General features: G+C 43.9%; 2 protein-coding genes across 4 annotated transcripts; one reads left to right on the top strand and one right to left on the bottom strand.

The window, feature by feature from the left end:
* Positions 1-5,242: 5,242 nt before the first annotated feature.
* On the top strand, positions 5,243-14,750 carry ZBTB2 (zinc finger and BTB domain containing 2). Of its 2 annotated transcripts, XM_068184601.1 has the most exons (3): positions 5,243-5,782; positions 9,534-9,717; positions 11,692-14,750. In XM_068184601.1, the coding sequence occupies exons 2-3, from the start codon at positions 9,545-9,547 to the stop codon at positions 13,052-13,054; spliced, it is 1,536 nt and encodes a 511-aa protein (XP_068040702.1). In that variant the 5' UTR covers positions 5,243-5,782; positions 9,534-9,544; the 3' UTR covers positions 13,055-14,750. The 2 variants fall into 2 exon arrangements, with proteins under 2 accessions (XP_068040702.1, XP_068040701.1); XM_068184600.1 differs by lacking the exon at positions 5,243-5,782 and having other exon boundaries at positions 9,520-9,717.
* A 13,787-nt stretch (positions 14,751-28,537) lies between these two features.
* On the bottom strand, positions 28,538-58,798 carry AKAP12 (A-kinase anchoring protein 12). Of its 2 annotated transcripts, XM_068184595.1 has the most exons (4): positions 58,551-58,798; positions 49,085-49,271; positions 34,367-38,097; positions 28,538-33,588 (listed from the first exon to the last, which is right to left on the bottom strand). In XM_068184595.1, exons 1-4 carry the CDS (start codon positions 58,686-58,688, stop codon positions 31,684-31,686), a joined length of 5,961 nt encoding a protein of 1,986 aa, XP_068040696.1. In that variant the 5' UTR covers positions 58,689-58,798; the 3' UTR covers positions 28,538-31,683. The 2 variants fall into 2 exon arrangements, with proteins under 2 accessions (XP_068040696.1, XP_068040698.1); XM_068184597.1 differs by lacking the exons at positions 49,085-49,271; positions 58,551-58,798 and adding an exon at positions 46,081-46,248.
* Between the last annotated feature and the right edge of the window lie 3,097 nt (positions 58,799-61,895).

The following is a 61,895-nucleotide window of genomic DNA, read 5'->3' as shown; positions in this document are numbered from 1 at the left end:
CACATAAAATTACAGGCATAAAGTCATACCGTACTTCTTGCCAAGCCCCCAAACCTGCTTACTCCACTAAGTGGCTAGTCACAGTTTAAAAAAACCCGAAAGCTTCAGCTAAGCCTTAACAGACCTTTAAAACTTTGTATCTGTTTTTTTCATGGTGTACACACTGGCAGCTGCAACCACGCATGAGGAGTTTTTGTATTAGCAGCTAACTCTATAGAGAATCCTCTTGCTATATCACATGTAGAGAACCAAGCCGGGAATTGAGTTCACCAAGAACATAATTTTAGCTTTCACTGCACAATATACCAGGGAGTAGAGCCCTCTGCGACCACACAGCACATGGGAAACTCCCTGCCTGCAGTCCCTGTTTCTGCTTCAAGCCAGAGATCCCTTGGGGAGCCTGTGCACATGTACACATGGCCTGACCAGGAGGAAGTTTTATGGCACAGGCAGGATGATACTCAAGCTCCAGAAGCAATGCAAAACTGCCTTATTTGTGAGATCACACCCATCTTTTGCCTACCTCACCCACCCCATGCTCTCCCGGTGTAACTGAAAACAACCATCTTCACTACAGTTTGCACAGTTTGAGTCTTCATCAAAATGAGTCTAACTAGTAAGGGTCATTTGAGGGGGAAAAAATGCAATAGCAATAAATACAGAATAAGCAAGGAAAATAAGAGAGGAATCCTAAAATACCCAGAACTCTGAAATGTTAACCTTTTAAAAATAATTAAGATTGAACAGTAAAAATCTTCATATGAAGCCTTGTTAGACCATTCTTTATAAGGATCCCAACTGTGCAAACTGCTTCTATCTGGGCTTTTTCTGTCAGATGAGGTAAAGGATAACTTACTTACACATGATTTTCTTTGGCAGATCTGCTGGGAAGTTGTCACAAGAGTAGCTATTTGTAAAACAGCAAGGAATGCTGAGAGCTGTGACTCAATTCCAGACCTGTTTTTCTGGGGTGACAGCACTCATGGGTACAGAGTCACTCTCTGCTCTCTGCTGCGCTGTTCACATCAGCTCTGCTTGCTGGATGCATACACACACTTCCCTCGAGCTCTGTCACTGAGAGCTGCTTCATCTGTAACACCTCACGTGCATGGGCATTGAAAATGCACCTGAGAACCACTGCAGTTTGAATCTTTTTTTTCTAAGGAAAACAACACATGCAAGTATATATATTGCTGTAACTTTATAGTCAAGCTCCACTAAAAATGTCACTCCAGCCAAGAGGACATTGTCATGTTTGACCTTTACCTGTTAAAAGTGAGCAGGGCCCATGTAAAAAGGCTCATTTCAGACTAAGCCAAAGGCAGAAAATAGATGGCTAATCTGCACTGCAAGAACTGTGTTAGTTGGGTTACATTAAAAATTCCTGACAGAGATGAGTCTCCTAACAAGAAAAACTACACACAGTTAAACCATTTCCTTAAATGACATACATTGTACTGACAAAAGGATGGTTATAATTATTTCCCCTGGTCTAAAATGCAGCTACTCAACTAATTTTGTTCATTAGGTGTAGAAACAATTCCTAATATCCCAATGCCAGAAAACCAGCTTAGCCTACAGAACAATGGAGATCAATTTCTTCATCTTTTCAGCTCATACAGCCTATACAAAAGCTCACACACCATGGATCTCCTTCACCTGTCAGACCACCAAACCTACTAGCAACAAAAATGTGAAAGCTCAGATCTCCTTGGGGATGACCACTCACCTACCATGAACATATCCCAACAGCAAGGCAAGGAAGAGTAGGGAAGTCAAGGCAAGAAAAAGCAGAGCCATTTCACTATTGCTGCTGGGCCCTTATATCAGTTTTCCCAGTGATCACTTTTACATTCCTACAGTGCTGTCTGAAAGACAGGTGAGACTTGGATAAACTATGTGCACATTTATAACAGGAGGAGGACAGAGTCCTGGAAGAAAAGCTTGGAGACTCAGAGGTACAATGTTCTGGGAAGAAGCTACTGCAGCTGTCACACTTGCCACCAAGCCTTCTCACCAGCATAAATCCAAAGTGGAAGTGTTAGAAATGGCAGCTGTGCTAATAAAACAGATTTACAGCATTGACATAAACTCTTGGTTTACTACAGTTGTTCCCATGTGAAATAGGGTTCCACACCTTCAGGGAACAATTCCCACACATTGCCTAGGACACGCAACTCCCAGATCCCCATGGCTTCCACTCCTCTGAGAGTGTGTCAGCAGTGTTGCAGGGAGCAGTGAGCAAAGTGCTCTTCAGTACAGCAACTCTGCTCTTACTTTTCAAAAATGCTGAGAAATTTGAAAACTCACAAAAAATCTTAGCACTTTGAGCCTAATTAACATCACTAGAGCTGCTGAGGTTTTGACTATAGCGATAAAAAAATCTGCTATGCCACTCCAGATTTCAACTGAACTCATCCAAGAGGACACACTTACAGGACTTGAGAGTGGATCAAGTTCCTCCCACTGCTCAAGTGACCTTTTACTCAGATGAGCAGACACTTCCATCCTCCTATTAACACTTATATCATCAGCAGCATGCTCATTTACAATGTAAAATATCAGACAAAATGCTGCCTCTAATCCAAGTACGTGCAGATCGAAGTAAAACCCAAAACCTAGGGACTGATCCTGTCATCAACAGCATCACACCTAACTAAGAATGTGCTCAGATGTGTGTACCACTATCTCAAACAGTCTGAACAGTCCTTTCAAAAAGTCATAAAAGTGGGGAAGAAATCCTAATCAAATACCTCTAGAAACTCAGGAGGGAAAGCCAGCACATAAAAACTAAAAGCACCGTAATGCCACTTAATGAGACATAGATACATTTTTATTACAATTTCAGGTGCATGGATTGTAACCTAAGAAACAAACAAACCCAAAAATCTGAAGAAGAGATAGAGTAATATTTTAGATTCACATGATAAGTTGGGTGTCCCAAATTCATCAGATGAATGCTTATCACTCCCTGCGACACAGGTGACACGTCTCAGGTGTCAGTATCGAAGGTCTGAAGTTTGGCAACATTACACTCAATACAGCCATCTTTCTACAGATTCTAACAGGCCTTGAATCCAACAGTATTAGAAACTGCATTATTGCTGGATTCAAGTATTGCAGTCCAAATAAAGGTGATTTACAGCTGAATTATGAGCTGCTAGTAATACAAATAAACCATAGCTAAGGTGATTTTTATCCAGTTTCAGAGACAGCACAGAGGAGAATCCCACACAAATGCCAACACAGAAGTAAACAAGTGCAGCATGAAAAAGAGGCCAAAAAGCCTGCCAGATATCTGCCAGAAACACACTGGTTTTCCTAAGTAGCCCACTCAGTTAAATTAAAAATTATATCACTTTTTCAACATTTTCCAGTAGAATGAGACAGATCATCAAACACTAAGCGACTTGACTTCAAATGCCCATCGACTCTCTTTATTTTGTATTTAGACTGCAAAACTGAAATGGGAGTCAAACCATTCAGGGGAAAAAAATTGCCAAGTAGACTGGTTAAATACACTCTGTAAACTTTCTGCCACGTGCTCACATAGCAGAACTCAGAGAGTTGTGCTGAACTACAATGGACATGTTTTTAAGATCTCAGCTATTCGAGATGGGTCTTCAAGATTAGGTTCTGTTCAGATGCTTTAATCTAAGTACTGGAACAGCAGCAGACAGTCAGCTTTCAGCTCCATTAAAATTACAAGTTGTTGGGTTTTGGGGTTGGTTTGTTGGGTTTTTTAAAGACTTCACTAGTCTTAAAAACCTGTGCTTTTCAAATGCAGTTTAATTTGGGTAAATAAATTAATATTCATGAGCTATTTGATGCAAAGACTCAAGCCGTGCCTATCAAGACATCCATTAATTTCAGTGGGAGATGGCTAAGTCAGACAGACTCAAAAAAACTGGTCTAATCCTTTATCAATTTAGATCCTGTAGAAGTAACAACTGCCTGAGATAGCTGCAATCATCTGTGGATCTACAAACCAGACAAGATACAAGACTCCTCCTCCCCATCAGCACACCTGCTGTCAAGATGTAAAGTTCACAGTTTGGGCCTTTTTTTCCATAGTATATCTTATTTAATTACCATGGAAACAACATCCCAGATACAGCTAGGCCCCTAAATGCTTGCTTAAATAAATACCCTAAAAAAAGGTAATAATCATCTGGACCTAATTCAGACAGCTGGCATTGTAGCATATGCTGTTCCCCATGAACAACAAAAAGTGCAGTGGAGGGCAGCAGGAGCAGGGCTCCAGGACAGGAGGTGCAAAGGAACCCCCTTTACCTATTGCAGGCCAAACATCTTCCCACAAGGTCTTTCAACAACAACGACAAAGTTTCTCTCTGAAAATGGTTCTGTCCATGCCACTGCTCCACTTAGCAGATGAATCCCAGCTGTCCCTGGACTGATCCCCTGCCTGGAGAAATCACATCCAAGGGCCTCTTGTAGAAGACAGCATCCCTGCTCCATGCCAACAGCTCTGACTTAGTAACTTCTGCAAGACCGACAATTTTTTCCATGTATTGCGGACATACATGTATTTCCAGGTATGTCTGTTGGTGTATTTCTTTATGCAGTTTTATAAGCACCCACGGATTATTCTACAGTATGCCTTGGATTTGGATAAAACGAGGCCTTGCTACAGCCACCTTCCCTCCGCACTCCACCACAACCAGATCTGCCACTGTGGGAAGCTGCAGATGTGAGTTTTACATACGGCAGCTATATCATCCCTTAAAAAGGCAATACCTGCTTCAAATAACCTGCGTCCAGCTGAACAGACCGCAAGCAGACCCAGCCTCTCCACGTTTGTACGCTGAATCACTCTTTTTGACAACTGAACTTGTAACCTCCCGTCTGACAGCTCAGCCACGGCGTGCCCAGGACAGTTTCACAGAGATCGGTCCCACGCCGCCCCTTCCCGACGCACTGGAGCGAAACTTGCTATAAATGACACCTGGAGAGCAGCCAGGGTGACGCGGAGCAGGGCACCGGCTCTCAGAGTTCGTGCCTGATAGGCCCGGGACACCGCGTCCCGCCGCTGCCGGCCCGTCCCCGTCTCCCACATCCCGGGCGACTCTCGGGAAGCGCCGGGACGCACCTGCGCCCGTCACTCCTCCCCGGCAGCAAGCGCGAGGGCAGCACCCGGCGGCATCCATCCCTCGATCCCACACCCGCCGCCAAGCACCGCTCGCCGGGAGCCGCTCGGGGCCCGGGGCCCCCCGGTGGCGACACCGAGCAGCCTCTGCCGCCACGGCGAGGCCGGACGGGCGCCGGGAAGGCGGCGGCGGGCGCGGCACAGCACCGCCCCATCCCATCCCACCCCAGCCCCGCACGCCGCCACGATCCCCGTTATCCCGCAGCGCTGGAGGCGGAGGGGGTTGCAGGGGGGCTACACCGGCCTCTGCCGCCCGGGAGTTTTAAAGGGGCAGCGCGCCTCTCTCGGACGGGAGCAGCGGCTTTGCCCCGGGGGTGCCCGGAAGGCGGGAGGGCCGCTCCCGTTCCCGGTGCCGGCGGTGGGGCGGGCGCGGAGGGAGGGGCGGGGGCTGGGTGTCTCCCGCTGCCGCCACAGCGCTCGCCGCCTCCCCTCCCCCACGGCGGGGGCTCCTCGCCGCAGCCTCTGTGCTCCGCTCCCGGTCATGTGACCCGAACGTAACCGGACAGGAAAAGCCGCCGCCGCCGCCGCCGCGCTGACTCCGTTGTTGCTGCTGCCGGGCGCGGAGACGGCGGCGGCCCCCGCGCGGCGCCACCCGGCGGCCCCCACGCCCCCCAGGTGAGCGAGCACCGGCCGCGCCGCGCCCGCCCCGCGGGGCAGCCCGGCCGCGCCGCCCGCACGTGCGCCCGGCCCCGTCGCGCCGGCCGCGGCCCGGGCTGAGGCGGCGACGGCGGCGGGGGCGCGGCGGGGCCTGCTCGGCCCTACCTCCGCATTGTGTGTGAGGGGCTCCCCGGGCCCCGCCGGGTCCGAGCGGGCCGAGGGGGTTGCGGGGCGGGAGGTGGAACTGCCCGGTGAATCCCCGCCGGACCGGACCGGGCCGGGCCGGGCCGGGCCGGGCGGCTCCATCCGGGACACGGTACGGGGGGGATGGGTGCGCACCGAGGGGAGGGCCGGGGCGAGCCGGAGGGGAGTGGGTGGGTCGCGGAGAGAGAGGAAGAGAGAGAGGGGGCCGGGGGAGCCGGTGCCGCCCGGCGCGGGGCTCGGCTCGGCCGGTTGAGGCCCGCGCTGCCTCCCTCCCGCCCCCTTCGGCGGCGGCGGTGGTGGCGGCAGCAGCAGCAGCAGCGGGATCCGGCGCGCGCGGGGCGGGGCGGCCCCGCCTGTCCCCCGCCCCCCCCCCCCGGCGGGTTGGGCTGGGCCGGCCCTGGCGGCGGCGGCGGCGGCGGCGGCTCTTCCCGTCTCGCGCGCCCTGGCGGCTCCGCTCGCGCTGCGTCTCGCGCGCCGTCTCCGTCCCGTCCGTGCGCGCGTGGCGTGCGCCGGGGGGGGCGGCGGGCGGGGCCGGCGGGAGGAGGGCGGGGCGGGGCGGGGCGCAGCCAGTGAGAGCGGCGCGCGGCCGCCCGGCCTTCCGCCCCGGCGGCCAATGGGAGGGCGCCGTCCGCTCCCGCACCGGGGCCGAGCGTGCTCCGGGCATGGAGCGGGCGCGCGGCCGGACACGCCCCCGGCTCGGACAAGGCGGGAGCGCCCGGGCCGGGGGCGGGCGGCAGGGAAGGCGCATCACGGGTCCCCGCTCGCCGTCCGGGCTGAGGGCGAGGGCCGAGCGGGCAGCCGCCGCCGCCGCGGGAGGTGCGGCGCGTCTGTGAGCGGCCGGGGCCGCGCCGGTGCCCTCTGCCGTCGGAGCGGGAGCGGCACCGCGGGCTCCTTGCTGTCGAGGTTCTCTGCCCAGGGTGCGAGGGCAGAGCGGGAAGCGCCGTGCCCGAGCAGTTCCCTGCCAGCCCTGTTGGCTGCCCGTACCCGGCCCGCTCCCGCGGTGCGGTACCGGCGCTTCCCCGGTGTTATCCTGGGCTTGTGCCGCCCCCTTTTCCCTGCGGTGTCTCCGGAGCGAGCACCCTGCCCGAACGGGCTCGGCCCCGCGTGGCTTCTCAGCCAGCGCTGAAAAGATTTGGTAACTTCCAAAGCCGCGGCGGAGCGGGGCCCCGCCAGGGAAGCGCTGTCCCCATGGGGTTTCAGGGCACAAGTGTTTCACACACTTGTTGAGTCGGTCAGCACTGAAATACGGCATTGCCGGTGTTAATCACCACTTCATTTAGCTAAGGGTAAAATTCCTGAGCGCACGCATACCTGTAATGTGCAAAGTGCTTTCCTCGCTCTTTTCATCTGCCCTGTCATTTCCTTGGAGTGTAATTACTGCAGTGCTTTTAGCTAGAGCGTTTAGATATCATCCAGATACATGCAAAACACTATGTTGTGCACATGTATCATTTTTTTAAAGTTCAAATCAGGTCTGTACGGAAGGGCTTGCTGTTTGGGGTAAGAGTGAAGCTCCAAACTAAACACACTTGAGATGGTAATAACTAGAAAGAATGCTTGTCTGGCTTGGAGTGCCTTCACATTGGTGGTTTGCTCCGATTGGCAAGTTTTGTTGTCCAAGTGCAAACCAGACTGAATTCAAAAAATGTAGAACACATTAATAATCAAAATTAAAGGTAAAAAAAAAAAAAAATTAGCATTTTCTGTAACGTCACCCGCATGGGGTATCTTGCAGGATTAAATAACACCAAACATGATTTTTGTTCCTGTTGACAGCAAGTATTCCCTCTTGTGGAGAGAGAGAATCTTAGCATATTGTATGTACAAACTAAGTTATCCAATCATTAGCTTAGGGAGGAGAATATGTACCTAAAGAGAGCTGAAACCTGACTTATTTTTCTCTAATTTACTGTAAGAAAATAATCAGCTGTATCTTACACTGTATTTCTTCCTTTCTCTTTACGCCCCTGTCTCCAGTGAGTTCTGATCTCATGTGAATGCAAAGGAATGCATTTGGTCAGCCTGGTTATTGCTTTAAATATGAGGGAGTTCTTCCCTGTCCGGCAAGTAGAAATACTCACTTTTCCAGTGACTAAACATACTGGCATATGTGGAATACGTTTCTGTTCTCTTTCCCAAAAAGCCATGCTCTTAGTGTATAAAAGAAACTGGCTGCTTGAACCTGTCTTAAATTCCCATAACTTGCTGTTAACTTTAGAGGGGAAAACACCCAAGACTTTTTATAAATGTTTTGATCCACTTCTAGTTTCACATTCTCTTTCTGCTTTGTTCTGTTTCTGTTCTGGGCATTACATGGCCAGGAATTTTGTTGGCTTCTCTTGCTGTTATGTATGTTTATGTACAGATTTACATTGCTTCATACTTTCACTTTTGCCCAAAGCTCTCTTTGCTTTGATTAAGTTTGTTTCCACTTGCTGATCTTACTAGCCCTATATCCATCCATCCATCCATCCAACCATGGGTAACTGTCCTGATGTGTTTTCCTGTCTATTTTTTTTCCCCCAAAGTTACTAATTTTTGCTTCCAAGACTGGCCTTGAATCCTTAAGAAAAAGTTTATAGCTCTTAGATAGTTCTTTGTGGGCAGCCTCCAGCAGCTGGTACAAGGAGGTGCCCAGGAGGCGAGGGGCTGTAGAAGCCCTGGCCTAGGGGGGCTCGGGTCAATGCCACATTTCACCGTCGGTTATCCTACCTGGTGGGTGGCCAATGGCCAGCCATGGACAAAACTGCACCTCTCACCCTTGAGTTTCTTGATTTTTTCTAGGCAGCCATGAGGCATGCAGAATTCTTAAAAATGCTGTTGTGGCTGGTCTCAATAAATAGATAAATAGTTATTAGGTGAAAAGGTTGGCCCCTCCTGTATTGATAGTCCAGAGGGCTTGCCAATACCTAGAATGAATTCACTGTTTGAACCTGGGAAGATTCAGGTATGTATCTGGTATTTCCCAGGAGAGGGCATAACCATGACAAATGTTCAGTTATTTAATGCTGGGCTTGGATTCAGCTGGATGGACCCATAACTTCTAGGTAAAAGATGTACAGAGACACTGAAAAATCCAGATTAAATGTATCTGTCTTGTCTTTTATTGGGTTGTGTCACTCCCACTTGTGTGGGTGAGAGTGACTGACATCAGAAAGGAAAATCAGTTTTCCTATTTGAGCTGACAAGTGGCAACCAAAGCACTTTCTTTTTCCCACTCTGTTTAGATGTTTTTACTACTTGTTAATATATCTTCCTCTTCCTTAGCTATTTTTATTTCTGTATCCAAGTACCCACACCATGCCTTTCCAGAACACTTTGGTCCTGGTTCTCCTTTGCTCTTTAAGCCTTGGCAAATCACTCACACCTTTGTGAATATCATTTCCCATCATGAAAGAGAAATCCTTGCCTATGTGTGAGGTATGTTTTATACAGTAACTTGGGATTAAGATGTGTTACTAAAGTATGGCATCTGGATATTGGAGAAAATATCTGCTAAGAGACAACTACTGTTGCATCTGTGCATCTACTGTTCAGTTTTACATGCAAGTCATTTGCTTTTCAGAGTGTAAAAAAATGGATTTGGCCAACCATGGACTTATTCTGCTACAGCAGCTAAATGCTCAGAGAGAGTTCGGTTTCCTGTGTGACTGCACAGTTGCCATTGGGGATGTCTACTTCAAGGCACACAAATCTGTCCTTGCTTCTTTCTCCAACTACTTCAAGATGTTGTTTGTTCATCAAACCAGGTAACTCTAAAAAGGTTCACCGTTTAAATGTTGTTCAGTTAACTAAGCTAAGGAAGTCTAGCAACAAAATGTTCCTTTTGCTTCTTGTTATGACATAAAGAGCATGGAATCCAGTCTTAACTGCAAACTAGAACCTCACTTTCAAACATATTAAAGTTGAACTGTGATTCATTAACACTAATTTTATAATTTAGCACAAGTTCTTTGTCCTTAAAAAGCATAGAAAATTGAACTTTTATAATTGAATACTTCAAAGATCCTGTCTTTTCTCCTGCACTCTCCTTCCCCCAGTCACTATCTTCTGCTCTGTCTTGACACTCTTGTTGATTTTTGTGTAATGTTACATACAATTCAATAAGTACTTGCTAGGAGGTTTTGAGAGATAAACTTACAAAAGATGTATATGTGTTTCATTTCTTTGTAGTTTATTGTCAATTAAATAATAGAATACTACATAATGGTGAAAAATAAAGGGGTTTGTGGTTCTTTTCTTTCAGTGTTTTTCTGGGTTTTTTTTGTACCACAGGCTTACATTGAGGAGATTGAAAAGATCACCAAATTGTGAGACCACTTTAAAGATTTTTTGTCTTTTTCCAAAATATTTGAACTCGAAAAGATTATGTTAAGTGATTCAAACTTAACTCTTTGGCTAAGAGTTCTCAGCCAGAAGTGAACTGCTAGGACAGAAGTGCATTTGCACTTCTGAAACAGGACTGCAAGCAGATGTTATCAGTCTTGATGCACCAACAAGAGCACATAGTCATCTTTGGCAGACAGCATTGCGAAGTTTATTTTTGAGTCATATATCTGTCAAAAGCAGTCACAGAGAGAGCTCAAGAAAGCATGCACCTCAAGAAATGGAAGAATTGGCTATAATTTTCTCCTCAGCTTGGTACCTACTGTAGTTAGAGCATTCAGACCACAGCACACAGTCATGTCCATTTCTGAATTTCTGTGGTTTATTTATGTTTGTTTTTAATAGAGGAGCTACAAATACTTACGAAAAATAATCAGAATCCCAGTTCCTGTCCTGTTAGCTAATTGACCTCACAAAGATGTTCCCTGTTTTCTTTCTTCTTCTTTGAACCTTGCCTTACCTCCTGCACAGAGATACAACCTTAGCTAGGGCAATGAATGGTAGCTGTCTCAGTCCAGAGCATCGTAAAGGCACACTCTGAGCTGGAGGGTGGTGTTGGTTTCAGTCCTGTTGGGCTGAAGAGGGCATCACAGCCAAAGCATCTCCCTTTGAGTGCCCTAATCAAGGGACTGCTAGGCTGACCAGGCAGTCCACTGGTCCTGCTGTTTCTTCCTCCCTATTCAAGGAAAAAAAGCTGCTGTTCTGCTGTGTAAAGAACCTGGATTCCACAGGTTACACCTGTTGCATCAGATCCCCGGGTGAATTCATACCCTGTCCAGCATGGTTTCTGGATCATATTGCACTTGGGACAGTGGAATACCACCCATTTGCAGAACTGTAGCTGTAAACTCTAGTAGGACATATAAGCCCAGCAGGCAAGTGCCAGATTAATTAGGTGTTTTCAGAGCTAAATACTAAGAAAAGTTTATTGGACTGTGAATTTAGAATCCCGTGCTAGCAGGTTGTAATTTAGCTACAGATGTGTTTGAATCCAGCCAAGAAAAGGGGGAAAATGTCTTTGCAGTTTACAAAATATATTAATATGTGACAACACATTTACAACATAACAGCAGTTTAAAATGGTATAGGTCGTTAAACAGCAGTTTAAAATGGTAACTGGCTTTTCTTTCAAGCCAGTTACTTCACTGAGGAAAGTCATCTTTCAAGTAGCTCCTAAGATTAGCTCTGTCACAGTAAAGCATTTCCCTTAATATTTATTGCAGATTCTGTCTTTTGAATTTAAGTAGAAACCTCCTATTTTTATCAAGGCTTGAATAACATAGAACTGAAAAAAATATTTCCCTTATGTCTTACTTATAATTTGTTTCACCTTTCAGTGAATGTGTCCGTTTGAAAGCAACCGACATACAGCCAGATATCTTCAGTTATCTGTTGCATTTGATGTACACTGGGAAGATGGCACCACAACTCATTGACCCAGTTCGACTAGAACAGGGAATAAAGTTTCTGCATGCATATCCACTAATTCAAGAAGCCAGCCTTGCAAGTCAGGGAACTTTTTCTCACCCGGATCAAGTCTTTCCATTAGCATCTTCATTATATGGCATTCAGATTGCAGATCACCAGATAAGACATCCCACTAAGGTTACGTCGGCGACTGACAAACTCGGGCGTGAACCACGGCCTCAGACATCACGAATGAACCAGGAGCAGGCTTCTGAAGGCTCACAGCTCTCACAGTTGGGTGCAAATCTGCCACAAGTGACCCGGACAAATATGTCTGCTTCTGACCCATTGCCATCTTCTCTATCTCCAGAATTGGTATCTGCTGCTGGTAATAATTCACCTTCAGGAGAAGAGGCCAATATGGAAGCATCTTCTTCAGATGAACAGCCTGCCTCTCTCACAATAGCACATGTCAAGCCAAGCATTATGAAAAGGAATGGAAGCTTCCCAAAATACTATGCCTGTCACCTCTGTGGTCGTCGGTTCAACCTGCGCAGCAGCTTGCGGGAGCACCTGCAGATCCACACGGGAGTTCCCTTCACATCTAGCCAGCAGGGAGAAAGTAATATTTCCTTGTCGCTCTGTAACAACACAGCTGATAAAGATGCCATGGAAGTGCCTGAAGCGGGGATGATTAGTGATAGTGAGCTGCAGCAGATCTCAGACTCCCCAATAATTGATGGGCAGCAGCAGTCAGAGACACCTCCCCCCTCCGATATTGCAGATATTGACAACCTGGAGCAGGCAGATCAAGAGAGGGAGGTAAAGAGACGGAAATACGAATGTTCCATCTGTGGTCGCAAATTTATTCAGAAAAGCCACTGGAGGGAGCACATGTACATACACACGGGCAAGCCCTTCAAGTGCAGCACTTGTGATAAAAGCTTTTGTAGGGCTAACCAGGCTGCCAGACACGTGTGCCTAAATCAGAGCATGGACACGTACACGATGGTGGATAAACAGACTCTGGAGCTCTGTACTTTTGAGGAAGGCAGTCAAATGGACAACATGCTAGTACAGACCAACAAGCCCTACAAATGTAACTTGTGTGACAAAACTTTTTCAACTCCCAATGAAGTAGTCAAACATTCGTGCCAAAATCAAAACTCTGTTTTTACACTAGAAGAAGATCGCTCCATTCTGTTAGGTGGCGGGGACACAGAAGCCACAGAGACTGATAACACAGTGTTAGCCTCCATCAAAAAGGAGCAGGAAGCAGTGTTGTTAGACTGAATGTGAAATCTATATCAATTTTTTAAAGTTTCTTTACTCATTTTTTATTAAATCAATTTTTTCCTCCCTCTACCTCTTACCTCACTTACCCCTGCCATCTTTTCCAGCAACCTCCTTCCCACCCTTTGTCTTCAGCAACCAGAACTGTACTGGCACATTAGGAAATTGGACTTTGCCTCTCCCACCAAAACAAACAAAAAGCTCTTGCATCAAACCTCAACAAAATTGATTTTAATACAAAGGAACATGTGAAAAAACAATCCAGCTAACTATGTTGATAGTATTAGTTATTCCAAATTTAATAGATTTTAAACAAAATTTAGATTGCTTAAAAGTGTATTTAGATACAATGATGAGTGTAATAAGAAACAAAGTATCAGTTTGGTAAGCAAAGGATATATGTATTTTAGTTTCCCTGGTAGAAGGCATTTTGAGATCTGGCAGATTAAACACCGTGCTCTTTACAAGTCCGCATGCAAGTTGATTAAAGCTATAACCTAAGCCCTCAGAACTTTTCCTCAAGGAATGCAGAAATCCCTGTTCATTGAGTTAAAAAGAGCTGAGGGTGTTGGTTTTCTTTTAGCCGTATGTTTTCCTTCAAGTATGCCTTTGGGTATCTGTTTCAGAGTCAAGCGAAGTTGTTACTTAGTCAAATTCTGACTTAAGTAGCTGTAATAGTAATGTGATGGCAATCTTTATATATATATATATAAATACTGTATATGTATAAAGATTTATATATCTATGAAGTGTCTGTGTGTATATTTGGTACAGGTAAATAAATGCACACATCCTTTTTAAGTAACTGGCCGTCTGCTCTCAGATTCAGCCTGGAATGTCTTTTAGTTGTTTGACAAAGCTACTCATTGCACAGGTTGCTTGTAACCAAATTTGGAACGTCCTGAGCTGTGTGCATTTTTATTGACCTGTCGAAGAGAAGCCAATAGGTAAGTGTTGTCACCCAAGCTACCAAGGGAACTAGAGAAGTGGCATACTGGTGAGCACTGCACCATCGTTAGTGCAGCACATGCTTGTGTTGTTAGCTATAGAGAGCTTTGAGTCATTCTGGATGAAAGAAGAGAGAAAAGCTTTATTCCCTTACTCAGGCAAGGAATGTCCATGATTTCATTTGGTCTAATGGTATGAGTTAAGAGGGAGGATAAGCGGTGTTCTAGCAACAGGTGATCATGGTTGTTTTAAAATTAATCTGTAGTGCTGGCTGGGAAATTCTGCTCTATGAGAGTCTTCTTATTTTGAAAGCCAAGGCAAAGCCTGCAAAAACTGAAAGGGTGAATTCTGTAGATTTAGTTACTGCTGATGTCAGGCAGTACTGCATCTTTGTGTTAAAAATCAAGTTGTTGATTTTTATTATTTTATATAGATGCCCAGATTTTTTGCTGGTAGCCTGAAAACCTAAACTGACAGCAGCAGTGCAGCCCACTGAGCAATTACTGGGCCAACAGAAGGTCTAAGTGGACAGAAAAAGTGCCCCATCATAAATGGAGACAGTGTGTGTTTGGGGGGAGGGGTGGGAGAGGGCAAGTCACAAACCACAGCTCTTCTCTGTGTATACGTTTAAACTGAGTATCATCTTTTTGTGTATAGTTAAGTTCTCAGATTTGTAAGTTTTTATACATCATTTCATTGAATAAAAATTGAATTAAATGGGATATGATTTATTGAGTTGAAGGTGAAAGGTTGTTGTTGGTGTTCGGTCTTCCTGGATGAGCTTTTGCTGAATCAGCTTAAAACCCAAGCAATGTATTCTGTTTATCAGACTAAAACATCCATCACACAGGTGAACAATGAGCTTACTAAAACTTAAGGTGGATTTAGCACAAATAGTCTCTACATATTAGATTTTTTTCCCAGCGTATTATAATGTGACCATTCTCGTAAAGTTTATTGTAAGTGATACTGATTTTATTATCTCTCTTATATTAGAGTAATAGGTTTAAAATTAATTGACTTCAAAGTATAGAAGTCTTTTGAGGTAAAAAAATAACATCCGACGGAATTCTTTTAGTGCTGCCCATTTTAAAACTTCTTTAGGATCTTCATCTACCAGTATAATTTCCTTAAATGTGGGTTTTATTTCATCTTCCTTAGTCCAAAATGCTCTCAGAATAGAAAAACAAAAGAATAAGCCTTTCCTAGTTCAGGGTAACGTCAGCTTTTGAGGTATCTGTGGTTTAGGGGATAGTCACAAGTTCATTTCCAAAATGACTGAAGCTGCTAAAGGTGCTACCACCTCAGCTGTTAGTTACTGCTTAGATGCTTTTTTTTTTTTTTTAATCCAGAGCTCCAGTCCAGGTGGCTGGTTGTGTAAGGGTGCACGTGGCCACAGCATTTATTGTGAGACATTATTTCTGCTCTCACTTCTCCACTGTTTGCACATCATGATGTTTGCTAGGTTACATGTTGAACGGACTCGAGCAAAAAACAACCACTCTTAAAAGAAGCTATTTTTCTGTCAAACCTGTTCCTTATTTTAGCTCTGCAGAAGGCTTTGAACAACTCACAGATTGTGCAGAGATGGAGATGAGCTGGGAAGAGCCTTACTGAAGCCAGTGTTGCTGCTGGCAATATCGGGGATGTAGATGGTGGGAAGTGGTGACTCCCACTTGGGCAGGTAGCTCCTCTGGAGGGCAGTGTGGCCTTGCAGGCTGGTGTGCTGCCCAGCAAGAAGGAGCAGGGTAGGGCAGGGAACAAGCAGCCGTGGAAGGAGTTTGTTATGATGGTCCTGCTGCTACAAGGAATGAGAAATTGCAGGCTCAGCAGAGATACTTTCACCTGTTAATATTTATTCTTATGAAATAACACTGTCAGGTAAAGAGAAAAAAAAAAATAAAGAGACTGTTCTAATATGTGTTGAGCTATGGTAATGGTTTCTTTTAAATACCCTTTTATTGTCTGATGCTCCATTGGGATGTTTGAGTCATTGCCTTTCAACTTCATGAACAGTTCTGTTCCTCTACAACAAATTAGAAACAGTATATTCTGGCTGTTAACAGTTGCATCAGGAATTTGGGAAATAGCACAAATGCTGCAGTTTTGCTCAAGCTTCCTTTTTAAACCCTCTGAATTATTACTGCTCATTCAGTCTGCTCACCTGCTGAAGTTGTGAATTTTCTACCAAATAAAAGCAGACATCTTGGCAGGAACTGCTGGGCTGGAACTTCAGCTCCATGTTTTTCCGAAGGAGTATCTTCAAAGTTAATTTCCTAGGCATGTCACTTGACATCTCTGCCTTGACTTCAAAAGTATCGAACACCTACAAATCTCTCTGCTCCAACAGAGGATTATTACTTCTGAAAGTGAAGTTTGCAGTCCATTGCAGTCAATATTTTTCCATCAAGTATCTTCTCCATCACCGGTCTGATAATCATTCTGCTGCAGCGGGGGAGATTTATCAGAAGATGCTTGTGTTACAAACACTGAATACTTAAAAATGTGTTCCTGTTTACACTGCAGAGCCTACAGTTGCTGTCTTGATGTTTAGAAAATATGGCTGACTCCTCAGCTCCAAATCCCATAAAATAACAGCCTCAGTCACAAAAAGTTGTCAGTTGCAAAACGAAAAAAAAAAAAAAAACAACAAAAAAAAACCCCAGATTTCATTCTGTTTACTTTAAATAATTTGTTTGACATTACAACGTATTTTACATCTTTTTTTAAAGGAGACTGGTTAGACCTGAGCAGGTGCTATGGTACCTGGTGGCATCACAGTCTCTCAATGTTTTTTTCCCAATCTGCTTAACTGGAGGATTGCCTTGTTTGGGTATTTTGCCTTTTTGGAGAGTGATACAATCTTTTAGATATCCTTGTCCCAAGCACATAATGATCAAACTGATTCATTCTTAACCAAGTTCAAGTTTTTCCTTGATTGTATTTCCACACCTTTTAATCTTAAAAAGTAAATACATATAAGGGAAGTTAATTTTGTAGTTTTCTAATTGATTCTCTTGTTTGTTGCTTCCCAAAAGGCAACAAGTGTTTTAAGATACTTCATAGTTATGAATGATTAGGAGTAACCGGGTTACTTAAAAAAAAAAAAATTAAAACCAATTAGATTCCTACTTCAAAACTGTAAATATTACACTGTCAATTACAGCAGCATACTTTGGTTAATGAAATCTAGGTGACAGACTACCAGTGGTGATGGAGGCTGGCTGTTCAAACAGCTGTTACTTTGAGACAGAGTGCTTCCATTTCTACAGCTCTAGTTTTGTTCACTTGTTTTTGTTTGTAAAAATGTCCATTGTTACTAGATAATGAAACCCACTCATACCAAAAGTAGAACAAAACAGAAAGAAGGAAGAAATCTTTTGTAACACCATTAATGTGTATTTGCCAAATTATCTGTGATCATCTCTAGAAAAAAGAAATTCACTGTCCTTAAATGTGGGCTTCTATCAAGTCTGCCATTAAGAAGGACATATTTAGATGAAATTTAGCCAAAACCACATAACACATTTCCTCTGCAGTACAGCCATGGTGCTGTCATGTTGGTGCATCCATGCTTTTGAACAGCTTACGTGTGCCAAGATGCAAGAGCTCAGTGTGGCCTTGGAGCAGCTGTCATTCCTTGAGGTGCCAGTGTTTTAGTGCCAAAGGAGCTGCCAGCAGGACTTCCTCATATTCAGTCCATGCCTATTGCCTTGGCCAAAGCTGAAGCCTTCCTGGAACCTTAGGAAATCTGCTCAGGGAGGAGAGAAACAGAGCCACAAAATGAAAGTTAACACAAGTGTTCACTTATTGTACTGCTCTGTGGAGTGTGGAGGAAGTACCCAGCACTCCAGCATGCCTCAGCACAGATCCACAGCCTGTATCCAGTCTGCTGACTGTGTCAGGACTCATTTTGAAGCTGCTCATAACACTTCTGGGCCCTGTTTCTGCTGCTGCCCTCTCATCTCCTGACTTGAGTCAGGCACCAAATACAGCAGCGATCTAGAACTCTGCTGCAAACGCAGCATGAGATAACGACAAGGACAGGCTTTAGGGCAGCCCTGAATATGGACACTGGCCACAGCCTCTCTATTGGTGTTATACTGCCAGCATGATCTTCCCATCCCAGCAGGAGCAGGCCTTTCCTGAGTGTCCTATAAAAGGGTAAAGTCTGGAAAATGTGGAAGGTCAGGTCCTTCCACCCCAACAGTAGTGCTCTAAGGATGTGAAGTGAAATAGTCACTCAAAACATGTGATTGGCAGCTGATGAGGAAATGAAGGGAAGCCCCATCACCAAACCAGCAGAATTCCAGCTGCTGGCACACAACTGTCCACAAACAAACATATACACAGAATATAGAGTAATGATTGCTCAATACCAACAGTCTTATTCTTTGATATGATTGCATTCTTACGCAGAATTAATTTTTTTTTATCTCGTTTTGAGGCACCTTTGCAATACTGATAAAAGAATGGGACCCAGAACAAGTCCTGATTTGTGCACAAGAACTGAAAAAGAACATTTGTAGAAACTTCATCCTTGTTCACTGAGTTTATTAACGTTCAAAATTTTCACGCCCTTTTTAATAAAACTGTAGTATGAGATTCATTTTAAAAAAACATACTACAGGCATGACTTGAAGGATGTAAATGTTGCTGTGCATCACTCTCCTGTCATATAGGAAATGTCTCAGACTAAAGGGCCACAATGTCACCAGTTTTTTTCTGAGTTTATCTGCTGCAAGTGAAGCAAAAGCAAAAATCAGCAGAAGAAATCAGCTGAAATATGGATCAGCTTTCATCTGTGTGCAGAGCTGTGCCACACAGAGTGGAAAGCCAACATGGTGAAACAGCAGCTCAGACTAAATGGGGAGGGTCTGAAAGAGCTGAGCAGTTACTCGGGAAGCAGCCACCTTAGCTGTGAAGCTGTGATCACTCCAGTCAGGACACCACCTTTCCTGTTTTGGGGTGGGGTTTGGGTTTTTTTGTTTTGCTTTGGGATTTTTTATGTTTTGCTTTGGGATTTTTTACATTATATTAACTGTTTCTCCTAGAAGAGCGGTACACTTGTCCCAGGGAATGGGAGCACTACCTTCAGTTCTTGTTAGCTAAAGGGTCAGAAATCTCTTCGCTTGGGATTTGCATTTGTGTCTTAAAAGAGCATACTAGGAATTTGGAAATGATGGCTGTATTAATGCTTTTTCCAGCTTTCCCCCCACCATAGATAGCTCCTTTTTCTTCTTAAGGAGATGTTTTGTGCTTCTAAAAAGAAGTTGACCTGCAAAAATTAAAAGTCATCAATTCCTGTAACAGTGGTAGACCCATGAGAAAATCATCTAGTGCTGCAGTGTCATAGAAAACATCTCCCTACTGCAAGGGAGTGTGAGCTGATGGTTTACTCTACATCTGGCCATGCTGGTGGGCTCCCTCAGAGTGCTTACAGGAGCTGAGGTTTTGCATGGTGAGAGGAAAAAAGCGCAGCTGCTGCTGCCAAGAGGATTTATTTGCTCTATCATGCAGCTGCCAGTAGTGGTACTCCCTTGCAGAGCCACACCTCCGTGGTGACTCTTACATGAGGAATGAGCACATTTATTTCCTATTGCTGTCAAGGAACATGATTAAACATAGCTCCGAGAGCTGGGAAATAGAGATACAATGACAGTGGCACTTAGCACTGATGTCTCTGCTGCTGAGCATAACCAGGGTTTCCAAAGTAGTGACACTCCAGGCTTCAAGAGGTCTCCTGTACAGAGCTGAACTGCTCTGCCTGAAGTGAAGCAGGCAGTTTTGCAGAAGTGCCAGCCTGTAAAGTGCTATAGTCAAGGGCAGTTCCTCAGTCTGTGTTTAAAACCTACCAGCTGGGTGGCAAAATTCTTTCAGTGTCTGATGGGATCAAGAAGATGCATTTCTTGGTATCGTCCTGCAGCAGGAAATGTGTTAAGATTACACGGGCAAGTTGCTCGAGCTCTCAGAAACCCAAAGGAGATCCCAGGGAATTCAAGCATCTGCAGAAGCAATGGTTAGGTCCAGGAATGACCACTTCCTCTGACAGGGACTTTGATGGCAGTCACTCACTGCAGCAGCCATGCTGGGTCTGTCAAGAAGGCCACAACCCCAGCACTCTCAGACCAGTTCGTGTCCTGGCCATGCTCCCCCTCAGCTTCTCGTGCTCCTCCTCACTGGCAGAGCAAGGGAAACTGGAATGTCCTTGACTTGGGGTAAGCACTATTCAGAACAACTACATCATCACTGTGTTATCAACATTATTCACACACTGAGTACGAACACATGGCACTGTAGCAGCTGCTAGGGAGGCAATTAACTCTATCCTAGCCAGAACCAGGACAAGGATTAGGGTTAGGGTTCGGAGAGAAACAGAGTGGTAACCTCTCACCAGAATGGGGCTGCAAAAGAGCTGCTGAAGGAAGAGGGAAGCTATAGAAAGTCAGTGTAACTACTGGTGGAGAGTGCAGGCACAGGACACTGCCTGTTCTGCTGGAATGACACCAAACAAGTATTTCAACCACTGCAGCCACTAAACAGAATGTGATTTTCTCCCCTTCTCACTCAGTCTTCTCTAATTTCAGCTTCATTTTTTCCTTTCATTTGAGAACATGTGCAGGACACGCCCCTGTTTCTGTCCTATCTCATGATAGGAAAAGGGAGAAGGAGGCAGAGGAATCTTTGATGTCCTCCATGAGGGGAGTGGGTTGAAATATCTTCCATGATCTTGGCTCTGTTGTGCAGACCATGGCATGGAGCACGCATGTAGCTACACTGAGCATTAAAGATACTGCTTTTTATGGCCATGTCAAAAGATAAGGTCTTCAAAGAGTAACTGTCAGCGACCTTGAATGAAGCCTCATGGATAAAGCTCCTGACTCTGCCACAACCTTGCCAGTTGCTCTCTAAGACTGGCATCTCTCTGGCACATGGATGCCCAGTGTATCCGACAGAAAGAAGAGAATTATGAAAGTTTTATTAACTACAACTTACTCTCTCCAGATTATCTTATTTTCCCAAGCAGTTTTTAGAGATGGAGATTAAAAAGTCTCAGTTAAGCAAATGCAGAAAATAGTCTAGGGAGAAACTACATCTACCACCTTTTCTGATGCAGATTTCACTGAAGTGTGAAAAGCTTTGGGAGTGAGGCAACCCATGCTTACCACAGAAATAAACACTCATGCTCTTCGCTTTTCAAAAAGCTTTATTGGAGGGTAAATGCACTTACCTTCATGATTACCGCGCTGCACAGCTTCATGACCTTCCTCTGAAATCATAATCTCTGGCTTCTTATTCAAAATATTTTTTCTTTTCATAATTATTTTATAGCAAGCTTATTGTCGCATATGACTGCATTCCTACATTCTATTTGGAAGCCAAAGTGGCTTGATGTTGCATGTGTCCAGGCAGTCACTGTTGTTCTAGTCTGCAGCCATATCCCTTCTCTCCCACCTGGCTGTATAGTGAGGGGCGCCACATAGGGCAGATGAGTCCCAGTGACTGAAACACATTTATGGTTTTCTTCAACAGTGCTAGGGCCTTCTTATGTTGTGGGATCCATTCCCAGATTGCATTTTTCTTTAGCAAATTATGGAGTAGTCAGATTATTATACTTAATCCTGGAATATGCCTCCTCCTAAAGTCTCTGGCACAGCACATAACTAATTTCTTTTTCTGGGACAGGGATAACCTTTGGATTTCTTGTAGCACCTGTTTGTCTCCCACCCGTCCATCTGACTCCCCAGAAGATGAATTAGTGACTGGGCTCTTGCTCCTGTTCTGCTGGTTTCTCTACCCCAGCTGAGTGTGGCTGTGTTGTCCCAAGTGCTCATAGTCTTTACAGGTTTTGTGAAGCATCCTCCTCCTCCGTCACTGATGCACTGCCTCACAGTGACCTCTTGTGGAAATTTTAACATTTCCAGCTCTTCGGGCAATGTAGCATGAGCTATACATATGCTAGGACTACGGTTTAAGCTTTGGAATAGACAAGTAAATGTATAGTCAAGTCCCTGACAGGTGAAAGCAAACCTTATCTGATCTGCCCCCAGTGCTGGGGTCATGAAAAACGTTTCTTTCACGTTGATAGTTGCACCTATCGTTAAGAGGACTGACCACTGTATCAGCTATACTGGGAAAAGATGCAGTGAGTGGTTTGGCAGCAACTGTTGGGCCTCCATAACCTGCTGTTAGTTGCTACTTGCCATGCAGTTGCCTAAGAGACCACATCCCTAAAACCCTCTGCCTTGGTCATTACTTTTTTGGAAGCTGTACTTTGTCATCACCATCCCTGGGTATGGATCCCAGGGGATTATTATAAAGAGAGAAACTCAGCTAACTGATGTAAAACAGGTGTTGCCTGTACATTTAACTGACTTAAAGTTTGCTCTTTGTCTAAGTACATTTTCCACAACCACTTATACTCGGTGCTTCTCTATTTCCCCAGTTTGCTTTCTCCTTTCCACATAGAGACATGCTGGGTCTTTTCCTTCTCCATTACCTTTCTTTTCACTGAGGTTCTGCTCTGGTTTTTACCATTTGTGGTATGTACTGGGTGTATCTGCAAACAGGCTGAATGTCTATGAAGGCATTGCCACTTCACCTTGGCTAATGACTCCAGTGCTCGCTCAGCTTCCCTTGCATCACACTGCAGGTGTTACCTCCATCACCCCAGGAAGCAGGAGAGCCTCGGCAGCCCAGTTTCTGCTGGATCTGCTGCCAAAGGCTTTTGGGATAAGCCTGGTGTATCCTTGCCTCCCAGCTCAGAAGCCCGGTCTACACCTTTCCTGTGGCTTGCAGCTCACTCTGAAGACTTTGAGGCTCCAAAAACAGCAGCGATCTAGAACTGAGCTTGCATTTTCCCTTCAGAGCCCACTAAAGCAGCTCATCATTTCACATGTGTGTTTTGTGCAAATATATCACTAATGCAAGCTAACACTGTCCTGCTTTTTACTCTTCAACAGCTGCCAGAGCTGGGTGGAATGTCAGCTAGCTGGGAAGAAAACCGCTAGAAGTGTCTGCCTTTGCCACACCGATGTCTCCACCTTTGGGGGTGTTATGAAGCAGGAGATAAGGTTCTACGCACACGGAAGGTGCAGCCTGGGTCGATTTTTCCTTTCGGTTTGTTTTTGAGAGAAGCCCCAGCTGAGCCTCCTCCCGGCCGAGCGTGCAGCGGCGGTGTGCAGGGACAGCACTAGATGGTGCCGTCACACCAGTGCAGTCACCCGGGCCCTCCGCGGGGCAGCCGGCAGCATCCCCGGACAGCATCCCCGGGCAGCGTCCCCGGGCAGCATCCCCGGGCAGCGTCCCCGGGCAGCATCCCCGGGCAGCATCCCCGGGCAGCATCCCCCGGGCAGCATCCCCGGGCAGCATCCCCCGGCAGCATCCCCCGGCACATCCCTGGGCAGCATCCCCGGGCAGCATCCCCGGGCAGCGTCCCCGGGCAGCATCCCCCGGCACATCTCTGGGCAGCATCCCCCGGCACATCCCCGGGAAGCATCCCCCGGCACATCCCCGGGCAGCATCCCTGGGCAGCATCCCCGGGCAGCATCCCCGGGCAGCGTCCCCCGGCACATCCCCGGGCAGCATCCCCCGGCAGCATCCCCCGGCACATCCCTGGGCAGCATCCCCGGGCAGCATCCCCCGGCAGCATCTCCCGGCACATCCCCGCACCCAGCGGCTGCACTTGGAAAGCCAAAGAAAGGGGCAGGAGGGACCCCGGCAGCCCCGTCCCGCAGAGGGCTTGTCCCGGAGAGCAGAGCTTTTTGCATGGGTGGGCTGCAGAGCACTCAAAGGTGCCAAATCTCGAAGGTGGCAGGGGCGGGTACACCAGGGAAAATACGCCTCGAAAGGATATTTTGTGTCCCCCACACAGCAGCAGCGCTGCCAGGAGGGACCCGTGAGCTGATAAGCAGGTGGCAGAGAAATTTCAGCGCAGCGGAAACACAGGCACATCCCTGCACACCGTGTTCCAGCCGCACCAGGGAAGTGCAAGGCCAAGGGGAAGCAATTGTTTGAGCTTCAGTGCAGCTGCTGAAATTCCCTGTCCCCGGGTTCAGAGAGGGGACAGAGCCTGAGCACATCCTTGCCAGAGGGAGGGTGCACGTATGCACACACGTGTGCGTGTGCGCACGAAATACACACACGTGTGCTCCTCCAGTCCACAGCGCTGACTTAAGAAGGGCTGAGAAATATTAATTCTCCCAGCACCACCAGTAATACTCCCTCTGTTTAGTCTTCCTCCTCTCTGCTTAAAAGCCAGACAATCTTCTCACTTTAGGGAGACTCTGTTCTCATAGTTTGGTTACATTTTGAGATTGCAACGGAATTAGAAAGAGCTGCAGATTTCTCCCTGGAACACTAAAACAATCTAACCTCAGCACTGCTCACTTGACAGTCTATTTTAGGCTCTTCTAAGTTGAGGAATCATTAATATTTCAGTCTAGCCCATTTAAAATTCAAACATAACCTAAACTTTGGTCTTTGTGCTATATTTAGAGTAGAAGCCAGGTAGAGAGTTTTGGTGTCTCCCTTAAGAAAATTGGTAATGAGCAGGAAAATTGATCTTTACACTTCATTATTAGTTAACCATACACTTCCATGTTTCTTATTTATAGCAAATTTTTAAAAACCTTCTTACCTGTCTTTCCTCTTGCAGAAAGTACTAATTTCACACTATCTTATTAGCTTATCTTTAAAATGAAGATACTCTTACTTCAAATGTTCATATGTATGTATGAAAATATTCTTTAAAGAGCACTTCATCCTTGAGAAGCCACAGTGGCCATATTATCTGCATTCCTGCAAACAGGTCACAAATTCATGTTCAATAAAAGCACTCATTTTTTTTCAACTCATTTAAATCTTTTTCTGGACTTGCAGATTGTGGAGCCTCCCTGATTTTTTTCCTAATTCCAAGTTTGTCATAATAAACATTCTGTTTCCAGTAGCAGCAATCTTACATCACTTGATGCATGTTGGTCTCTGTTCCTGCAGTCCTCCAGCTGTGCTCTTCTGCTTCCTTGCTTCTTGTCAGTGCCACCCACCACCACTTTCCTGCTAATTTTACTTTGTCTCTCAATGGGAAAAAAATCATTACCTTTCCTAGTTTACAATTCAAAATTCAAGTATTATTTTTTCAGTGATATGCCAAGGTTCCTGGTTTCTGTGGTACAGTATAGAAGTATAGCAGGTTGCTTTGTCATAGCACATCATCACTGTGTTCCCTGTACATTGGTGAAAACTGAAAGTAGGATTTTGAGAAGTTTTAAGCAAAATCATCTCATCTGCTTAGATTGTTAGGTTTGATGCTGCCCAAGTGATCCAAGCTCTCAGTTGGAAAGAGAAAATAAAATGTGATGCCTCTTTTATCAGAAAAATAAATAACTAATAACAGGAACGTCCAGAGCCTTGAGATGCTTCAAGGGATATTTTCAGAAAGAAGTATTTTATCTGTTCTCTTCATGAGCAACTGTTGCCTATGAGTGAAAGAAAACAAAATAGTAATTTCAACATAGTCAAAACACTGCCATGATTAATATGAGCCCAGAATGAATATGAGCCTACTTCTACCATCTGGTGCCAATAATGGCTAAAGGGATTTGTCTGTTTGTTTGGAATTTTAAAATTAAATATGCTTTTGTATGAGGAACTGTAAGCAATATGCCCAGCCTTTGCCACATCATTCATACTGATGCAGGTTCCCCCCTTGCATCTGTGAGGCATTAACTGGCTCTGCTGTAAGGAGGAGAGAGGATGTATGAGCTGGAATCCAATTGCAGGATCAAGACAGATTTTGCAAAAATCCAATAAAAGCATTTTCCCAGCAGGGAGACTTATGCCAAAGAAAATAATGCTATTTTCAAGATTATTCAGCAAATACTCTAGTTTAGAAGAGTTCATGTCAGCTCCAGAATAATGGACAGGTCATATTTGTCCTTCAAATTCTTAATCATGCTCATGAAATGAAAATATTATCTGGGAGATTAAAAAATAAATGTAATTGGGCTAAGAAAAAAATCCTCTGAATAAATATTGTTTCCCCCTTGCTCCATCTTCACCTAGCAGACTTTCCTTGGAGCTGTAACCTCCCAGCCTCCTTACATTAGGGAGCCAGTCTTGAAAACTTTACCCCTTTTTGGCCCTGGGCATACACTACCCTCAAACACTGCCTGAGCATCAGCTCTGTCTTTTTGTTACCCTCATGGCTACCCTGGAATGGTGAAAGGGAGACATGTTAGTCCAGGCGGTTGTGTCAGGATTTCTGCTTCATACAGCTGCTTTTATGGGAAATTACAGGCAGCACTGACTGTCATGCTGCCTCTGGGACTGTCCCAAGAAAATCTCCCAGAAATTATTTTAAAAGCTCACCAGGAACCTGCTTACAAAGCAGAGACAGCTAGCTTGGGTAGGGGAGAGGAGGCCATAGTACTGCAAGGCTGAGGGGACACAGGAGAGCCCCCCAGGGGAACACTTGCAATCCGAGAAGGCACGGATTGCTCCCAGGCTGCTTCCTGAAGGCTTCCTGGGATGTCTGCCTTCCAGGGCAGCAACTGGCTTGCAAATGCCTTGCAGTTTTCCACAACTCCCTCTTGTCTAGCTGCTTAGAGAAATGGCATTGTGTTGGTTATCCTTTCTGTCCTTGTAGGAAGGACAGAGGCCTATCTGTAGAACAGATGATGAGGTCAGGGTCAAGCTGACACAGAGACCGTCCCCAGGGCACAGCTCCTGTGGCATATCAGACTTCTCCCCTCATTTCATTGTACCACCACTCCTTGCCCTGCCCATTGCAGAGGGGGTTGGAACCAGATGGTCTTCAAGGTCCCACCCATCCCAAATCATTCTGTGATTATATATAGCCTTTTCAAACTCTGAAGTGGATGCCATTTTCAAGGGGGAATAGGAGATGCTTCCTAATACCGTTCTTCCTGTTCTAACAAGTTGATAGTACTTTTTCAAGAGGATTTTGAAGCAGAACAGACACATGCTAACTTCACAGACACTAGAACAGACAGCAGAACAGACACCGGACTGCTGACTTTAATTCTTACTTTTGTAAAGACTAATCATAATGCCCAACTAGAGATGACACCTGCCCTGTACCAGGTGCTAGCATTGTGGTGGTTGTTTCCACCCATTAGGAGTATCTCGAAACGTTCACAGAGCTAAGTCACCCCACCTTTATCACATCATTAATCCCCCTGCCAAATTAGAGCTCTAAATCCTATGCTGCCAGTTCCACTGGCCTTCTGCTCCACATTGCTCCTCATTCCAAGCCACATCCTTCCTTGTGAGGCCATCAGCCTCCTCAGGCCTGCTCCCTTCCCATGTGGCAGCTGCGAATGACAAACACCCAGCGTTCAGCATCCAGACATGAACATCTCAGGAATCCTCTCTGCTTTTGACAAGCCCCCTGCCCATCCCCAAGCACTTGCTGTATCCAAGCTGTGCAGGTTCCTCAGTAAGCACAGCTGCCTCCCATATGCTCTGCATTGCATGGGAAATCCAGATCCACTTCCATAGCCTGAGCTAACAGGCAGGATACTTGAGTTGTTGCCAATAAAACAACTCTACAAGAGGAAACAGCAGAGAAACTTCCTCGGGATCCAAGAGGCATGGACTCCAATCCTTAGTTAGATGCCTGTTCAGAGGTTTCACTAACCAGCATAAACGCACCAATCTTGCAAACGGGGCAGCAGAGGGTGTGTACACCTTGAGCACAATGTGTGGCAGGAGATGCTGGTTCAATTTGTACCTCCAGATGCCAAAAGTGGACAGTGAGATCAGTCCTCTGCAGTGTGAGCCCCCTGACACCATGCCAAAGCGAAATGAGGGACAGGCTGTGTGAAGTGTTCCAATATCCCTGCCCTTGCTGCAATCAGTACAACTAAGTATTTGCAGATAGGGGATTTAGCATTTCAGCTGAGAATGGGAAGGCACCAATTATTACAAAACTAGTTCAGGTGTGAACCTGTCTTGAGACACAAACACTGCTAATCAGCCTCAGCCACAGAACATGAACAGCTGGAAAAACTTCATGTCTGAAGTCCAAGGTCTGCTAACATAAATAACGGGCACACCCAGGTTTTTGGTGCCATGAGTATACCCTTGCTAAGCAGAAGTGGGGGAGCCTAGAAGATACCAGTTATGGGCCTAAGACCCTTGATCTGCTAATCTACAACAAAGGACATTTATGTTGTTGGTTTGCTGGAGTTTTCTATACTTTAGTCACACGAGCAACGCATATGATTTACTAATTTTTTCATTATGGCTCACTGAATGCTGTTTTCTATCTTGAATTTTATAGAAGAATTTCAGCCTTCTGGAGTACACTATTCTTACTTCTTCTGAAATATGCATATTTTATTGAAACTTAGAGCCAAATCACAGTTTAATTCTGTTTAATTAGCTTCTTTAATTCACATCAAAACCCGAACGTGAATTCTCAGGAGCAAATCTAACTCCCTGAAGATGAAGGAACCACCAGAAAATAATTTACACTAAGCAAGGTGAAAAAAAACTCACCACATACACAGGTTAGAACAAATTTGTAGTTGAATTTTATTCAATCAATGAAATCTAGCTTAAAAACACAAAATCAAATTTAGTAACCCAATACATTGGATTAGAGAAAGCTTCAAGCTTTTAAGCACAAGCCAGAAGTCACAGTCTCAAGGAGAGTTTCAGAGGCCAAAGCAATACACTGGAACAAAGCAGTATCTCTTTGTGGAGACATGCTCCCTGCACCATTAGTGTGGTTTTGGGTGAAGCAGGTTTTTTTGCTGTCAGTTATAAAAAGAAGATTTTGTATTTGTTTTGTTAGGTTTGTTGCATTGCTTACCTAGGCCCAGGATTAATGGAGAAAACAGGCAAGTTAAAAGCCCTTGCCTGCTTAATTACTACCAACAGACAATTTACATTGTGGTAAAGCTAGCTTTATTTAAATGAGGTTCAGACAAGAAGTAACTTTACATATTATTAACAGCTTTGGAGCTACAAACGTAAGAATCAGGATTACACAGGTCATGCTTTTGTTATTTTGTTTTACCTGCTGCAGTTATTGCAATATGGCTTAAGGTACATAGGTACATACGATTTGTACAATTCAGCCAAGTTTGCACTTCGGAGGTGTTACTAAGAGCATCATTACCTTGCAAGCCAACCTAAACGTGTGGAAATCAACTGAGGTTTTTGGAATTGCCCAAAGCTAAGGGGGAAAGCTGCCACTAACGGTGGACAGATATAGACTGGATTGTTTGAAACCACATTGTTTGGCTTTAAATATTTATATAATTCGCTCTGAGGTAAGGAAAAATCTTTTGATGCTTCCACGTAGGGCAGCACCAGATGGTGCAATCACACCAGTGCAATCAGTCACATCGCTTGCTGGACGTGCAACCTCGAGGAGAGGCCAGCACCTGCCGTTAACAAGAGCATTTGTACACTAAAGTTGATTTTAAAATAAATTACTATACAGGTATGAGAGTGAGCTATTGTTCAACTTGATGGGCATTGGTTTTACAATGTGTGATCTGTAACCTTCACTTTGGAAATCAGAGCTGAAAGTACTGACTTGTACCCCTTGTTCGATTTTAACGTAAACTACAAAGGAGAGGATCAATTCCTGTTGGGGATAGACATCCCAGGACTCTCAGTCTTGGGGCTTTCTAAGTATCTTTATATCACCCCGTCCATTCTGGTCTCAGCTGCTGTCAGTCCAATCCACCTTTCATGAAGCTTTTTAAGACCTCAGTACCCCAAAAATCTCATCAGCTCTTTAAAATTCAAGGCATTACAAAGTCCTTTTTTCCCTCTTTCCTACTTCTACTACAGAAAATACAGAATTGTCAGGAGTGGGGAGAATTTCAGAAAATGGTGTAGTGGGAAAACAGTTCAGGCAGTGGTTGGGAAAGAAGGAAGTGTGTATGCAGGAAAGATGTTAGACCTTATAAGACAGGGAAAGGTTTTGCATTGGATGGGGCAGTGACCAGAAATTAGCAGAGCTCGGAATGAGAGGGGCGAGATACAAAGGCAGTGGCACAAGAACCACATGACGGTGAAACGGTGGTGGTCTGGAGGGTTCTCAGAAACCAGGGAGGGCTGCAAGTAGAAGTGAGCAGTGGGTCAGGTCAGGGCTCTCCTTTTGTCATTAGAAATATCATAGTTCTACATTAAAATCGGAACTGGGTTTAGGATATACATATAAATATTCAAAGCAAGACAGCCAATTTTTTGAGAGATTTTACAGGGAGAAAAACCTGGAACAATAAATAGGAAACTACATGTTATCAATTTTTGCTCCAATAAGTATCAATTTCCTCTCCAGGCTACTCTACAATATTCATTTAAGGGAATGCCTAAACAGTACTGAAGTATCATTGCTCTACATTAAAATCAGAACTGGGTTTAAGACATACATATAAATATTCAATACATTACAGTCCAGTCCTGAGACCTGAAGTCTAGAACAACAGAGGAAGGGGATTTTTCATCTCCTTTCAAGCTACACTGTAGAAATAATTTCTGGCTGAATCAGGTCTGCACAAATACAACTGAAAGATGGATGGAGATACCTGAAAGGGACTGAAAGGCAACAAACTTGAGCACCTTGCTCAACAATTTGTGCGTGATCCAGTTCCTGCTGTTTGACAGACGTATCCAGAAGTGTCATGTGTTCTCATCAGTCAGCCCTCCTCTTCTCCCTCACACACAAGATGAGCAGCACCTACGGCCATTCACAGGTCAGATCAAGGCAGCTAGGAAAGATGTGAGGGGTAAGGGAGACTGCTAAAGAAGGGAGGGAGACTCAGGGACAAGTGAAGGGATTCAAGGAGATTAGACAGACAGGACACACATTAAATGAGGGGACAGTAATAACCATGGCAAAAACTCTAGTGGTCCACCCAGTCACTCAGTGGTGCATCTCCAGTCTTGATGGACTATTTTGGGCAGAGACAAATAACCTTCAAATGGAACACAGGTATGGATACAGCCAATATTAAAGGCATTTTGTTTTTAACAAAAATGGCAAGGCGAGGTCTTCAAAAGAACAGATGTTAACATCCAAGAATAAAGGGTAGTAAATAAAGCTCCTGGTTCTGTGGCAGGATTGTCAGTTGTTCTCTAGGACTGGCATCTCTCCAAATGCCACATGGATGTTTAGCACATCTGAAAGAAAGATGACAGTAAAAAACCTTTAGTAATGACTGCTTACTTTCTAAAGAATATGTTATTTTCCCAAGCAGTTCTCAGAGACAAAGTTCTTATGACTTGGTGAAGCAAGTGCAGTATATATCCTACAGAGAGACTCTACTTGTAATTTCAGATTCAAATTCTTCTGAAGTGCGAAGAACTTTGTACATGAGGCACTCCAGGTTTACCATGGAAGATAATATTCACATATTTTAGGATTTTAAAAAGAGCTTTGTTATAGAGTGTGTTTGCACATTAAATTGTGTCATGTGAGTTCCTATCTAGGAAAACTGAAAAATACATTTACTACCTCCCAGAAATACCACACCAAAATACAGGCCAAGTCCGAGGCCACTGAAGTGAGGGCAGCCCTTCAGCAAAGTAATTAAAAACAAAACAAACCACCACACCATATTGGAGATAAAAGGTTAGAGATCCTCACAACTATCTTAGAAAAATAAATAAATACTGGCTAAGAATGCTACTTACATTCAAGGCATCAGAGCCACTGAGTTCTGACTTTGTCTATCACAAGATGTTCCTTCTTGACAACTGTCATCCTCCCACATTTGTGTTTTCCCGTCTTCCACTGGTGGGTGATATGGTTGTTCTTCACTTTCTCTGCATGTTTGCTGTCCTGTATGTTGGTCTGACATTTCCATAATGTACCCAACCTCTTTTTCCCTTAATTTTGGTGTGTGTATGTCTAGGCTGTCTTTGGTTGAATCTTCTGAAGTACTTTGTTCTAGGGTTGATTTCTGAAGTCTCACACTTCCCCTTGAAATGTCTTCAGGGCTTGTCATGATTGTTATAGAATTGTGACTTTGCCCATCTTTCAGCACCTCAGAAATTAAAGGCGTGTCCTTTGTTTTTTCCACAGTTGCATGAATTTCTGCAGACTCAGTTAAGGTAGCAGTTTTCACTATTCCTGGTTGCTTGAGCTCTTGTTCTTTACTCCTTATCTCTTCCTCTTTTACTGGAAGCTGTTGATCTACCTGTGTACTTCCCAGAAGTTCAGGTACAATTATATCTGATGGGCCTTTCTCTATGGACTTTATGCTCTCCTCTGACTCAAGGGCAGCCGACTCTTCTGTTTCTGCAAGTTTGTGAACAGCTGACTGGATGGCATTCATTACAATTTTTGTGCTCTGGGACTCTATGGTCACAGACTGAACAACATGCTTCTGAAATTCTGGGGGGCTGGGAGACAGACTATGACTGGAAGGAATACCATTGTGTTCGGCTTGTCCTGTGCTCTGGGGCCACTCTTGCTCCTCTGATACCCCATTCATGGAAGCACAAGTTACTCTAGGCTTGGATGCCTCCACACTACCAAGTTCTGCAGTCCCACAGCATGAACAGTCAGTATTAGAAATTGGGACCTCTTCAGAAGCCATTTGCTCTGGTGTGGCTGCCAAGGGCTGTACAGTTTTGGTTGTCATATCTGTGCGTGTCGCAGTTTCTGCCACGACATGCTCTCCACCTGCTGCAGCTGCTAGGGCCACAGGTGTTTTCAGAGCCCCCAAGCTTTCAGGCTGCGGAAAGGCTGAATCAGAGCCTTCCTCTTGCTGGACAGCAGTTGAACATTCATCATGTCTCACAGCTTCCTGTTTTCCATATTCAAATGCTTCTTTGGCTCCTTGCAGCAATTGCTCATTTTTCTTATCTTCTTTCTCTAAGCCTTGACAGTTTGAGGCTTCGACAAGTTCTTGTCCTTTTCTCACAGTATCTTCTCCAGCCAAACTGCTGGGTGTTTCACATTTCTTAGGACTTTTATCAGTGATAGCAGCACTTCCATTTTCAACAATCTCTGGGCATGCTGATGCTAAATTAGATGCCCCATCTGCTTCAATCTGCACAGAAGCCTCAGCAACAACAGAAATGCTCTCCAACCGTGTTTCAGATTTGAGCACAGCACCTTCCACTTCGCCACCTTTGGCTTCATCACTCTTAGACGGGGTTTCAGTTGTTTTGTCTCTGCATTGTGGCTCTATGACAGGCACAGAATCTTTTGCTGCAATGTCCCAGTCAGACTCATCATTCATGCCCTGCTCAGCATCTGCAGCTGCTTCTGAGCCAACTGTTTTTGAAGGATGGGCAGAGGTTTTTCCCTTGCTCTGCAGTAGAACCTCAGGAACAGTGACTTCTGTGCTTTTTACTCCATTGTGCACAGCATCATCTTCCTCTCTCAGGGCAGGTGTCCTGCTAGGAACTCCTTTAGTACAAACTTGCTCGTCTGAGTCAGGAATTCCATCTTGTTTCTCAGTTTTAACAGGGACCACAGTGACAACTGCGTCTGTGCACTCTGATCCCACAGTGAGCATCCTGCCCTCTCCTTCAAGCTTTTCAGCTGTAAGCCCCAAGGATGAGGTTTCATCCTCTGTCTTGTCCTGAACCTGTGGAGAATTGCAACAGATCTGTGAAAAGGGGTAGAAGCAGGGAGTAACCAGCAATGTTCTAGGTGAAAAAAACACAACACCCAAAACGACAAGTGTTATGGGAAGAGCACAAAGTGATGACATGGGGATTAGTAGCTCACCAAGATCCCAGCTTGTGTTTTTTCTGAGTACATGTAGCTCATTAAACAAAGAGCAGCCTCAAAATTAATTAAAGGAAGGGACAGCTGGCACACTTGAAACAAAGACTAAGCCAGAAGATGAGGAGGTAGGGAAGAAGGTAGCCATGTGCCAGCCACAGTAACTACAGCATTTAAAGCTGGAGACAGTGGTGTTGTTTCCATGTCCTCCCTTTGCAGAGGTAGGTCAGCTTCACCTGTATTTCTGCCTACAACTGAAGATACCATCCAATGTGTATGGTGTCACATGGATCACATCTGTATCTCAGGTGTTCATATAGTATCATATAATATCTTCAGTCACTTTGTGCAGTGCAGGAGCTCTAATGGCAATCCCTTCAGTACTTCTGCATCTATGCACACCATCTCCCATTCCATTTCTGCAGGCATTGCATCCACCTTACCCTGCACACAAGCTGCAGTGCCTGCTGCTTCTAGACATCTGTGTATCTCTCACTGGAAATGAATTTCAGTTGTCTCAGGCTGCATAAGGAAGGTCCTTGACAGTAATACACCCACAACCTGGATCTAAACAAGGTATAGTACCTAACACTTGCTGACTTTGACAAATCAACCTTTGTGTTATATGCAATACTTACTGCAGGCTTTCCTTCTGGAGCACATTCATCTCTCGTCTCATCCAGTGTCAACTCTGAAACAGACATTTTCTGTTTTTCTGAAGGCTCCTGCTTCGCAAACAGCTCTTCCTTGGGAGTGATTGCTTTGATGCTGTGAAACTCTTTGTCATGTGATAAAGTTTCCTCTGTTGTCCTCTGCACTTCATTTACTTCTTTATGGTCTTCTAAATATCCTTGATGTCCTTCTGTGCTTTCTTCCATCGCAGAAGGTATTTCACTTTTCTCTGAACCTTCAGGTAATACACTCTCTTCAACTCTGTTTTGGCCCTGAATGCTCCCTGCACATTGCTGGGGCTGGGGGCCATCCTCTTTGTGTTCTTTTTCCAAGGACTGTTCAAGCAGAACAGTTTCCTGGCCAACAATGTTCCCATCTTTAGCACCACTTTTCACTTCTGACTCAAGTCCCTGTACTGTTGTAATTATAGTTTCTGTCACAGCTCTTTCACTAACCACCTGTGTTACATCTGACTTTACTCTTTCAGCAACTTCATGAAGAACTTTTTGTGTCTGTTTGTCCAATTCTTTCAAATTTTGTTCAGTGGCCTCTACTTCTTGAACTGGTGTAGCTTCCTCTGTAGTATCTGGGGTTTCTAACAACTGTGAAACAGCAGAAACCATCTCAGTTGTCTCCTCGGCAAGGGACACCTCCATGGTTTCTTCAGCACAGGAAGCTTCTGCTGTCTCCAGAGCAGTCACGGCTTCGGAAGTTAGCTCCAGCTCACTTGCTGTGGTGTCATCACTTACATCCTTTCTAGTCTCTGGCACTGTCTTAGCAGCTACCACTGCATCCTCCACAGTACCCGGTTCAGCTGTTTTCTGAGTTTCTTTCTCTTCCTCTTCTCTTGCCTGCTCAATGCATTCTGTCAGAGCAGCAGATATCCATGATGGTGACCTTTCCTCAATGCTGCTCACTGCCCTTTCTTCCACAACAGCAACTGCATGTACCAGCCCTTCAGATCCTTGCTCCATCCTTAGGGTCTCCTCTAACTTTTCTGCTCTCTCTTCCTCACTGGTTTGTTCTCTCATCGCTTCAGCATCTTTCGCTCGTTGAGCTTCCATTTTCTCCTGTTCTGCTGCTTCATATTCAGATAAAGGAACAACAGCTGGAACATCAGAATCTTCCTCAGCTGTTTCTGCCATGTCTTCTCTTGCTTGTTTAAGATGTGCTGGTTCTGGCTTTCCATCTGACTTTTTCTTCCTGCGTCCAGGCATCAGTTTTCTAAATGGAACCCATGATTCATCTTTCCCAGGCTCACCATCCGATGTTGAATGTTCCAGGCTAGATCCCACAACAGAGTCGTCTGTTCTCTCTTCCATTCTGGTTTTGGATCTCCTTCTTGGAGTAACTAACCTTTTAAATGATTCCCATGTTGAAATCCCTTCACTTTCAGATGGGCTTCCAGCTTGTTCAGGGGAAGAATTCCCTTGTCCTTGATCACTCTCCTGAGAGCTAGTAAGAACTGCATCTGTTGCTGTTTCTTTGCTCTGTCCAGACTCTTCTACTTTTTGGCTTTCTTCATCAGATGATGATGACTTCCTGGCTCTTTTCTTTGAAGAGCCTACACATATGAAAGTTTCCCAGGACACAGAAGTGTCAACTTTTCTTTTGGGCTCTTCTGTAATTTTCTCAGGTTTCTGGTCAATCCCATTTTCTTGTATTTCTCCCTGATTTTCATCAACAACATTTTCAGCTGCAGATGCTGCAACACTCTTTGTCTTATCAATTTCTTCTTCTTTATCACTTTCAGAAGGCCTTCTGACACGTTTCTTGGGAGTCACCATCTTTTTAAATGATGCCCAAGGTGTAACAGTTTCTCTTTTTCGCTCCACATCTGGAATTGTGGAGTCTTCACTTTCAGTGACCTGCATTCCATCTGCAGATTTTTCCAAAGAGGGAATTTCACTCATCTCCTCAGGAGAAGAAGCAGAACTCTCCCCCTTTTGTTCCTCTGGGCTATCTGGGGAATCTGATAAGTGCTGAATTGGCTCCCCCTGCTCCCCTAACTTACATTCTTCTCTTTTACCTTTTTGCTTCTTTCCAGACAGTTTTTTCAATCCAGTACCTGTAAAGAGTTTCTTTAAAGGGCTGCCTTGTAGTTTAGTCTTTTCCTGAGAAGACAGGAGTTCTGCTTCATTTGTGATACCTTCTGGAGGTCTCTTTCCAGCTGCCTCTTCAGAAGTTATTTCCATGGTTGTTTCATCTGGTTTGACAGTATCAGTGGTATCTGTGCCAGGTTTTCCCTGTAGTCCTCCATCAGCGGGTTTGACTGACTGTTGATTATCCTCTGTGTCAACTGATTGCTCAGAAGTAGAAAAGGACTTTGATTCAGGAGCACTGAGAGTTGACTTTGTTTCATGTTCTTTGCTTTCTTTCTTCTCTGGGGTTCTATCCAGAGCTTCTCCCTGTGCAACATCTTCTGCTGTGGGTGACATTTTCAATTCTGCTTCCTCTGTTTTTTCATCTAATGTCTCTTTCCCAAGTAGAGCATGTTTACTTCCTTCTCTTCCTTCAGATTTTCTAAGCTGATCACTAGAAATTTCCATCGCCACAGATCCTGTTTCAAATGTCTCTTCAGAGGCTATTTCAGTTCTCTCATCTATTTCACACTTCTCCATTGACTCCAGTTTTTCTCCCACAGAGAGGACTTCTGAGGATGTTTTCAATTCTTCATCCACACTGTCAGTGACAAGAGGTACCACTGATTTTTTTTTTAGTGGCTTCTCTGTCACCTCACCTTCTTTCTCTCCTTCTTCAGTTTTTTCTTCCTCTTTACCAAGATTTTCTGAGACTTCCATCAGTTTCCTTTCTTGATGATCTTCATCTTTTTTTCCCTCTGCACTTTCTTTTACAGCTGCTGCTGCTGGGTCCTCTTTTTGTCCCTGCTCATCATGCTTGACAACCTCTTTCTTTTCACTTCTTTCTACTCCTGTGGCTGCCAGAGTCTTTTCTGACTCCGGCATTTCACCTTCAGTTTGCTCCTTTTCATGCGCTTCACCAGTTACTGCTGTCACATTCTCCTCTTCATCTTGCTTCTCAGATTCAGGTTTCTCCTCCTTTTCACCAATTTCAGTTGTTAATGTTGTCCCCTCTTTTTCTTTCTCCTCTTCTTTCACAGGAGACTGTTGTTCATCTTCTTTAGGCTTCCTAAAACTTTTCTTTTTTCTAAATCCAGTCCATCCTTGAGTAAAAAGTTTTCTTAATGGTGATGCAGTTTCAGTGGCTAAGGCAGCTGGCTGAGAACAAACCTCAGTTGCTTCTGGTATTTTAGGAGATTCATCTTCTGTTTTTTCATTTTTCAGTGTATCTTTGATATTGTCTTCTGCAGAGAGTACATCCTCAGGCACTGCTGTTTCTTCTGAGGCAACTTCTTTTTGATCATCAGCTCCTTCAGGGACCTGTGTTTCCTTTTTCACAGTAAGCAGCTGAACTGGATCTGATTTTCCTGTCTTTTCCTTCTTCACTGTGAATCTGAACCCAACAAATTTAAAAACCTTTTTAAAACCCAGATCATAAGACTGTGGCTCTGCCACCTGGTCTTCTGCAACTTCTTCCAAAGCTGGCAACTGCTTAATTGAATGAGCATCCTCCTTCTCGGCATCTATACCATCCTTGGTGCCCGAGTCAGATGGATTTGTCTCCATAGTTTCAGTGTCCTCCTTTGAAGTTACACTGGAATGTTCTGTTTGTCCAACTGTTTAAACAACAACAAAACCCCAGTTAAATTTCTAAATTTAATGTTATATTATACCTTTATATATTTTTTCATTATTACTAATTTTCATAAACATACATGTTCTATTATTATCCACGTACCTTTTCTATATGCTACTAGTACATTTTTAAGAATTAGTTTCTGTTCTATCACTATTATAATTATTTTACTTCTTCATATCATTGTACAATTCTTTCCACAGTTTAGTTGCAAATGCACCTTTCAAGCTTATATTCTCTTATTCTATACCCTGATTTTGCAGTTCTTTTTGTGTGGGTTTTTTTTTTTTTTTTTTTTTTTTTTTTTTTTACTTTATGGCAAATTTGGCTTAAAAAATATTTTTATTGCAGACTATACAGAATAATATATGCAATTATTCCTGAAGCAAAGCTCAAGTACTATTTCCATGCAGATAGATACATCTGAGGAAACCCAACGAACAAAAAAAAAACCTGCAAATAAACAAAACAAAACTCAAAAAAAGCCTGTTGACCTAAAATGATGACAAAAAAGAAAGCTTATTTTACAGCTCTGTCCCAAAAGAATAGTAAGATGTGAAAAAGCCCATGGGAAATTAGCTGTTTTTCTGAAAACTCGTAACCCCTACAAAACAGTTAGGTAACAATATACTGCTTTGAAGATCATGAATCACTGGAATTCTCCCATACAATATATGTATGTATTCAATACATACATAGCATCACCATCTACAGCAATTCCATGTTGCTTAAAATGAATGAGGTTGTTACTATGCAAGAATGTAAAACTCCACTGCTCACATGTCTGTCTGCATTGTCTTTTCTTTGAGGACAGTTTGTGTTTTTTCTTCAGGCCACTGGCAATCCCCCTCTCAGTCTTGCTGGGATAATTTAAGTATAATTGCTCCTCTGGCCAACTCAAGTTCAGAGACTGGCATGTAAATTACATCTATGGCATATTCAAGACCCTAAAAGATTCTTGGACTTGGATGTTGTCAGGATTTCAGTTTAATATTGTTCTTGACCCTAGATTTTGTGCAACAGGCAAAAGTGCAAGGCCACGAATGAACATACTCTCTCTCTGAGCAAATCTGTCAGAGTGCAAAGATGGAAAAAATAAAATTATTTAATAATATTCAATGTTGAATAGCAACACCCTAGAAGAAGACATGGTCCCTTTTTTTTAAGCTGTACATGTGCTACTTCAATGTCCAGAGGCAGGAGGAGACAGCTTTACAAAGCATGTGATCAACTTCCCCAGAGTGATTTGGCTTTTATTTGAACCACCTTGAAGCTGTCTCTGACTCTGCAGCTGGCCCTGCTTTGCCGGAATACCTGATCTCCAGAAGTCCATCACAGCCTCTTGCCTGGTTCTCCCTTTATTAAGGGCTGCTTCTTCAGAAGCGCACAGACAATGCAGTCCAGGTAAGGCTGCAACTAACTACGCAATAAGCAAAACAAAATCTACAAGGGTACTGGCTTCTAACTGCTATGCAGAGGGCAAATTATATTTCACTATCAGCAGCCTACTGGTGGTTGTTTCTAAGTAAACATAAGCAAATCTTTTTGTTTTTCCTTTATCTAACAGTTTAATATTATTTACCTCAACTGTTAACTCCTAATTCAACTAAAAACCTGATCTCTGCTAACATGCTAACTCCCTGAACATTTCAGACCAGAGATGTTTGAACTGAGTCCTTTGTGAGGGAGAAGGGCAAGACAAAAGAGACATTTTGAAGAAGCAGCCAGAATTTTTAGTCCATTGGTAAGATACCTCTTGCAAACACCAGTAAAATAATTCCATAAAATCATTCACAAAGTTAGAGGCACTTCTTCAGAGACTATCTTGAAAACATCACATATTTTATAATTATTTACTAACAGGTACTTTAATATATTCTTAAGCTTGTTTACACTAAAAATTATTCTATTGGCTTAACCAGCTATGAAGCTAAATGCTGATCACTGAACATTGAATAAAAATTTCCTCATGAGCCAGGCCTCTTAGCATCTCTGCTGGAAACCAGGTCTACAGAGTCTTTCTGTTTGTCCCAGCCCAGCATTAATGCCAATGCACTTACTCTTAGACACACAAAAATCTCTATCTGACACGAGTCAGACTCAAATACAGTGTTGAGTGCAAGTGGGGAATTCTGGGTCTAAGTGGGAAGGACCAGAAGTGCAGGAAGGCAGTGGAGAAGGGAAAGCACTTGAAACTGCTGAGCAGCCAGAGACGTGGATTTCTATGGACTCACCTTTCCTCTTGCAAACACTCCTTGGGAAAGCGTGCCCTTCAAACATTGAAAATCCTGAGGTTTCAAAAAAAATTCTAAAAAGGCGACATATCTTTTTTTATTTATTCCTATTTTTTTCCTAATTCCCTTAAGAAAACATCCCTTTGGAAGTTCCCTTCCAATTCGGTCCCAAACCAGAACAGGTTTTTAGTGTAAATTCAGTGTTTAAGATGAATTTCAGGTATTACAGATAAATGGGACTACTATAAGAGTGGAATGATAAAGAATATGAATAAATGAGGCATTCCATTACGAAAGAGAGTTAAGATGTAAAACCAGTATAATAAAGGCATCTTTTAATGTTTAAGATAAGCATTCAAAAGGTTTTTGCTTATTCTGTTTATAAAATGAGGTGTTTATAACACACTAAGATAAAGACCATGTCTCTGTAAAACATTTTGCAGGTGAAAAGAGCTGTGACTATTACAAAATCTGCAGGTATGGGTATGCATTAAGATAGCAAATGCAATCATAAAAACAGAGAACACAGAGTTTAGAGGCAGCGATAAGCTTTCAAAATTGTTAAATCAAGCTGACAGTAATTAGGCCTTCCTTGTGAGTCCATCCAGCAGACATGCTACCTTGCAATACTTCACTAAACACAGTGCGAAAGGAAAAACAAACAGAAATATTGACTGACTGAACACACACTTACTAATACCAATCTGAAAAGTCACAGCTATGCTACAACACATCACACTTCCATCTCTCCCTCACGGTGCACAGATACTTAAGAGATCTTGCCCAGGCACTACCCCTTCAATTCCACCAAAGGATTTAACCTGTCCAGAAGGTATTTCATCCCCAAGATAACATTCCGGTGTCAGCTGTTAAGTGACCTGCTGCTATTGTACCCAATCTCTACTTTGTCTCCTTCTTTAACATTTTAAAACCCTGGAAGGTTCTTTAAAATGGAATTTCTGATGCCCTTCCTCACTGTTTGAGGAAAGAGGTGCCATTCAGGAAATTTGCCTGCATGTTGACAAAGCTCCAGTGCCACGAATATCCAAGCTGTACTTTCACAACTTATACACCTGGAAGTTTATATTTAGCAGTTGAATTTTTAGTGGTGTTTTATTAATGATACTTCAGTGCCCAAACACTGTGAGGGTAATTCTGAATGCAGAAAGGTTTGGAAGTTACTTACACGAGGCATTGCTGGTCAGAGCTCTGTAGCATGTCACTACCACAGTGGTATTCTGGCAACACAACTAGCACTTTCTGAATTAATTCAGTGGTTTTGAAAGCACCTCTAAGAAATACCAGACAGGCTCATCCAAACAGCTACCAAAAAACAAAATAAAACAAATAAAATAAAATACTGATATGAATAACATTTCCTTAGGTCTCTCCTGAGCAGGGCTGTACTTTACAAGCTATGTGCTAGCCAAGGAGTAGAATACAACAAAAATATACCTAGAGGAGGTGATAAAGATCTGGGGTGATATCATAAAATTGATACACTTAGCTGTTTAAAATCCACTGTGGCTAAGGACCAACACTGAAATTCTATTTTAACTGCTTACCTACCAGTTAACCTTTCAAATATTTTCAACTGAATCAAGGTGCTGCTCATATTTTTAATAACTAAAACTTTTATTCTGAAAGAAACTTTCAAAATTGACAGTCCTGAGGAATCAAAGGTGCTTGATTTCACAATTTAATGGGTTCTTAGTCCACTGTAAGAATTTATTCCTATTTTATCAGGAGCATGCTGATCAGTTGTTGGAGAATTAGTATTTTCAGAATGACTTGAACTCCTGTCTCATCCCATTAAAAATAAAATGAGTAATTAAACTCTTCTTTTGTAGACTGACAGACATGGTCAGCAGTGCAACTTAACTGCTCCCAGCTCTCATCTCTCCCCAGAAGTGAAAATGTGTTTCTCCCCTGGTAGCTGCCAAAGAGTTAAAAAAAAGCACGTTGACTGCAAGAGTTAAATCTACAGCACTTCATGGGCTCGAAGTCAACCATGTCAACATCTGGAGTTGGTTGACTTTTCCCCCTAAGGATTTGCAGCACAGCGCTGGATTTTTTCCATGAATTCCCTACATTCTCAATCTCTCAGATGGATGTGACACACACCCAGCGCCCACCTCGTATACTCCTCTGGCCACTGCAAGGCTCCAGAGGACTTTGTACTGTTTTCATTTATTCAGTGTTTAGGGCCAAATTGTGCTGTTGGTCACATACACAACTCTCTCACTAGGTATGCATGAGCAAAAGCAAATGCTGCAGCCCTGAGGTGTACTTTACAATCATTTGCCTTTGTTGTGTATAGATTTGCTACAAATACAACTTGTAAAAGAAAAAAAGAAAACCACAAACAAACCACCAGCTACTGCTCTAAAACTCACAGAACACAAACAGAAGGCCGTTAAAAAAAATTTGAACCAAGCTTGTATTTGTCAAATGCAGTTTTCTCTTAACTAATTCTTCTAATTAACATTAGAAACATTAATGACAATATAAAGAGAGGATAAAAATTGATACAAGTGAGTAATTAAAAACCAAGACACAGATTGAAATGACAATATCTATGAAAAACCTACTCTGAACAGTAGCTATTTGGAATTATTTGTGAAATTGAGCACTTTAGCATAAAAAGAAAAAAAAAAAAAAAGAAAACCAATCTGTGCTTTTAAGTTTCCACTGCAGAGTGTACAAATTGGGCATTATACTACAAATTCTGATTATTTTAATTACAAGTTTCAGAAGGTTGGGTTTAATAAATCAAACACACTACCCACTTCACAGTAACAAAATAACACAGAAATATGATTATGTGTTATCCTTCTAACAGTTGAATTTTTTTAAACGACAACTGTGACATTGCTCCTTCTCAACAATGTATTTTTCACAAATTCTTCCTTCCTTTGCCTGCTATACACCATATTTAATTCCACTTCAATGTACAAACAATTCTTCCATAGAAAGCACATACTATGTCCTTCTCCCTTCTATTCACTCAATTTTCCAAGGGCTGATTTGCCATGTTCATTGCAAGAAACAAGTTCTTTCAGATTAATTAAATAATGAGGGAGGATTTACAGAGATTTTTGCATGCTGAATCTCACTGTGCATCCATGCAATTCATGAACTTTTCAACCAGGTTGTTATTTCAAAGCTTTTGAAACAAGTACTATTTAGTCTTCAGTTCTCTGGTACTTTGGTGGCAACTGAAGAGTTAAGTTTTGAAATCCACATACTTTTGTGTTCATTTTTAAAATCTGAAAAAAGGGATAAACTGCAAAATATCTATTATTTTTTCATGGCTTAAAACTGCTTTAGAAAGCAAAAGCAGCGCCCCCAGAAAACAACATCATAGAAAAGAAACTGAAAAAACAAACAAACAAAAACCCCAAACACACAATCATTTAGATAATGATGCTGCAGCATTCTAACATTCCCCAAAAATCTTTATTTTTAGGAGGTTTTGATTTAGCTGTACTTGTCTGCTCCAACCCAGAGCTTCTCAAATTCCAATTCTCAGCCCAGCTTCTCAAATTCCAGCAGGAAAAGTTATGTATTTCATCTATTCAAGATTAAGATATTTCTTTTTTCATTTCAGTGTTTCAAGAAACAGCCCTAAAATCAGAAAACAGTGTAGTTCTTTAAAAACTAACAGAAGACTTTTGAAGCCAGAAGGGTCACTAGCTATGGCTTGGATAGAGTTGCTGTAGTTAAAAATTCTTCATTAAATACACTCACAATAATAAACTGCTCTCAGACCCGCACAGCTGTTCTGTTTGGGAACCAAACCAGCATGCTACAAATATTTATGAAATTTCATGGTTAGACATGCTGTCCACATTGCACATTCAGTGACTTGGTTCTGCTTCTTAAAATAAAATTTATTCACCAAACGTAAGATAGACGCAACTCTAGCACTTGGGTCTTTAAGGGGAAAAAAATTCATGGCTCCATTAGCAACAAGGATGGGATAAGCAATACAGGCCAGCAAACACTGGGACATTTTTGAGAACCCCTAATGATTAATGAACAATGAAAAGCAGACTGAAATTTTTTCTTTATCAAAGCGACCACATAAAAACTAATGTAAACATCACAAACTCACTACAAAGGAGATGAAGCTGCATCTGCACTAATTAGACACATGACAGCTTAATGCACTCCTGCATACCAATAAACAAAGTTCTCTGTCCCTTCCAAGAAATGGTAACACATACCACAAGCTAAATGCAGTTCTTGGGAAATGTACTATAGAAGCAGCTGTGCTGCAGTGAAAATCTAAGGCTCTTCCATAGGAATTATTAAATAAGGAAAACCTCAAGCAATCAAAACTGTGCAAACCTATAAAGACATTGCTTTTGAAAAACAGTTTAACCTTTAATTGCTAACAATAAAAGGAAATAAAAAAAATAGAGAACCCTTGAGGAAAAAGACTCAGCATGTGATAAGCTCATTAAGCATCGAGTTTAATGAAAACCCTATTGTAAACAGCAGTAGGATATCTCCTCCACTACTCACTGATTCAAATCACGTACTATCCTCCCCAGGGCCTGCTCCAAATGGAGCTGCACTTCTACAGGCTTTGTTGTCAATATGTATTGTAAAGTTGGAGTATTTTGCATGAATAAACTCCCCCTATTTGTTGAATTCATTCACTGGCTCCAGCAAACAATATATAAGAGAGTAATTATTAATACAATGAAAATAAAGATTTCCTAGATAGCTAGAGCCCTATCATCTATCTGAGAGAATTTCTGATGCAAATCAGCTATCTTTAGGGAAAAAAAAAAAAAACAACACAAAAACCCAGGGGTTTATTTAAATTTCATAATAGCACTTTGTCTCCTAGAGAAAGACGTAAGTTTGTCTTTCTTTGACATAAGTTTTTTGAAAAAACATTATGTTTTTTCTTTTAATTCTTTGCTCCTCCAAAACTCATCTTTTGAAAAAGCCCAAATACTTTATGGTATTAGCTCTCAGGTTCAGTGGCTTGCATGCAGATTCCTTAAGTAAGATGTGCAGAGTTCAGCACACACAGCATCGAGTTTTTGGTACTGCAGGCTGGGATCCCACTGCCCCCCATACACCTACACATATACATATACACACCCCCTTGCCACGGTGCTAATCCTCTCTGAATTTTGCTTTGTTAAGATGACACAACAGTAGAGCAACAGCTTCATTTCTCTCATGTAAATATTTTTACACCATATAAAGGATGCTAACTTCCATATTCCCTCCAATTTCACCAAGTTTAGCTCTTAAGGTATTTTACTGCCTTATTGCTTGGTTGATGTAAAATAGCACCATCAGTGCGGTCACTACCTTTTCTTTCTATTCCCCAGTTTCAGATACCAGGTCATAGCCCCGTCCTGCAGAACACCCAGTTAGCACCTCCACATTCATAAAGCCTCGTATCACAGGTACCACATCGTACGTCCAGCTGAGGAGATACCACACTTCCTGAAGTTTCAGCAACCTTCGCTTGGAAGCGGTTCTCACCGAGATAAAAATGCTTAAGGCAGACCTTTTAACTCCTAACGCCCTGCCAGGAAATCCAGAGTCGGTAACCCTGGGGGCTCGGGGCTCCGAGGCTCTCCGGCAGCGGCGCACCGCCGCAGCCCCGGGATGCTGCTGCCGCCCGCACAGCCCAGGCGCTACTGAGCCCAGGGAGCAAACCGCGTGTGCCGGCACCCGGCAGTGCCACACAGCCTTACCCGCCATCGTCACTGTCCCCAGCATGGCTGAGGCCACACTGACACCACGAATCCCCTCTCCCGCTCCGAGGTTCCTCCCAGGGCCGCGGGGCAGCTCCAGCCGACGGCAGCGAGAGGGAGGCGGCCGCGGCAGCGACGCTTCCAGCCCCCGGCACCCGGCTGGCTGGACGGAGGGACGGCTGACGGAGAGCCTGCCTGATGGAAGTCTGCCCGTCGGAGGGCTGAGCTCCGCCCGAGCCCCACGGCCGCTCCCACCCCGTCCCGGACAGCCCCGGGCCCCGCCCGGGACCGCCCCTCGCCCGCCCGGCTCTTCCCACCGCTGGCCGGCACAAGCGTGGTGCCTCACAGGCTCCGTCTCGGAACTGCCGCTTCGAGCCTTTATCTGCCTCTGCCCCGAAGGGAAGAGGCGCCGGCTGCCGCTTTCGAACCGCCCGCTTCAGTTCCCGCTGTTGTAATGCCTTCCTGATGCAGCTTCCCACAAGGCATCCACACCCAACCTCAACAGCTGCTACTTTAAAAGCCCCATGGATTTTGTCCCTCATAAACAAAACCATACAAAAACCACTTCTGTTTTTCCACACTGAAATATTTGCTCCTTTGCCTGTTACTGTGGGGTTGGTTTGGGTTTGTTTTGTTTTCATTTGTCTGGAGGGTTTTTTTTTAATTGGAATTCTCTACAACCTAATTACTTATAAATTGCCTCGAGTTCTGCTATCAAGAGTTTCATAAACATGTTACTCCAGATACTTGTATTATTATAATTAATGCTCCTACTGATAGTAAAAAAAGGAATGCAATATAATAAAATAAAATGTAAAGGCTCAGTATCTAATACAGGTGTCCTCCTATAATAGCAACAGTATTTCTATTTTGATTACAACTGATTATGTTGAATATCTCCAAAGTTCTGATGATACTTTGAGCCTTCATCTCTCTGACTCTCAGCGATAACTTCCCAGCCAATTTACCAGAATATCTGGATAATTTAATTTTATAGTGGCAACTTTATTGCGTCTAGGTCATCTCAAGTGGTCTTCTGAATGCAAGATTCAAATAATGATGATAATCAACCAAACCAAAAAAACTTTAATCATAAACACTTCTTTACTGTAGGCAAACACTTGTGTTGTTTCAGTGCTTGGTGCCACAATGCTTTATTTCTGAGTTTAGACTTGCAGCAAGGTGAAATAAACTATGAGTGGAGAACATGAAGTGGAGAACACAAAGTGTAGCACTAAAATGGAACATTTTATCTGCATGAAGCAACCAAGAGATACCTCTTCTCCACCTTTACTCGTCTGCCTAAGGACAGATAAGTTGGACCAGACTCTCTAAGGTCCAGAGGAGTGGACAAAAACATCTGAACAAAACCTTTACCTGAAGAACTCTTTTCAGTGCCCAACTGGGCAAGTTTTATTTGTCTCTATAGATGATGTCATTTTCATCTATCCTCACCAGTAAATACATGCTGTATCACCTTCATAAAGGGATTTTTCACTTCAAGAGCAAACAGATAGTACTGTTTTCCCTTTCAATGCTACCATGTAGACTTGGCTCCACTGAATAGGAATATTAGCCAATAGGAGAGATGATTCTCAAAACAAAGCCAAGGTTTTTCAGGCACTCTACTCAAATTCCTAATGCTGTGTATGTTTACATCTTGCCATGCAACTGGTTACACATTATTACCTAAACTCAGAGGAGGCTTCTCACCTCTTCATTACATACCCTAGGAATGTGATTTCTATACAACTGAAACTACAATCCAAGATTATTCAAAAATAATTATAATCTTTGACTATTAACTTGAAACTCACACCCTTTTAACGGCCTTTTCTTTTACCTGGTCCAGAAGCTGAATATCAACATGAAATCTTCTGACACTATTTCCAAACATCAAATATTTTCTCCTCCTTTATGACTCTGTTTAGCAACTATGCTCCCCTCATCCCTGTCCATTTAAGAGTAAAATTTTAGAGAACTGGAGTTTCATCAAAGATAAAACAAGTTGCATTCAATTTTATAGTATCAAAAGTTGCTGCTGGTATAATTAAAAAAAAAAAAAAAGGTACAAAAAGCTCAGGATAAGATAGGGTAGCCTTCCACTGGGATAACAGCATTATGGCAATTAATCTAAAGATGTGACAAAGAATTGCTTTTACCAGGATTCAAACTCTAGCGTACACCAGGGGTTACACACACATTTTAAAAGGCACTCTACAGGCTGACACTTAAGACAGTGTCTCATACCCTGTCACCATCCCTTTCCAGCTCACCACCACCAGCATTAGATGCCTGCTCTGACTGAAAACCAGCCCTCCCTCTTGCCATCCTGCCAAAAAGTCAGCAGGCAGCTGGACCGCTGAAGCAGATCTCTCAACGCACGCCTGTGAACAGGAACAGAGGGAAGTAAGAAGAGGTTGAGGAGAGCAGGAAAGATGGGCTGCCAGATCACACAGGAGACAGAACAGCACATTCATGACTGTGCAGCAAGGCAAGGGAGATGTTCCTAAGACAGAACACACATGCCTCTATGAGAAAGGTTTTGTGGTCCCAATGCAAATCCAATTAAAAGCTGTAGGAAAGGGAACTTTACTCAAGGTAAAACCGACGGATTAGCAGCCTGTCCCTTCCTATGAGTTCAGAATAATTTATCATTAATACCACTAAAGAATTAACATAAGAAGGATTTCTGCCTTATGAAGGAAGGGACAGGCCCATGCAGCAGGAACTAACACGAGAAGTAGAAACTGAGCTGTTCCTAACAGGTGGATGTCCACCACTGACACCACCTTCAGTCCACAAGCCATTTGTCATATGAACTCTCTCCTACAGAGAAAACATCTCCCACAAAACAGTGCCCAAGAAGCACCTGAGCAACAACAGATCACCTGAGTAATACCTGTTCAGTAGCAGACAGCTAGTTGAGCCCTATTTCTACTCCTCATCCCATTTAGCACACAAGCCTATGTGGTACATCCACTGAGCACATGTTTGTACTCACCACTTGTTCCAGCAGACTCTGTTTGCTCTCTGGGTGGTTGTTGGAGCGGTGAAGCCACCTCTGACTGCTGCCCATCCAGTTCCTTAGATGCTGTAACAGCTCCCAGCTGCAGTGGCTCCTCTGGTGAGGCATCATCCTTCAAATTGTCTTCACTAATATCACGTACTGGTAAACTTGCATTTAAAGCCTGTGTGGTCAAATATTGATTTAAGGATGGTAGTAGGGAAAGATAAAAGAAAGAAGAAAAGAAAAAGAAAATGTCAGTACTAGGCCAGATTCCCCCTCAACGCGCACAGAATATTGTTCTTTCATTCTCAGTTTGAATACATACATGCAAGCAATTTTAACTTTAATTTAATGAAAGTACTTCTGTGAGGAAAAGATCCCAAAACACATAATCTGGGACTATTTATCTTTCTGCTCTCCCACATGAAATACGTGGAAGAAGCAGATCTTACAGACAATGGCCTATAACCTTGTGTAGAAATTGCTTTCTTCCATGAAGGTAAACTCCAGGATAAGGTGAATCTAGCTGATGGAAAGAAATTATTCAATCAAAGTGTCTGGTGTAACTGCTCTGATATATGAATGAATCCCCTCTACAATACAGCCTTTGGTATTGCTCCTCTACTAATGTGCTTATCTTATCATCATCAACAATACAGCTACAAAGAAACTGAACTATTCAGGACAGAAAGCAGAAGACATGGATTTCCCATGAGGAAATGCAGTGAAACTGAGATTAAAACTAGAATTTTTGGACCTCTGTTATTAGGCAGAAACTATTCTTATGGGAGGAATGAGCTTTGCAATTCTTTGAGACTCAGCCCTATAGCATTTGAAATATTTTTTTCTAGATTTGCTAATATATGCAAAAAGAAGAATCTGTTTTTCAGCTTCCACACTTGACACATTTTAATTATTTTCAGCATTTGAAATGGCTTGCCCTATAAGAAGATATATACTTTCACAAGTATATTTTTATTTTAAAAGAATGGAATGTGTTGTGGTCATTATAAGAGACTTAATTACCCTTTAATTTATTGACTACCCTTTAATGAACTAGCTCTCCAACTGATTCTATTACCTTCCAACAGAAACCATTTCAACTAATTAACCATTATTCCTGAAGTGAAGGTTTGAAGTTCCTCTGGTGGAACAGCAAACTTTAATTATGTATCATTGTCTTATGATTTGTCTGTACTCCCAAAATACTGCCACTGAAGCCCTGTTAATTAATCAAAGGTACCACAGATATATTACATCGAAAGATGGGATCTAACAACCACATGCCTGAAACACCAAGCTGGGATCAGGAAGATGCCACATTCTTGACGACTGACTCTCTTCCAGCCTCCCCTACATAAACCTGAATGGGGAAATCTATTTATTTATTTTTACTAGTAATTAGCCTGCTGAAACAGAATTTCAAATCAACAGACAGAGTGCCAGGAAAAGGGCTTTCCTCTTAATTATCAGATTCTTTTCACATGCTGGGTGATATCTGGGAGAAGCGCTGTACCCCACTTCCACAGGCAATGAAGCGTGTGCATTCAGGTTCCCAATTTTCAGTTCAGAAGCCCTTAATTAAGCCAAATTGCTTCCACTCGGCGTTGTTGCGTTCCTCAAAGCTGCCTTTCACAGCCACATAATCCACCTCACGAAAAAGGAGCCCATTCTGCTCCACTGCCAATACCACAGATGGAATAATTTGGCTTTAGAGTTTCACATGCTGAGACCAGATATTAAATAGAAGAAATACGGAATGGCTCAACACTCAGATTACATTCCCGCTTCTCACATCATCCTTCCCATAAATCTAAAACACAGAAACTCAGGAGGGATGAAGATACCACACTACCAAACAAAGGCACGTAAAACCTGGGAAGCTCCTCTGCAGTTCCACACAGCATTAGCTGAATGGGAGTTACTCATTAAAGACAAGCAAGAAAATCAAGACATAGAAAACAACAACCTAATTCTGAAAGGGCTTTAAGATTCTTCAGTACAAATTTGGTAGAGGACCATTACTATTTTTTTAACAATAAGTTTGAACTATTCATTCTTGAAAGACAACTGCTAGTCCTGCAAACACAAGATCAACCTCGACTTGACTAGCTCTCAGGAAACTTGGCTATCTGAAGAAAAAGCCATGGATGACTATTTCAAGATGACACTCTCAGAATTAGCACCAACAATTCTTTAAAGTCACAAGAAAGGCAACAGCACTGAGTATCTTAGCATTCCGCACGTTATTAAAAGATTTCTTTGCCTTTCTTTCCAACCCTCCCCTGGGCAGCACACCATTTTAAAGCTAGTCCCATGTATAGACACACATGTACAGTCAGAGTCAACCATTTGCCTGATAAGCAGCAATGGACTCTGCAAAGAACCAGAGTACAAAGGTAGGTGGTACGTCAACGGAGTACAGCTTGTCTCCTTTTTAAATTGAGCACAGACTGTTATGATAAAATATTAACAATGGTAGTACTTACTATTACCCCAGCTCTGAATTTATTCTAGAGTTTTGGTGCATTCAGGAAAACAGTGACTTTATATAATACTAGAGATTTGTGATTTCAGACCAAAATTCAGAAGTCACTGGGTCTAGCAGATAACACTTTGGATCTGTTACATCTGCAATATCTTCCAGTATGAAAAACAGAATTAAATATAAAACATCACTAAATGTAAGACTATAAGCAGTTTTTACAACTAGCCAGTATAATTATAATCCCTGTTCACTCTGTATATAAATTCAGTTTTGGAAACAGGATCCATCTGTCACAACTGAGTAAAAAATGTAAATACATGGAAAACCTCAATATTTTCAAATCTGACCAGACCTGCAATATAACCCTACCTTTTTACCCCAGTCTCTTGGGGAAGAGTTGGATGTGATTCTTGGCCTTGGGAAGGCAAACTTATATTTTCAAATCAAGTGTTCTGCTTTAAATAATTGAATAATCAAAACTAATAAAACAATAGTATTTTTTCCAAATTAAAACATGTGCAAAGGAGAAGAAACCTTTGGGGAGTTTGTAAAGTGAAAGGAGACATAACAGCATCATTAGTTTAAATAAAGAAAAAAAAAATTGTGTTTTAAAAAAAGTTGCTCAGGCTCTTTATGAGGGTCAGTGCAGTCTGTCCCACTGCATTAGTCCTCAAAAGAAACTAATTTCAGTTTTCCTTCACATTAACTGCTTCATTTCTCTGAAGGGATCTAAACTGCAGTTTAGTCCAATTATATCTAATTTGGTGAGCAGTGCTCTTAATTCCATTGAGAATTGTTGTAAAGCTTAGACAAATACAACATCAGAGTTTAAAGAGATGGGTGAAAACAAAATTTAAAAAGACAAAAATTCACAGTATTAGGAATCTCTCTGCTCATCTTCATGCATTTATCTACAAGTAATGAGACATTACATTTGGCAGGTTTACCAACATTTATCAGTTTTTTGTGGCACACATTCATTACACTCCTTTGATTATTAATTTATGAATGTGTTGTCTCATGAACACAGGAGAAACCAAGGGGAACTGGTTATCCAGTTCACTGATCTTTCAGCTTCTTCATTCCCAAAACAAAGGGCCATTAGCAAAGCACCACTCCAGCTTCTGTCACGCCATTACTATACATCCTGTGTATATTTTTTTCATATTTGCCTCACATTCACCACAAAGATGGAAGCAAAGGGCAGACACCCAGCTAATGAGACTAAAATGCACAGGGCTTGTTGCCCATGTCACTCTAACCAAGAGCAGCCTCTGCTCCATCTTGCATCCAGCAGTGGGCCCAACTGTTAGACAGCAATAAACACGGTCTAACTAAAACAAACCATTAAACAAAATTGAAAATGGATAAATTACCACGACAAATTGCATGAGATGTGGATGAACTGCAGGCCCCCGATCTCAACTGTGCATTAGTTGACGCTTCCTTCAGGCACCATTCCTGAGGGGTTCACAGCACCTAGCCTCTTCCCCCACCAGCAATCACCATCATTCCCAACATTCCTTGTACCAGACCCAAATCATTCCAGGGATTCCTCACACCAGGCCCAAACGTACCAGAGTTAATTTTGCTTCATTCTGTCAATCCTGCTACAGTGATTCTACATTAGATTACTAAAATAGCCAGATCCAGCTGTCTGAACAACTGAGCAAACTGACATAATGGTCTCTAATATTTTTCCTGAAGTTTGATCTTGAAACTCTGGGAAAGACTGTTGCTGTACTCAGGGAGTCTGCTTTTAGCACACGCTGCTCCATTAAAAAGAACTTCAAACACCAACACTTGGGAAAAGAAAAAAATTTGATCATTCCAACTCTTTGTTAGCTATACATTAGAGGTTTGTGGGATACTGCAAGTTCCAGGTGAAGAAAACACAAGGTCCTTCCTCTGTAAGGCACATAACAGCGCACCTAATTTGATTACCTTATTTCTGCCTCCTGCAGATAAAGCCAAGAAGTTTCTCTGCACCTTTCAGCTCCTTATCTACCCTATTCTCTCCCAATTGTCAGCCTGACTTCACAGTGGCACCTCCTTACGGATGACTACCCTCAAAATCCAAATGGATAAAACAAAACACCCAAAACACCAGTAAGTTTCTACACCCAATTCATCCCTGTGATCTCTTTTTGCAACCTGTGAAAGAAGCACTACCCTCAATCTGTTATTCTGAAGCCTGATCCAAACAGAGCTCTTTCCCAGGTCTCATAGCTTTAAGTTCTTTCAGACACCATCTTATGGAAGCATTTCACAGGTATAGCTTACCCAGGCTCTAAGGACCAGTCAGACCAAGGGCTGAGCACGAAACACGGTCCTCTCCTCTTAGCAACCACATCCAGGCTTGCATTTCCAACCTGGAGGACTTTCAAAGTCCCAGCCTCCTCTTTGCATCTCCTTAGCCTCTACCACATCAAACACAAGCTAACTGCCTCGGCTTCCAAAGTGGCCAACCACTCCCTCTACCACCTCCCTCTTATCTCCTATATGATTAGGGGGCTATTTCATGCTTTTGGTGCCGCTATGACACCAATTTCCATTGTGCATTTTTTCAGTTACACATTTTTATTCTTGCACCCCGGCCACTCCACAGGCATGGTCAGCTGTCCAAACCTTACCACTGAATTGTACCAGTCTCTTCCTCCCCAGCTGGAAAAGAAGTATCTAATAGGAATCAGACCCTGCTGAACTAGAGGAACTCTGCAGCCTCAGACAAAATATCTCAAACTGGGGCTCCCATAGACACAGTCCAGGGACTTTCCTTGAATAAGATTAGTTTCACCATTGCTAACGTAGTATTTTCAGGCTGACTCAGCTTCCTCACCAGAACGCAGTTGTTTAAACAGCAGATGTAAGTCTGCCCCAGCTGTTATTTGTCAGGCACTCGGACAATAAGACACTCTGACATCTCAGCTGGTAACCTCTTTAGAAGAGACAGTTCCAAATATTTACTGTCTAGCACACACTTGCTCTCATTACAACACAGGTAGCATAATCAAGTTACTACTCAGAAATGGGAACCATCCCGAAAACAGTCTGAATGACTTGCTGCTCAAGTGGGGGCCCTTGCATGCCAGCAAGCCAGGAATCCACCACACCACATTTTCAAACCATCAATCCCCATTAAAGTATTATCTCTGACAAACCTATATTTTGATGAAAGAACAGCTTATTAGCATTCCTATATTTTTTCCAGATTATCTCTCTGGAAGTTTCCCTACACTGTTTCAGGAAGCTGTTTCAGCAGAGCTTAGCTCCTTCCACAGGGCCACAGAAAGAAACCTGTATTAAAGCTGCCACCTTGAACTTCCAAATAAAATAAAAGTGGCACGTGTGTGATTGTCACTGTTAGCTGCAACGTTGGCAGGATGATGCTGTTATCCCGGTGTTGCCCACATGGCTTGAAGTCACCTTCTGTCCCATGGGAGGGCACCACGCTGGCATTTTTTCCATCTCTCCGATGCTTAGCATCAAAATTGGAAGTTGGATGAGAGCCACATCACTGCTATGAACAGAGAAGGTGTTCACAAAATAGAGATGCCCAAACCAATCCAGTCACATGTCACCACCAACAGAAGTGTCACCCAACTTCTTGTCCAAGTCCAGACACAAGATCCTGCCTGCTCCCCTGTACCTGCAGCTTCTGCTGAGTCCCAGAAGCCAAAACATCTCAGAAAATCAGCAGAAAATGACCTTGCCAAAGAACTGCAACAGTTTTCCAAGGGTTTAGCTCCTTGAACAAGCTCGCACAGTGCCAGATGCAATAAAGGAGAAGCTGCAGGTGCTCTCGGGAGGAAGCAGGAGAACATGAACCACCTCACCAGACATTTCCACGGCTTTTGTCAGCTCAGGACATCAAAGGTTTGTCTGGCCTTCTTCAAGACCAAAAAGATCTTGTTCCCACTTCCTAACACTATTGAAATCCAGTAAATCCTTCTCAGGCCAAGCTTCAGGCCTCCGTGCTGCTCAGGACAGTCTGCCCCTGAGGTTTCAATGAGTTTTCACCAGCTCACTGCTACCAACAGGAGAAGTTTCTTTCATTTCCCCTCCTGCCCTGCTGGAAGTGCTTGTCTCCTGGTTCTTGGTCTTACCTCTACAATGTAGGAGTCAAATGAACTCACAAACAGATCAGGAAAATGGTCCAGCAAGAATAAGTTTCAGTTTCCTGAAGGGTTAGTGAGTTTAACCTGCTTACAAAAAGGTAAGGTTAGGACACAACACAGCCAAGTGAGACTGCATCATCTGAGGCAAAAAAAGGAAGAACGGGGAGGAAGAAAAGGAGGGGGGAAAGAACATTGCTGCTAAAACAGCAATGAGGTAACTCCATCACAAAAATCAGCCTTCTGTAGAACCATACCCTGCCCCTTGGTTTCAACAGGACCTCAGGTGTCAATTCACCAATCTGATTAATTCAGTTCAAGCAGCTGAATGGATTAGTACCATCAGGATGTCTCACACTTCCCTGCAGAGATGGCTTCCCACAGCGGGGTGGCTATGCAAGATAAGGAGCAGCTCCTCCACTGCCAGAGTTTAGGTCTTGTCTGCTACAGTAAAGAAATCCACCCATTTCAAGTCCTAGTACTGTAGCAGGCTAGAAACTCTGGAGCTGCTTTGTGTGTAATTCACCAGGAACTTTTGAGAAGATTGGGTCAACAGCTGAGGTGCTCACCACATGAGCCCACATTTAACCTGCTGTGTTCACAAGCCAGTGCCCAAAGGCTCCTAAATATCCCTTGCTCTGTAGACCAAGCGCTTTCCAGGGTCCTTGGACTGCAGAAGTGAGCAACACCAAAATATATAGCCTCCCTTTTGGTAACCAGGACACCCAAAAACTGGTACCTGGCCAAAGAGTCACATGTGAATAATAAAACAGCTTAATGACTATACATTTTTTCCTTTCTAGAAGAAAAGGCGAAGAGGTTTTCATCTTGTAAAAAATGCAATTACGTCATGAAAGATATTTAATTAAGTATTTCAAGGATTTCACATCACAAAAGAAAGCACAACTTCTGAGATTTTATACCCTGTATAAGACTAGCTGCTTAGACAGTTCATTTGTAATTGCCTTGCCAAGGCACACTCAAGTTGGATTCCACTGAAATCAGTTTCTGAAATTTTTTCTTCTAAAAGGGTTGTAATAAGCATTTTAATTTAGAAAACACAAGAAGGAAGACCACCCTCCAAAAGATTCCCAATCTTCCACAAAGAAATTATCTATCTTACAGATTTCTCCAGGGGCACTGCAAGACCTGGTAATTTTCAAATTCAAAGAGCTGGAAGGAATAATGATGAAAAACTGTCACATATCTGCATGAAGTTACTTTACTTTAGTAAGACAGACTAAATGAGACACAAAAAAAGTATGACTAAACTTTATTAAAACCTATTTTTCTTTTTATGCAATGTAATGGAAGGCAAAACCAGATGGTTTAGGAGAACAGCAGTCATACAACTTCTTACAGCAGCAACATGGTAATAGAACTTGCCCAATTTTAAACAGTCCTACTTGAATAATCAGGCAAAAATCTACTAGAAGACATTTTTCCTAAAGCTTAGAAGACATAAAACACAGTATTAATAATAATCTGTACTTGAGAACAGTATTGATGTATTCTCTTTTTTTAGATGGTCTTAGTTCCCGTAACTGGATAAACACGGCTATGAATATTATATCTCTTTTTCAAAGTCGCATTATCTTAAATTTTAAACAACCACAATAGTCAAATGCTTGCCCAATATAAATTCTCTCTTTTCTAAACATCAGCATCTGAATTCTAAAATTGCCCAACAAAACTGCTAAATATTTCGTTAACCAACACCAATCCCCAATGCTTACTTTGTTAAAAAAAAAAAAATCTTAGTTAAAGTTCATTTGCAATGTGGTTTTCAAATCTGTCAAAACACGCACGAGGAGGTCTAGTGGCAGCCAGGAACTATGGGAAATTCAACTTGAAAGTTAAATCTGAACCACAAGGTCAAAGAAACAAAGTCATAACCGGTTCTCAAGCTCTAATACACCCACGCACCAGTCAGAGAAACTTCGGAGTCTCCCTGCTCTGAGCACCCAAACTCTGAAGAGCCCAAAGAAGGGGATCTCGGCAGAACGTGGTATTATTTCTCCCCTCACAAACTCCCTAAAGCCACACTATGTAAACACACAGATGCACATAACCTCTCTTTCAGTCCCAAAATCCCCTAAACGCGCCTATTCCAGAGGGATAAATGGGTTCATTCATAATCTATTTTTAAACCCCAGACATGTTTTAAAATAATTTCTTTAAAATTCTTCAACATCTTTATTTTAAATCACACATACCTAGAGCTCCTTTGCTCCCCACGGGCTGGGAGTTCGGGAGTCCCTCCCCCATTGCCCCCTATGCGGTACGACAGCGGGCCGCACCAAAGGCATGGCTCCAGCCCTCGCCGCCGACACCGCCGCCCCTTCCCCGCGGCGGCGGGCGGCGGCTCAGGTGAGCCTGAGCCCCGGGGTGCGGGACGGGGCGGGAAAGGGGGCACAGCGCGGCTGGCGCCCAGCCGAAGGCACTGCCGAGCCGCGCCCCGACGCGCCTCCCACCTGCTCCCTCGGGAGGGGAGAGGATGGAGTGGGGGGGCTGCGGAGAGCCGCGGGAGCCGCGGCGATCCGGCCGCAGGACCGCAGTCAGGAGGCTCCTTGGCGCAGACCTCGCCGCGGGTGGGTGCGGTTCCTCTCGCCCCGGCCGCACACAAAAGCGGCGGCGCCCTCGCCCCCCGCCCCGCCGCAGCTGCCGCCGGCGGGAGTTTTATGACTGCGGCGCCGGCCGTGGCGCAGTCCCGGCCCCGCCGCGCCCCGGCTCCGTGCCCGGCCCGGGAGGTGCCCAGCGCTGCGGCAGGTGGCCGCAACCGCGGCGGGAAAGTTTCTCCGCCCGGGGGTGCGGCGGGAGCCGCCGCCTCGCGTCCCCCCCGCCGCCCCTGCCTTACCTTGGCGGGCTCCGCTGGTGGCTGGGGCTCCGCCGCGTCTTCTGCCGGCAGCGGCTCTGGGGGAGTGCTGGGGGGCTCGGCGGCGGCCCCGGCCCCGTCCTGCGGGGCGGCCGGCTCGGCGGAGCTGCCGGCGCCCATGGCGCTGCCCCGCGGCCGTGCGGAGCCGCGGGCGGGGGCTGGCGGTGGGCGGCGGCGGTGGCACAGCCGGGAATGAAGGAGCCCGGCTCTCCGCAAACTCCTTTAGGACGCGAGAGGGGGGAAATTTAAAAAAACAAAAACAGCCGGGGGGGAAGGAGGAAAAAAAAAAAAAGCGCGAGCAAGGGCAGCGAGGAAAATCACCTCCTCCCCTGGTCCCCCCGCCCGCCTGCCTCTTGCTCCATCACATGAGCAGATCCCCGGACACGCCTTGCAGCATCAAACCGGGCTGATAAGGAGCGGCCAAGGGGGGCAGCGCCCTGCCCGCCGCCGCTGCCGCCTCTCCCCGCCCCTCCCGGGCACCGCCGGGGCGGGGGCGCCGCCCGGCCCCCGGCCCTCAGCGCCGGCACCGCGGCGCTGACTCAGCGTTTCGGCCCCCTCGCCGCTCTCCCGGGAGCGGGACGAGCGCCCACCCGCCGGGACCCTCACGGGCTCCGGCCCAGGGGCCGCGCCCCCCGCCCGGCCACGCTGCCCCTCGCCCGCCGCGGGCCTCCTGCCGCCTCCTGCCCTGCGCGCTCGGCTCCGCGGCCACCGGCCCTCAGCGCCGGGTCCGGACCTCAGCCATGCTGGGCCTGCCTGAGGGATATCCAGATTTCAGCTGATGCAGAAATGTAAGGTCCAATGTCTTAGGCAACTTTGAAGAAACAAAAAAAAAACAAAAAACAAAAAACAACAAAAAAAAATCAAGCCGCATTTTTGTTTTTTGGACTTTTTTTTTGTTTGTGGGTGGTTTTTTTTTTTGTTTGTTTGTTTGCTTTTTGGGTTTTTTTATTGTCATGTAGGATAGGTTCCCAGTTATTAATTCATGCCAGATCCTGGCACAAGCAAGGAAAGCCAAGAACAGGGTAGTTTCTCTCCTAGCCCAAAATACACAAAGCATCTTTCCCATGCCACAAAAGCAGGACCAGCATGTATGTAGGCACGCTCTTACCTGGTACTTTCAAAGGTATCAGCAGTGAAATAGTGCACAAATTAAATTAAACTAACCACAATGTGCCAAACACGTAGCAAATGGATCCATTAACTGTTCTTCACCATAAGTATAATTTTTTTCCTAAACATATGCATGTACCTGTCCTATACAGAGTTAATGATTAAACTCAGGAACAGTCTGAAGAATTCATAGTACAGACACAATTTCTTTTAGAACATTTAAACCAGTCCTCACCCACCAAAGCACTGTTTCATTCAGAAAAAAAAAGAAATCCTGAAAAAATTCCATTCTATAAAGGGCCTAATCTTCACACGCTGGTCAGTTTTTTCCCTAAAAAAAATCAACACACATCAAGTCAATGACTGAAAAAGCATTTTCATCATCTCCCTTAGCTAATGCAAGAACCCACTGGAATGGTTTGCGTTCAGCAGAACAAAACTGGTGTTGTTGATCACAGAGCTGGGATAAATATCTCCCCCTTTCTGCTTGGTCTTCCTCATTTTCAGAAGAGAGAGAGGAGATACAGGTCTGAGCTTTAAGTAGCGCCCGAGTCCCTGTAGTAGAACTTACCCATAGCCACCCAGTACTTCTAGATCACCCACCAGCCAGCACTCACAACAGGGAGCAAGGAGCCTGTTCCCAGCCTTTCCTGGCTGTCATCCTTCGATGTCCGTGTCTCTGGTGGAGAAAGAGCCGGCACCACCTCCATTCCCCACCAAATCTGCCTTTCTCCCTTGCCTTCAGCTGCTCCTTTGCGGGTGCACCTGAGAATGGAGGCCAGCCCAACTGCTGCTGAGCTATCTTGGGTTCCCCTTCAGCCGTGGACCCTGGGCATACACATGGAGGATTTCTTGGCTTTGGAGAGGGGAGGCCTGGCTGTGGGGCTCAGTGGCACACAGAGAAGGTGGGAACGGTGTGTGCCACGGGGAGATCAGGGTTTTGCCAGGGAGTTTCTCAAGAAGGGAAATGTGACATAATTCAAGGTCTGTGCCACATCATTTTTCTTTTCACTCCTCATTGACCACAAAATGCTTTCTCTGCAAGCAGCTAGAGCACTGCCTCCTTCCTCCCATCTAAACTTGCTCTTTAGTCCTTTTCCTTGTGCCTGGCAGCACCGGCTCTGTGCCCAACAGTTTCAGAGCAAAGATGCTGCAAGCACTGTAGCTGAGGGAGACACCCCTCAATGCCCATTCACCGGCCATTTTCTGAACACAAATTACTTTCTTTTGGCTGAAAGTCTTTGGCTACATCTATTCAGTGAAATAAAGTGTGCTGGGGATGGCTTTCAGGTGATAAGGCTGAGCAGCACAAGATTGCTTGTGTGAACACTCGTCACTTCTCCCCACTTTGAACCACCACATTTCTGCAAACTTGAGATGCAGACAGCCATGAGCTGTTGTCTATCCCCGTATAATCCCTGATATGGGCACAGCTTCTGTCTCCTTTCCTCTTGCATTTATATATCTGCTTTTGTTTTCTTTCCTGGAATACATCTAGCATGAGAACTTTTAAGAGAGATGTCGGACATCTCCAATCTTGTCCAGAGGGTGGTCAGTTCCCAATTTGCCATTCTTGATGGTCTGCACCCTACCTGTACAGAAGGAATCACGATGAATGACAAGTCTGATTCTGGCATTTGTCAGCCTGTGTTTCCCTGTCTTCTGCCTCTGTGCTGGGATGGCTGCTGCCCAGACCTTTACCCTGAACACTGCAACTGCCTCCTGCTGTATCAAAGTGTTGTTCAGGCACTATGTCTGTTTCTATGACAGCCTTTCCAGTGAAGTGCAGTCACATAAGCTTCCTCTGGTCCTCTTGCAAAGTCACCAAGTGTTGGCGCTGAGGCGAGAATATTCAAGCTATTGACAAAAGTATGCATGCACACATTTTAGGATGAATCCAAAGAAACAAGAAAGATAATAATTAAAGCTTTACTGACATGTTATCTAGAACTATTTCCAGTGAAACATCTTTGAGGAAACTTCTACTAAGAGGTGCAAGCACAGACCTTCCAAATGGCAGGACAATCTTTCAGCATTGCAGCTAGCACATGACTGTTTTAAAACTCCCCTGAAACCTGGATAACTTTCATAATGATATTTATAATGCAGAGTCTGTAGACAGGGTTTAATTTATTTACTTTTAAAATTGTTTCTTTTCGAAAAGCACTTATGATTGATGTAACCGCTGCTGATGCTTTTGTAAAGAAGAGACAAACC

Source organism: Anomalospiza imberbis, chromosome 3, assembly GCF_031753505.1.
Source record: "Anomalospiza imberbis isolate Cuckoo-Finch-1a 21T00152 chromosome 3, ASM3175350v1, whole genome shotgun sequence".
NCBI classification, from domain to species: domain Eukaryota; kingdom Metazoa; phylum Chordata; class Aves; order Passeriformes; family Viduidae; genus Anomalospiza; species Anomalospiza imberbis.
This window is presented reverse-complemented; position numbering and strand designations above follow the sequence as displayed.

Coding starts and splice junctions, on each gene's coding strand:
- ZBTB2 (XM_068184601.1), top strand. CDS start 9,545: ATGGATTTGGCCAACCATGGACTTATTCTGCTACAGCAGCTAAATGCT. Junction 9,718..11,691: donor TTGTTTGTTCATCAAACCAG/GTAACTCTAAAA, acceptor TTCACCTTTCAG/TGAATGTGTCCGTTTGAAAG.
- AKAP12 (XM_068184595.1), bottom strand. CDS start 58,688: ATGGGCGCCGGCAGCTCCGCCGAGCCGGCCGCCCCGCAGGACGGGGCC. Junction 38,098..49,084: donor AGAGTCTGCTGGAACAAGTG/GTGAGTACAAAC, acceptor TTGTTTAAACAG/TTGGACAAACAGAACATTCC. Junction 33,589..34,366: donor CTCCAGAAGGAAAGCCTGCA/GTAAGTATTGCA, acceptor AATTCTCCACAG/GTTCAGGACAAGACAGAGGA.